Source organism: Simochromis diagramma, unplaced genomic scaffold (assembly GCF_900408965.1).
Source record: "Simochromis diagramma unplaced genomic scaffold, fSimDia1.1 OVJJ01000644.1, whole genome shotgun sequence".
NCBI lineage: Eukaryota > Metazoa > Chordata > Actinopteri > Cichliformes > Cichlidae > Simochromis > Simochromis diagramma.
Window position 1 is genome coordinate 1560745 of NW_024387201.1, and position 58959 is coordinate 1619703.

A 58959-nucleotide genomic window follows, 5' to 3' on the forward strand; every position below is an offset into this window, starting at 1 on the left:
GCAGGGGGAGGGCCGAAGGGTGACCGGCGAAAAACGCGGCGCGCCAGGGGAGGTGCGGGAGGGGCGGGGGGGAGGGAAGGGGGGGTGAGTGGGGTGAAGTAAGGGTGTGGGGGGGGGGGGGGGTGGGGGGGGGGGGGGGGGGGGGGGGGGGGGGGGAGGGGGGGGGGGGGGGGGGGGGGGGGGGGGGGGGGGGGGGGGGGGGGGGGGGGGGGGGGGGGGGGGGGGCGCGCGGGGGGGGGGGCCGCAGCGAGGCGGGCCGCCGCCAACGCGGGCCACCGCGCCGAAAGGGCCGCGGAAACGCGGCGGCAGGGGCGGACCGACCGGAAGCGGGGGGGCGAGCGGCCCGCCAGGGGCGAACCAGCGAGGGCGGGAAGCGGAAAAGGCGCGCGGGGGCGGAGGACGAAGGGCCAGGGGCCGCGGCGCCGGTAGCGGAGGGCCGGCAGGGGGAAACGGGGCGGGGCATAAAGCGGGGCGCGGGGCCAGGGTCAGGGGTGTGAAAAACAACGATGTTCCACATAATGCACATACCTGTCCTTTTAGACAGGTATGTGCGATTGTCCGGTATATACGATCAACGCCCACACTTCACCCTTTAGCGTTCTCATGGTGTTCTCTACTACGTCCTCCTTACAACACACAGGGCGCACTGCGTTATAGGGCGCGCCGTACTTTTTGAAGAAAATCTAAGACTTTTAAGTGCGCCTTATGGTCGTGAAAATACGGTAAACATGTGAGAGGTTGATCGCGCAGAGAATCGCTGAGCGTTATGTGAGTGCGTGTGTAAAAGCAGCAGGATATATATTTTAGTTCTGCTGAGCCAAATAAGACAGGTCAGGGTGAAGAAGTAACAGCCAAAGAAAAGCTTACCACAAAACGGAAAAGTTATGACAAATCAGACTATAAGGCAAAAAGAAAGTGCAGCTTTATGGTTTCATGGACAAAAGAATTTCTGTGGCTGCAATATGATGAGCTAAATAACCAGGGCTGCACATAAGTGGTCCGCAGGTGCGCATTCGCTGTCAAAATAAAAAACGCGCACAAGGGTTAGGGTTAAATTTAAAAACTGTACTTTTGAGTTAAAATATATATTTCTAATTTTAATAAATGACAAATTAAAAAGGCATGAACATTTTTTTTTGGTATCGAAAAAATATCGAACCGTGACACCAAAGTATCGAACCGAACCGTGAATTTTGTGTATCGTTGCACCCCTAAAATAAATATAAATAAATATATATATATATATATATATATATATATATATATATATATACACACACACACACACACACACACACACACACACACACACACACACACACACACACACACACGTAGATATGTTGAAACGGGTGGGGTAGGGGAGGTTATTTATCTTCTCGTGACAGAAGCCAGTTTGTCTCGTTCACTACAAAGAATCGGCTTTTAGAGCAAACTTGTTCATGAACTTCACATCACTACCAGCCTGGGGTTTACAACTAGTGTTAATTGAGGGAGTTTGAAGGTTCAGTTTGTTTCACGACTGGATTTCACGCTGTCCCGATCCTTTTATTTGAGTTTGAGAAAAAACAAACAACACTCCAGAGAAGTCCAGTCAAACAATGATTTATTGATTACACGTACGCAGGAGAGGTCTGCAGCGTCACTCACTTACAGAGGTCTCAACTAGGAAGCACACATCACACTACTTTTGTCAATTAAAGTCCAGCCTCACAATACGTAAGCAGACATAATATGCGTCAGTTACAGTTAGAAACAGTTAGACACATTTCCTTTTTTAACTCTCTTGACTTCTATAACACTTCCTCACCATCTCACACTATAGATGTGTCACAAAACGTTGGCTGCATCCTCCGGAGGCCGCATTTGAAGGCCGATTACGTCACAGCCAGGCGACGAAGGCTGTCCCAATTCGTCGACTCCTTCAAATGCGGCCGACAAATGCGTCCTTCATTTCCTCGAATTTGAAGGATGGGTCGGGTGCGTCCTTCGTGGCCCACCATATCCCAGAATTCATAGCGCGGCCCAGCCAAATTTCAGCTGCCAACAATGGCAGCCACTGCTAAGTTTTAAAACTTTTAACATATTTTCAGGCGAGAAAGTAGCTGTGTAAATTACAAATATCTGCTGGGTTTATCAAGACATCGCATATTTGCAAAAGTGTGCCGACGTTTTCGGAGACGTCTGTTACCCACCAGCTCGATAGCAAGCCGGGGGGTTCAATGGTCACTCCAGCCGGCGAGAGCAGCGGACTCCTGGCTTCATCGTTTTCAGACCCCCGGTTTTTCGCTACTCAGGTTAAACATGATATATAAGTCACTTGGATAACTTAAAAATGTAATTGTTTGCCTTTTTTCATTGTTTTATTTGTTCCGGAGTAAATCTGTTTGGCTGAGATCAAAGTTATTAGATTATTAGATTAAATAAAACTTTATTAATCCATCGGGTGGGTTCCTCTGGGATTTTCACACAGCTGAATAAACGTTAAACAGAAAACTGATTAAACAGAAGTGTGAGACGGTCGAGAATTTACGCCAGTGTCCTGTTATATTTTAGATAGCAAGGAGCAGATGGCCGAGTTTATTAAACCCCACCAAGACAGCGGTGACGCAAATTTGAAGGCTAGACTGTCCCGTTTCGCAACCTCGCACTTCCGGCCTTCTCGGTCTTTGAAGGACCCGGCCCACGTAGACCGCGAAGCCGACGTTTTGGGACACAGCTTATGTGTTTCCTGCTTTTTTTTCTCCTCGTACACGTCTCTGAAACATCCGGAGTACATCCTGTGCTAATCTCACTGAGCAGGCGTACAGGCTCTTTGCAGGCCAAATGTCTCTCACCTTTGTCTAAGTCTAATATTTATCTGTGTCTGTAAGTGTGTTTGCATTGACCCTCAAAAGACTGAATGCCAACTCTCATGAGCACATTTGCAATGTGTGTATGAAAATAAGTATAACTACTTATTCAATAAATGGTCACAAAATACCACTAATAAAAGGCCGGTTAGAATAATGAATTTCCCACAACTCACTGCCTCTGTTTGTATCTCTGTCACTGCAGGACCAACGTGGATCGAGAAGTCAGCGCTCTCAGGAGCCCGACAAATTCGTTGAAGAAAGAAGTGGAAGAAAAAAATACAACTGTGACGAGTTTGGGAAAGACATTACTGTGAAAGCTTCCCTAAAAATGCATCAGGTCATCCACACCGGAGAGAGACCGTTCAGCTGTGGTGAGTGTGGAAAGTCTTTTACCCAATCTGGAAGCTTAAAAACACACCAACTCATCCACAATGGAGAGAGACCGTTCAGCTGTGATGAGTGTGGAAAGTCTTTTACCCACTCTGGACACTTAAAAACACACCAACTCAGACACACCGGAGAGAGACCGTTCAGCTGTGACGAGTGTGGAAAGTCTTTCATCCAATCTGCAAGCTTAAAAACACACCAACTGATCCACAGTGGAGAGAGACCGTTCAGCTGTGATGAGTGTGGAAAGTCTTTCACCCAATCTGCAAACTTAAAAACACACCAACTAATCCACAGTGGAGAGAGACCATTCAGCTGTGACGAGTGTGGAAAGTCTTTTACCCACTCTGGAAGCTTAAAAATACACCAACTTATCCACACTGGAGAGAGACCATTCAGCTGTGACGAGTGTGGAAAGTCTTTTACCCACTCTGGAAACTTAAAATCACACCAACTGATCCACAGTGGAGTTAAAGCGTACACCTGTGATCAGTGTGGCAGAGCTTTTACTCACAGTAGCAGCTTACAGAATCATCTAGTTACCCACTCTGGAATTAAGGCATACAGCTGTGACATTTGTGGAAAAACTTTCAGCCGGATGTGGATGCGAAATACACACCTACGCATTCACACCAGACATGATGTGTACTGCTGTGAGCAGTGTGGCAAACAGTTTGCTACAAACGGAGAGTTACGATGTCACATGTTTACCCACTCTGAGGAGAGACCTTATAAATGTGACCTGTGTGAGAAGACTTTTAAATCTCCACATTCTCTGAGACGACACCAACAGATCCACACCAGAAAGACTCTACAAGTGCAGTTACTGTGAGGTATGTATTTGTATGTTCATCTTGTCAGCCCGACTGTTTGAAACAACTCTGCTCATCAAATTGTGTTAGCATGTTAGCAATTCTACTGCATGGAAAGGCAGCTCTGAATGATTATTCAGACTCTGATCACAGGTTTTTAGGGATAGTGTTTGAGAATTGTATTACTGTTATTGTAGCATTAAACTAGTATTAATTTAATGTTTTTACTCTTATCATTTTTATAGCACATTAAATTGAGCTGAGTGTGATAATGTAAGCAGTAAAATGTAATTGGACTTTGGCAGAGATGCTCTTTGTTTCAGGCGACGTTCAGGATAAAAATGTTGATGGACTGACTTACACTGTCTTTGTGTCTTTGTTTAGAAGCAGAACAACACAGATTGATCAAGTTCTCAACCCTGTCATCACTGTGGGAAAGACTTTTGTTGTGACCTTTGTGGAAAAACTTGAAGTCATTGAAGGACTCTGAAAATACATCAACGTAGACACACTGGAGAAATGAACTACTGTAAAGAATGCAGGAGAGGCTTCACCACTTCAAAACACTTCAAACAATATGAACTCACTCACATTGGTGTTAAAAAGCATGTCTGCGATCAGTGTGGGTCATCCTTCATCAGTGCACGTCAGCTTGAAAAGCATAAACGAGTCCACACATGAGAGAAACCATACCAGTGCAGACACTGTGACAAAACCTTTTCGCAATCATACTAAGCATGAACGGAGACACATGAAAGAGAACTTCATCTGTGAAAGAGTTTGAGTAATCTCAGTTCATACTCCACTCACAAACGATTCCATGTTACAAATAAACTGTTACGTCTTGATTCCCGCTTTTAAGTTAATCTTGTAAACAGAACATTTGCATAACGACTGAAACCGGCCCAATGAGTGAACAATGGGCTGTGAGGTCAATTTCTTCTTCATTAATATGCAAATTCTTATGACCATTGATCAACAACCACTGGTCAATGGCCATGAGTACCATTCACAGAGTAAAAATTTGCATAATGATTATGAAGGAACTGTTTTACTGTTACCAATGTTCAAAAACATTTACTAAATTATCTCCTCTGTGCAAACATCAGCGTGATGCAGGACGGAAATCACTCCCATCTCTGGATCACAGTGAATCTGAAGAGACAGAAAGATCCTCTTCTGGTTTCAGGGTCAGACTTAAACCCTTGAGATCAGGCTCCACAGAGTTCAGGTGGAGTCTTCTGTAAAGATCTGATTAGACACCTATGAATGAAAATGTGCCTCTCGTTACATTTTAAGCTTTCTAAACTGTTCTACTGTAGTGTTTGTGTTGAGTGGTTAGCTTTGTTCCAGCAGTTTGATTAAGAAATCTGTTTCCTGTTATATTTTTATTGAATGCATTGATCCATGTGTTCTGCAGTTTTTTTTTTCAGCTTGTTTGTGTAATGAAATCCTGCAACAGTTAAACCAAAATTTTACATGTTAAATAAAGAAATGGTTTACTGACAAAGAGTTTGAGCCGTGATGTCATTTCCTGTATATCAGAGCAACACCTGAAGTGACCAGTGTTTAAAGTCAGAGTCAAATTTTGTGTCAGCTTGACCTTGTGAAAACTGCTTGGCGATGCTTCACTATGTTATCTGCTAACTGTTGGGGCGTAGAAGGACGAAACTCCCAGGGTGACCAGTGCCAGGAGCTTCCTGATGCAGAGAGTTGAGTGTGGGGGATATAAAGGAGAAGCTGAGGCATCCCAAGGTTAAAGCTGGCATAACTGAACTTTAATGTTTGATGTGTGTTTTGGCTCTCCTGCGCGCAGTAATTAATAGCTTGAACACAGCAGAGCTTGATATAAAGACCTTACAATTGAATTGAATTAAATTGGTTATTTAGTAGGTCTAAAGGGTTAAACTGCGTCCTCACATCTGCTTCATGAATATGAAGGGTTGTAGTGGGAGAAGGTGGTGTGAAATCCTCATAGGTATGAAGTGAGAAGGGGGCTCCTGTGGGTGAAGTCTTTGATAGCGTCGATGGCTCTGTTGTGGGGGGAGTGGGGAAGGTGGGAGGATGAGTGACCAAAGTGTCTCTATTGAGGTGTGAAAGCTGCTCGATGTCTCATCAAACCGGCAGTAAAAGTCATTGAGGGTGTTGGCCAACAGCAAGTTGTCAGTGGAGTGGGGCTGTGTGCTTCCTGAAGTGAAAATCTGGCATTTAAAGATGAATGGGGAAAACTCGCTCACAGCTGACTAATGAACATTTGCATGCATGCTTAAGAACTGCATTGAGCACGTTTCACCCAAGGTTTAAAATTCTGCCTGCAAATGTCAGAGATGTACTCGTCTTTGTCCATATTTTCTCCAGCATACGGGGGATTCCCATCATAATGAGTCTTTTGGTAAGAGGTGATAAAGAACCTAATCAAAATTTCCATCCAAATTCCCTCCATCTTTGTGAGCTAGTGCATTTCAGTTGTTGTTTCCATATTTGAGTCCATTCATCCTGTGTTATGCACACTCCTCCCTCCTTCTCCCATCTTATTTGTAAAAAATGTATACAAACAGGAAATGTGTTTTTTGTTGACGTCACCACTATATGCCTTTTTGAGCATTGCTATCAAATCTACATTAGTGTCCGACACCACTCTAATTGTCCTCTTTATATAGTGTCTTATTAACAAGTATCGGCATAAATCCTGTCTTTCCAGATTGTATTTTTGTTTCAATGTATCAACACTAATTAAATTTCCATCTTTAATCAAGCTATCAAATGTAGGTAATCCTTTAGCAGACCAACTTTTAAGACATGAGTCCAATTTTTGGGGGGTAATGTCAGATACATAAGCATACCATTTAAATAATACCAAGTCTTGTTCTAGTTTAAATTCAAAAATATATATTGTTAATTAAATGTTAAATAAAAATTATAAAAAGTTGCATTTCCTGCGAAAATGTAGTGTAGTGGAATCTGATGAAAACGGCAGGAAAATCTCCCTCCCACAACCAGGCTTAGTGTCTGCCTCACCAGTCCCAACTATAAGCTGGTTCCATGGCAGAGGGACCTGAAAACCCAAGGCTCTGCCTCCCATTCTACTTTTAAATACTCAAGGAACAAGAAGTAAGCCCTGTCAGTACTCTTGCTGCAGCATTTTGGATTAACTGAAGGCATCTCAGGAGGTTTTTAGGACATCTTGATAATAGCAAATTACAGTAGTCCAGTCTAGAAGTAATAAATGAATTAACAGCATCACGCTGAGACAGGATATTTTGAGATGTTTAGAGATATTGCGTATATGAAATAAAGCAGCCCTACATATTTGTATAATGTCCTGGTCAAATATTACTCCAAGATTCTGACAGTGTTACTGGAGGCCAAGGTAATTCCACCCAGAGCAACAGCAAATTCAAAAGTGTTAAATGTTTTGGTGTTAGTAGTCTTCTTACAAAAGTAGAGTTAATTTTACTCTAAGTAGAGTCACATTCTTTTAATGTAACTCTGAGGTGTAAAATGATAGTAGTTAAAATCAAGTGTTAAAAATGAGTGTTTCTATTTCAAATCTTGGAGGTGTTACAATGGAAACATTAACTCTTGACCTCTTAACTCTGAACTCCTACAGGGGCTATGACACCAATAGAGTAAATTCACAGACTCCGCCCCCAGCACCATAGGCTCCAATCGAAGCTGAAGTGAAGCCGTTTCAGAGCATTGTGCTGTACATATTTGAGTTGTTTGCCATGCTTGGTAAGTCATTTTTTCAAAGGTTGTTTCAATTATCATTATTAGCTTTTACTTCTGTGGCTCTTTGGAGTTGAGACAAAGCTGTGTGAAAGGCATTAGCCATGTTGCTCGCTGATAGCATAATATTCTGTTTTAGCTAGCTGAAAAGGTATTGTTTGCGGGCAAATACCACAGCCTTGAAAAAAAGCTTGCATGTGAATTTTCAGTCAAATTTTTGGTCAAATACACCTAAAACAATGTCTAGAATGTGAAATGTTGGTATAATGGTGCTACTTGAAGCCTGAAAACGATCTCCCATAAAAAAAAAAAAACGAGCAAACAGCAGTAGCAGACGTCCTGACTAGGTTCTACGTTAGCATTTAGATCCCTCCAGAGTTTTGTCCACATGGTTTAGGTAAAAATGAAAAAAGGTTGAGGTTTTACATTTAGTTCAGTATTACCTGTTGCCTGTGTCTTTGTCTTTTGGGAAAATACTTTACACAAGTAATGGCTCAAAAAGGATTCCTTTTTTTTTTACTGTGCTGCAATTGAGCGGATTATTTGTGCCATTAATTAGTGTCAACTAATTTTTAATCAATTTTTAATCAATCTCCACACAGAATATGCTGTGAATATGAAGATGGAATATGGGGGAGAGCAGAAGTGCGTTGAAGTTCCACAAAGTGATGAATGAAGGACATGCATATTGTATTGAAGAAATAAGTGATGAGAATGCTGTTATTTGCATTTACCAGCTCACCTATGTCAGACCATTTGATAAACAAAATTCTAATGAAAGTGAGAACATGTACACTGTTACATCTTTCAGAAAATGTTTTGAAATTGTGGTGCACAGTTCAGAATAAATGTTTTTCAAAAACCATTGCGTCTTTTTAGTAAATGTTTATTTCCAAAAGAAATTTCTAGAAGTTCAGAACAGTAAAATTCCCGCTTTTTAGAGTTAATTAGAAGATAAGTCTTACGTAGTTAACCCTTTAAAGCCCATCGGAGCGGGCACACTCTGTTTTGCGTAACTATTTTTAAATCCCGGTAGCACTGCAACCACGTAAGCTAGCGCAAAAATTTTTTTTGCATATGAAACCGGAGGAGTTGTACTTACATCTTATGCCATCAGCTTGTCCTAGGTCACGGTTTCCTTCCACATATAGCTTTGCAAAAACTGCATAAAAACCACTTGCAGCAACACAAACATAATATTCCAGAAACACGCTTTGCCGATCTGATCAGCTGTTCATAACACTTCCTATGTTGGAATAGACGTCAGCGCGAACTTTCACATGTCCGCCATACCTGCCCGAAACTGGAAGTGACGTCGTTTTCGCAGAAATGTAGTGTTTTGTTTTGGTTTTTTTTACCATCAGGGCCTCATGAGCCTATAATTGTGTTTTTAAAAGTTATCTTTGACTTTATGACTTTCTGTGTCGTTTGTGGGATGCTTAGGACTCATATTGCACTGCTGGAAATAGTTTATTTTGATGCAGATGCTGCTTTTTTGCAAATTTGCATTATAATATTTATTTTCGTTTTTCCTGCAGTATATAAAAATTGGTGTATTTCAAAAATAAAAGTATGAAGACACTCAAAATAAATTTCCTGTGGTAGGAAACTATTTTGTGCAACTTTTTTGTATTTACAGTTTTGAGGGATAAGCCTCTTAAATTTCTTTAACTAGAAATATATGTTAAAAAAACAAAAACGATTTTCAATTTTTTTTGTAGTTTATTGCACTTTTTTGGAATTTATGTAATTACTATGCATTTAATGCATACATATTATTATCATATTACATATTATTATAATCTGGGTTATAATGGTTGTATTGATGTAAAGCAACTTGAAATGCTCCCAAAAATGGCTCCACAGCATGTAAAAATATAATATAAGCTCTGGCGGACTTGGTTCTATGGTAGGTCTTAAAGGGTTAAACTAAAATACTCTTTGAGAGTTAATATATAAACTCTTAACACCAAGTGTTAAATTATCAACTCCAGACAGATTTGGTGTTTAACACTAAATCAGAGTTAACGTACCAATTCTCCAAAAAGAGTTAAATTAACACTCTCTGGTGTGGACCCATATAGACACTTTAATAGTGTTGAAATCAAATCCGACAGTGTTAATTTGGACATGCTGGATTTGCTGTGAAGTATATGAAGTATCTTTACCACACTGTACACACTGTACAGCTGTACACATCATGTCTGGTGTGAATGCGTAGGTGTGTATTTCGCCTCCCTATCCGGCTGAAAGTTTTTCCACAAATGTCACAGTTGTATGCTTTAATTCCAGAGTGGGTAACTAGATGACTCTGTAAGCTGCTACTGTGAGTAAAAGCTCTGCCACACTGATCACAGGTGTACGCTTTAACTCCACTGTGGATGAGTTGGTGTGTTTTTAAGTATGAAGCTGAGGAAAAAGACCTTCCACAAATATCACACTTGTATGGTCTCTCTCCAGTGTGGATGACCTGGTGTGTTTTTAAGCTTCCAGACTGAGTAAAAGACTTTCCACAGTCGCCACAGCTGAACCGTCTTTCTCCAGTGTGGATGACCTGATGCTGTTTTAGTGAAGCTTTCGCAGTAAAATCTTTCCCACACTCGTCACAGCTGTATTTTTTCTGTCTCTTTCCTCTGTGAGGTTTGTCGGCCTCTTGAGAGCGCTGACTTCAGTGTTCAGTTGCACTGTCTTTTGCCTGCTGTTAATTCTTCAAGTCCACGATGTTCTGTCGGTCTTCATCAGGAGATTAACTGTTCTTTGAGCTTCTTGTCAGGGTCGGGACAAAGTGAGAGGTCAAGCTGTAAAATTTTAGCCAAAACGTGGCCTGTTTTTCTCAATTCTGTTAATCTATCCTTTTGCCGCTGTTCCCATGTTTTCAGGTTGAGGAGAGTCCACCTGTATTGTCACACTAAAGCATACAATTAATATCATTTTCATTTATTTTCTTAAAACCTCCATTTGCTTCATCTGCCTAGAGTTTAACTCGTCTGTTTCTCTCTCTGGGTGCTTCCTTGACACAGTCAGTTCCTTTTATGGGCATGTAAAGTTCCTGTCACACACACACGCAGCTATTCAGAGCCATATTTTCTGTTCCTCTCCTGTTTTTTACAGGCTAATCAACCTCTTGTTTTTAGTATTTACAATCTACAAACCCTCTTTAGTTCTACTAAATCTTGATGTAAAAATAATACACCCTTCTTCCACGCACACACTTTTCTCTCAGACTTCCTCTGTTCACACACTCTCTTATGTGTTATTATTACTTATTTATTATTTTGTACAAATCACACAGAATCATTCAAATCGAGTACTCACAGCATTCACACACTTAGAATCACTCAAAATACACTTTCCTAAGAGTATTTTATCAAACATGCTTTTGAGAATCAGAAAGAGGAAGTAGACAACACTCAGTAACTGCGTCTGTCCTCTTAAAAGAGAAGAGAAATAAACACATAAAGGACAATTCTCCCCATCTTAGACAAAATGTGACCTTAAATGTCCTTTTCTAAGTCATGTTCTTCTCTATACACAACTCTTGGCCTCCAGGGCATAACCTTTGGACTTATAACTCTGATATAAGTCCACACAGTACGGAGAACCTGCAAGTTCAGTTTTTTCTTTTTTAAATTCTCCACACACTTGAAAAACTGTTTGTCATTTATCTGCCCAAGAACTTCATCAGATGGACCTCGCCGGGTCCAGTAATCTTCAGCACATGTATCTCACCGCCGCCAGTGAGGATTTAAAACAGTTTCTGATAGGTTTGTAGAGTAAACCTATTCGCTGGAACGTTAAGGACATAGGTATACATGTGAACAAAGAATACTGTGTGTGTGTGTGTGCGCGCGTGTGTGTGTGTGTGTGGGGTCAGAGTGTGACCCCATAAAGACTTCCCTAAACCTGCTGGTCTCAAAGTCCAGCAGTTCATCAAACCAAAAGGCACTTAGACTAAGACAGATACAGCCACGTTTATCCTGCCATAAAACAATAAAACAAGGTACGACCTCTTCCCATACTCCCAGGATGTAGAAGCCTTTGTAGCCTGCTAAAGATCACACATCCTATCACTACACAATTGATTATACACCTCTAAGCATATATGGTTAATTGTTTCCTAATACAAATGACAATAATAAAATCTAAACCCATCATCACCACCCTGTATTGTCATTTTTTTAAGGTTATACGGCGTATATATATCTTCAACTCTACACCACTTGTCAACATTTTCAGTGCAGGCTTCATTTCATACACACATATTAGCCTTAGCATCCATGTCACTCTGCTGCAACAGTATGTAATTGGTAAAGGTGTTAGCAATCATTTTATTCACCATTGATCTTACACATGGCAAAATGCAACCTGTAAACAAGCAAAGCAAAGCCAATAATGTAAGAATGGGAGTCAAAAACTTTAAAAACATATTCCACCATGGTCCAGATGTCAACCAGGCTATCCAGCCTTGTGACGCGTCTCCTCCTGATGTGTGGTCCGCCACATATTTCTGCAGAGCAGTTAAGTTCTGCAGTGCCTCATAGATGTCTCCTCCAGTCGTATATCCATCCGGGATAAACGTACAACACGTCTCTCCAGTCAGCTTATACACTCCTCCTTGTGATGCTGTTATCAAGTCCAGGGTCATCCTGTTCTGCAGTACCATCGTTCTGATGGCCTTTTGCTCCTCCGCTAAGACTGTTCCCAGAGTCTTAGTGAGATTAATGTGTCGCAGTAAGGCATACCGGTTGATCTCCACATGATCCCGCACCTCTGCAACTTCGATGTTTGGGATCAAACTTTGGAAGAATTTAGCTCCTCCACTCCAAATGCGAAATTCTCGCAGCACTCCAGTGTCTATTGTCACTCCAAAAGAGTTAGGTGAGGCTATATCCACCTCACGCTTCCGTCGGTTGCTAGGGTGATGTTCAACTCTGTCCATGAAGAAGACATGATCCGATAACTTCACCAAGGCACACAATCCTCCCCATCCCTCAGGGAGTGATAGATAGGCTTTATGTCCACACAGGAAATACCAATCAGCCAAAACTCTTGTTCCTTTACTGCTCGGCACCGTCCTTGCACATCCTGTCCACTTCTGACTTTTTGCTTTTACTGGTATTCTATAAGCCAGGTTGAACTTGCATTCAGTCCTCCTTAATGTCAAGTTCTCAGCACACTTTGCACTGGTCAAACATTTCATGCACCTGCTCTCATTCTCTGGAGGGCAGTAGGTGTATATGTATCCACATAAACGAAGCGGCAGCTCCCCCACTGACAGTGATCCATTGTTCATCACACACAACGGGAGTTGAGCTGTGTTCAGCTTGTTCAGCAATATTATGTCTGGCAGTGGGTCTGACACTTGAGGCCAGGCCAATAAGTCAGTTTGCCCAGAACAATTCACGCCTATAAGTGGCGACTTACTCCAGGTGATGTTCAGAGGTGTACTATAGTTGGCCTTGGACCAGAGGACTCTGTTCCCAGGATGAGTTGCTAAGCCCAACAGACACCAACTCCTGTCCTCTGGTATGCTGTACGGCCACAGTCCAGATGTATATGCGGATATTGGCATATGAGCACACACATAGCAGTCCGTCCTATTGTTCAAGTGAGCAGTTGTATTCATAAACTGCCACCAAAAGTTTGTAGAATAGCCATGAGGGTATTGGGTGTGATTTCCTTGGACATACAGGGTCTCCACAGCTGACCATGATGACATCAAAGCCATTACACCCAGCAGGGTAGACAACACTTTACTGGATGTGTGTCACCTTCTTGCAGTGGCTTTGGTGTATCCAGGTGGGTCGTTCTGTGATCTTCACAGCTGTTGGTGTTGTCAGCAGAGCCTGGTACGGTCCGTCCCACCGTGGCTTCGACCAGCACTTCCTCTTTAGGACCTTTATCAGCACCTAGTCCCCTGGCTTCAGACGTTCTTCCTGTACAGAAACAGAATCATCTGGCAGATTATTTGCACTCATGACTTCTTTGCTTTTCAGCATTTTAATCATCCAGTCTGCTAGTGTGTTTTCTTCTTCTACTTTATCATTATCATTACAAAACACTGGAACTCTAAATGGCCTGCCATATATTTTTTCAAAAGGCGTTAGGCCATTATCAGTTGGCGTGATTCTCATATACATTTTCACTAGCTCAATGCAGTCTACCCATGTTCTGCCTGTTTCCTCCATTGTTTTCCTGAGTCTCAGCTTTACTGTGCCATTAGTCCTTTCAACCAGCCCTGCACTTTGTGGGTGGTATGAGCAGTGGTTTTTCAGCGTTATCCCCAGATGTTGTGACATTTTCTCAGTTACTTCATTCACAAAATGAGGACCATTGTCACTGTAAATAGTTTGGGGGATCCCATGCTCTGGGATCACGTTTTTGCATATCGCTTTAGCCACTGAAATAGCATCTGCTTTCTTAGTGGGGACAACTTCTACCCACTTTGAGAATGGGCACACAATTACCAGGCAGTACCTGTAGGTGTTACAGTTAGACAACTCAATGAAATCCATATGGATTACTTCAAATGGGTAGCTGGGTCTGGGAAACCTTCCTCTTTTTGGTCTGAGGTTCCCCTGAGCATTATGTTTACAGCATATTAAACATGCTTTACAAAAATGTTTTGAATAAGCATTGAATCCCAGTGTGAAAAACTGCCGTTTGACTGCTGCTACCATCCCGGCTGTTGAGACATGGCAGAGCCCATGGCTCAAAATTGCAGCAGTCCTATATAAGTTTTTAGGCAATATAGGTTTATCACAAAGATAGTAGACATCACCTCGCAGGCTTGCTCCTGTAGTGAGCCACAGCTGCTTCTCAGCTGGAGGTGAGTGTGACTGCATGTCTGCTAACACATCATGTGTGATGGGCACACTTTGCTCCTGAGACGCCAGAACATGAACCCCATGTGTTCCAAGGGCCGCTTCCTTTGCAATTTTATCTGTAAAGGCGTTGCCTAGCACAATGGGGTCAGTGCCACGTGTGTGTGCTGCACATTTACAAACTGCAACTTTACTAGGCAGTAAGACTGCTGTCAACAGGTCCTGTAAAGTGTTGCATGCTCCACAGGTTTCCCTGTTGATGTTGTCATGCCTCGTCTTGACCACTGAGTGGCAAAGAAATGAAGTGTAGCATATGCATACTGACTGTCTGTATATATAGTCACTGCCTGCCCTTCAGCTGCTTTGCAGGCTTCCGTCAGAGCCACTATCTCAGCTGCTTGGGCAGACATGGAATGTGATAACTGCCCAGCACGGATGACCTGCACATCATCCACAACAGCAAAGCCCGTTTTAGTCTTTCCCTCTGCTGTTTTAAAACTGGAACCATCAACAAACCAAACCTTGCCCTCAGTGAGTGGTATGTCCGTTAAATCACTTCTAGGTTTACACTGTGTTTCCACATGCTCACTACACACATGTGGTGTACCCTCCTCCTCTGTGGGCAACAATGTAGAGGGATTCAAAGTTGTACACCGCTTAATAGTTATGTGTGGCTGGGAGAGCAACAGTGACATTAAAGATAAGTGTCTTGCAGGTGACAAGAATGTCATTTTAGTCTGCAGCAATAAAACATCCACCTCATGTGGAACTAGGAGGGTCAAAGGGTGAAACAAAACAATTTCACCAGAACACTTTACGGCTTCAGCGGCTGCACACACAGGTCGCACACAGTGAGGTAAGGCACAAGCCACTGGATCCAGCCTCTTAGAATAATAAGCTACTGGCTTCATTCCACCTCCACATTTTTGTGCTAACATGGATGTCATAAAATGCCTGTTACAGTCAACAGTTTGAACAAAAGACTTGTTATAATCTGGAAGTCCTAGAACCGATGCTCCTGTCAGCATCTGTTTCAGCATGCACAAAGCTTGCTCCCCCTCAGGGGTCCAACTTAAACTTTCTGACATAGCCAAAGGTTTACTGTACATCATATCTAATAATGGCTGCGCAATTTCAGAGTAATGGGGCATCCACGATCGACAGAAATTTAGCAACCCTAGGAATTGCATCATATGTTTCTTTGTCACTGGCCTAGGTGCTGCCAAGATAGCTGTTTTCCTCTCTGGGTGTATGCTTTTCCCTGCTGCACTAAGCAGATGTCCTAAAAATTTCACTTCTGTCTTTACCCACTGTAGCTTTGAAAGTGAGGCCTTGTTACCTGTCTCAGCTAAGTGAGTCAGCAATGCCAATGATATGTCTTTGCAGTTCTTCTCTGAATTGGATGCAATTAAAATGTCATTGACATATACCAACATCTGTGAATGTGATGGAATCACAAAATCAGACAGACAATTTGTAATATTCTGTGTGAAAATTGTAGGACTGTCACAAAAACCTTGTGGCAATCTGGTGTATGTGTATTTTTTGCCTTGATACGTGAAACCAAACCAGCCTTGTGAATTCTCATGTACTGGTATGGAAAAGAAAGCATTACTTAAATCTACCACGGTGAAGTGTGTCTTGTCTGGCTTAAGCTGATTTAACAAGGTGTGGGGGTCGGGGACGCATGGAGCTATACTCTCCACTGCCTGATTTACAGCTCTTAAATCTTGAATCATGCGCCACGACTGTGAATCAGCCTTTCTAACTGGGAAGATGGGTGTGTTACATACTGCTTGTGGAGCTTCAACTAGTATCCCCGCTTTAATCATATCCTCTATTACTGGTTTAATGCCTTCCACTGCATCAGGCTTCAAGGGATGTTGTTTCACTCTTGGCCTAAAAGACGTTTTGGGCTTTATTACTACTGGACTCGCTGTTGTTATTAACCCCACATCAGTCTTCCCAGTAGATCAGAGCTTCTCTGGGACCTGTTTAAGCTCCGGGTGATCTTTGACATCTACAACATATCATTCTGCTGTGTCATTCTCACTCCCCTTTAAATGTGTTTGTGGTGTAGTATGTGTCACCCATCCCAGCTTTTTACGAAAGATGCTGTGCTGCACGTCTGTCTCCCAACCCCCTCCAGCTTGCTGCCACATTCCAACACTCTCCCCCTGTCTCACCAAAGATGCTAAGTCTGTCCACTCAGCTGTGCCACTCTTTGTCAGTGAAATATGTGGTGTTTGCCCTGTAAAAAGTTGCTGTGCAGCTTCAGAAAGGATAACACTACATCCAGCCATGGTTTCACCATCAGTATATATTGCTTTTATGGTGATTCTCTGTGACCCTAATTTCAGTACTTTATCTGTGTAGGCCTCATCAGGCCCAGGCATGGTCTTAAATCTCAGTGTGACATGCAAGTCTTCTGGTGGCTGTATGTCATGGCTAGTTGTCAACATTTCCTCAGCTGCAACTAACAGTTTACAGTTTATTTGATCAGGTCTGGAGGCCGACAGGTCAAGTGTCCAGTAATAATGCAAATCCCCACTGTCCTGATGAACCATTGTCTCAGCAGTTTCTCCTTTTCCTGCAGCTATCATCCCAATGGATGTTGGAATTATTGAAATTCCAAGTTTCATCATCATATTTCTTCCCAAGAGGTTCACCGGACAAGTTGGGTACATTACAACTGAACCCTGAGCTGCCTCTCTTGTGGTAGGATCTCTAATCCACACTGGTTTAGAGATTCTATGCTGATTTAACTGACCATTTGCAGGCTTCACATAAATTGTGCCATTTGAAGGGTCAACTCCTGACACATGATCTTTTAAAACAGTTTTATCTACACCTGAATCACACAGAAATTGAACAGTTTTGCCTTGCACAGTTAACGTGCGAACTGGTTTTACTTCTTTCCCTGACAGATTTAACAATACTTCAGTCAAATCTAGAGTCTGAAACACAGGCTGTTGTAAATTCTGGCAAAGCTAAGGGATCGTTTGTACATGTATGTGTGTTAGCAGTGTCAACAGGTGCTAGTCATTTATTGTATGATGGATTTTGTGAATACGGCTGTCTATACTCCTCAGGTTTGTTCTCGGGGCATTCTCTGGCAAAGTGACCTATCTCCCCACACCTGTGGCACGCTTCATCCCTTCGCTTTAGTCCTCCCCTGGGTCTCCACCTATCTCTGCTTCCTCTATACTTGCCTCTATTCTGCCCTCTGCCAGCCTGCCCCTGGAAAAAGATTTCATCCGCTAAGAAAGCAGCGGCCTCAGAGTTTTGTGACTTCTTTTTTTTATTTTTAATGACTTCCTGTGCATGGCGGGCCCAGTTCATGCATTCAACGGACCCGTCAGTGTTATGACTAACATTTTGTTTTCTGATGAAATCAGCAATGGGTGAATGAAAGCCATTCATCAAAGCATGTTTTAACTGTTGCTGATATGGACTGGCCTTCTCTGCACTCTCTTCAAGGCCGCTATGTTCTTTGAAAACTTCCTCTAATCTTGCCCTGAACTCGTGAACATCCTCTCCTGCCTTCTGAATACATTGGGAATTTTGTTGTAATCTACAGAAGCTTTAAAAGTATTTCTAAGACGCTCATAAACCCCGTCAACTTGGCCTCTTAAATTTGCATGGCCATAGGGTAGGACGGTATTACCATCCCTCCCTGTGTAGGTGCCTCGCACCCGAGCCCAGTTATATGTGAGACACTTCCTAAAGGTGGCTTCTGTTTCCTGAACGTTTAAGCGGTACAAGGAGCAGAGTTGCTTGTGTCGGGCGATAAATTCATTAACATTAGTCAACGGGTTTCCTAAATCTTTACATGCCTCTGCACATTCAGATTCAGTCCATGGCCTGTAAACACAAATAACACGGCTTCGGTCATCTGCAATACCAAAATGGGGATTTGCAACCTCCACCATGGGAAAGGTATCATGGAAAGGATAGGCAGGCATACCAGATGCACTCGCCTCATCCCCTTTAGTTTTGGATCTAGTGTTATAAGGGCTTAAATATTGTGCTGCGGCATCCCCAAACTCCTGTCGTACTCTATCCTCCTCCTCTCTCTGTCTCTTCTCCTGCTCCTGCTTTTCTTCCTCCTCTCTGACCTCTCTCTCCTTTTCTAATGCTGCTCTACGCTGTTGGTCCCTTAACGTCAGCACCACTGAAGTAGACTGCACCGTCTCATCTTCAGGTTTCACAGCTAATGCCTGCAAAGATGCTCTCTTCGCGTTCACTGCCTCCTGTCTTTTCTGCGCCTGCTCTAACCACAGTTTAGCGGACGTCAGTTGCAACTCTCTCTCCTGTTTCAATTTCCCTTTTGCACAAGCTGCCTTTACTGTCAACTGGTCTACTAACATTTGACATTGTCCTACAACCAATTTACCTTCAAAATCATATTTCCTGCGCCAGTGTCCTAAATACTTTGCGCTACCGGGAGCGAATTTCATCATAAACTTCTTGTCACCCTCTGGCACTCTCTTGGTTGCTTGGGAACCCATAATAACAACAACAGCTGTTGGCGTCACAGACCACGTGTTCTGCTCCGCACCCACTCACACAAACACACTCAAACACACTCAACAACAACAACAACAACACCAGCACACAAAAAAAGGCCTATAATTTTCCCTGCCTGCGTGAAACCGCACGGCTCAGGTCCGCGTGAAACCCGCGCGACCGTGCTCGCGTGAACCCGTGCAGCTACAGTGATCTCTTTGAACTTACTTGGTGTTGCTCATTGCGTGTAGCATCAGTCCCGTCAGATCCCGTCAATCGTCATCCATCGAGGAGAAAAAACAGACTGCTAATCCACCGGCCCGATGACGAATTCTCACACCTCGGGGCTTTGCCGCAGGGCCTCTATAAGTCCTGGCTGACGTCAGTCTTTCGGCGTGTCCCTTTTCCCCTCGGTGAATGTCCATTCCAAGGATCCGGCTCACGAAGGACCAATTAATGATAGGTTTGTAGCGTAAACCTATTCGCTGGAACGTTAAGGACAATTTGCTACGTAGCAAAAAGCAAGACTCAAGGCACCAAAGTTCTCTGGTTTACTCATGCATGAGGGAGACCTGGCTGGAGCCAAGTGTTGTCCCACCACTTGACCTCCGTCAGACTCTCAGCCAGGTTCCCCATCGCACCCCTTTTATTGTGGTTACATGAATATTCGTAGGGTCATTAACATATAACATCTTACATAGGTATACATGTGAACAAAGAATACTGTGTGTGTGTGTGTGTGCGCGTGTGTGTGTGTGTGTGGGGTCAGAGTGTGACCCCATAAAGACTTCCCTAAACCTGCTGGTCTCGAAGTCCAGCAGTTCATCAAACCAAAAGGCACTTAGACTAAGTCAGATACAGACACGTTTATCCTACCATAAAACAATAAGACAAGGTACGACCTCTTCCCATACTCCCAGGATGTAGAAGCCTTTGTAGCCTGCTAAAGATCACACATCCTATCACTACACAATTGATTATACACCTCTAAGCATATATGGTTAATTGTTTCCTAATACAAATGATAATAATAAAATCTAAACCCATCAGTTTCTTGTCAGCATTCACTTATCAAATGGACTGCAGCCGATCCAGCAATATCAACACAATTGTGTATCCTCATGTACACAACTTAATCTTCACTTGTATCACAGCACATCTAGTAATATCTTCAGAATTACTTCATCATAGTAAACATTGATTTTCCTTTAAAATCAATTTACCATTAGAACTCAAGATCACAACTGACTCGATTCTCTGAATCCTGAGTCAGTAAAACACCTTGCTCAACTCAAGGTGTCCTTTTCTCGGACTTCCTCGTCCGAACTCACTCTTTTTACCCCGGCATCTCCACCAGAATGTTACGAGATCTTCCACTCTTACTTGGTGAAAGAAGGTAACTTCGTAAGTTCTCTCCACTGTCTCACAGTAGCAAACAGCCTGCGCATTCAGAAGATCCCCTTCTCACTGTAATTCAATTCTCATAGACCCAAAAGTAAGCATATTATTTCCCTAGTCAAAAGTGAAACCGTTCCTCACACAGTAATTCTTAATCCAACCTTAAAGTGAAACAAACACCCTTTGTGTTTTGAAACTAAAAAGAGGAAGGAAGAGCGCCCAATTTTAACTGCACATGTTGTTACTGAACAACACACAGACAATTCTTCCTGGATCATTTATCAACATCCAAACCAACACAGTCCGCATTGATTATTTTCTGGACCTCAGCTGATCCATCAAAATTCCTGTAAGTATATCAACCATTCACCGATTTATTTCTTTTCCTCAGACCGCGCCGGATCTGTTAATATCAACAAAGCTGCGCACTCAGAATTGTACAGCTGATTCTTCCCATCAGACCGCGCCGGATCTGTTACTTCAGCACAATAAACACTGATTTTCCTTCAAAATCAGTTTACCAAGAGCCACAAAACCATTTCTGACTCGATTTTCTGAACTTCTGTGTCACTTAAACATCCTGACGGCACCAGGTGTTTTCTGTCGGACTTCCTCGTCTGAAATTACTCTTTTTACTCACAAATAAGTGTCTCTCAAAATGATCCTCTGATCATAACCTATTTTAAAACCAAGGTCCCAAGTCTTGGTAGATGGTCAATCTCCAGTACGGCCACGCCGGACCACCTACTGGACGTCTCCAGTAGGGAGGGGGTCTGCACCCCTGAACTTGACACTTATTAAACCATAAAATGACCAATAACTCTTATATTCTCTTATTCTTTAATCACACATTGGTCTCTATACTCTCTTATTTCCTTAAAACAACATCTCGAGTTACTTTTAGCTCAGTACTGTTTCTTACGAGTCGACCTTGAATGCAACACTACTTAATACTTTCACCTTTACTCAGGCAAAACTCAAAACAGAGATCAACGACTAACTTCTTGACTACATTTTTAGAATTATAATCCAATACAGCACAATTTCAGTTTAAGAGGTTTGTGCTCACCTTTTCATGTGGGCCCACAGTAGTCAAGAAATCACCCGAGACGTCTGCCCGTCTGACCACTAATCCGGCTCAACCACCGCGGAAAGTAACACCTCTAGCGCTCTACAAAATGCCTGCATCCTCCACCAAGCTGTCGCAAAATCGATCAATGTAGAGCAGTGTCACAAACCACGGAGGCCCCAGAAAAGTGCAATCAAACAATGAGTTTATTAACACACAGGAGAAAACATCAGCATGTGTCCTCTGACCAAAATACATGTTGTGGACACTTATAAAGCAGTGGGGTACACGCCCCCCCATGGCGTCAATGACAGATTAAAATAGGTTCCAGACATTAGTCACAGTTCATCGTACATCTTGTACATCTTTAATAGCTATAAACAGACATAGAACTTCTCATTTTGATAACACCTTCCATACAAGGTAATAAACTTCAAGCCCTCAGGGTCTCTGAGGCTAATTCTTGACTCTGCTCATCTGTTGCCAAGTAGAGTAAAATATAGTGAGACTCCAAATGAGTTAAGGCCTCAGGGCTGACACATTCCTAGATTATATGTGTTGTAAGCATGCATTGCAGTTATCCTTCTATGTTCTAGTTTCCCTCAGCATGTATCACCTGGACAGTCACGCCAGTGAAGCTTAAGACCCTTAATGAACCGAACATCAAGCACAGATATGCAATGTGTATAAAATACTTCCAACCGTACCTGTAATAAAAGTTAACATAATGGAAGGATCCTCAAATGGACATCTTCAATCAACAACTTTAATCCAATATCAATACTGTGAGAAATATTATTAAATGGAATAATGCTGTAAAGAATGTTATTATTGCAGTTATAATGATGCAGGTTATATGGCAGCAATAAAATAATTTCTGTATCTCCACACCGTGTAACTGCGCTCATTTACTGTTTTAGCTGTTTGGTGGTTTAACCTGAGATTCTGGCGTTCGGGCAAAATTTATTCATATTTAAAAATCGTTTTAGGATTTTAATGAATCAATATCCAATCAATTATCCAACCTAGAATCGATTTTAATCGATAATCAAAACCCTCCCCCAGTGAAATGCAGTCGTGGAACAAACTGTCATTACTTTTCAACACAGTCCTCTTTGGTGACATCTGCTGGTCAAAATATGAAGCGCAGCTTGAATCTACAAATTATAATGAAGCGCTTCATTATGGGACAGGAAGAGACTGAACAGGCTGATCTGAAGGGCCAGCTCTGTTCTAGGATGCCCTCTGGACCCAGTGGAGGTGGTGAGTGACAGGAGAATGATGGCTAAGCTGTCATCACTGTTGGACAACATCTCCCACCCCATGCAGGAGACTCTGACAGCCCTGAGCAGCTCCTTCAGTGGGAGACTGCGGCACCCACGGTGTGGGACGGAGAGATTTCACAGGTCTTTCCTCCCCACTGCTGTCAGACTCCACAATAAAGACTTTAACTGATCAAACACACACATCCACTAATGTGCAATAACACTAAGTGCAATAATCTTTTCTGGCATCGTTGTATTTTTACTCAGTTGTATATAGCATTTGTATTCTATTTTTATCTTATTGTATATTTTATTCTACTTTATTCTACTGTATATAGTATTTTATTTTATTTTATTCTGTACAGTTGTGTACTGTATTTATTCTAATTGTATTCTAATTTTTGCTTCATAACTTTTGCACTGTCCACTTCCTGCTGTGACAAAACAAATTTCCCACGTGTGGGACTAATAAAGGTTATCTTATCTTATCTTATGTAAACATGTGCTATGGTGTGGTCTCCCTTTGCTTGTGACTTCTTGATGTTTGTAAACATAATAGATATAAAATAAAAACATAGCATACAATAAAATACAACACAGTCATATAACAGGTTGGGAGGATGAGAGTTTTAGACGTGACTGATTATTTGGTGAAACTGTGATATTTTCTTCACCTCCTGTGTTGAGCTCATTGTTTCCTCTGTAGTGACTCAGCTGAGTCCAGATGGCTGAAAATGTGAGCAGCTTCAAGTTCCTGGGAGTCCACATCTCCGAGGATCTCACCTGGACGACCAACTGCTCCAAGCTGGTCAAGAAGGCTCACCAGCGCCTCTTCTTCTTGAGGACTCTGAGGAAGAACCACCTGTCCTCAGACATCCTGGTGAACTTCTATCGCTGCACCATCGAGAGCATCCTGACCAACTGTATAACAGTCTGGTATGGGAACTGCTCTGCCTCGGACCGGAAGGCGTTGCAGAGGGTCGTGAAAACTGCCCAGCGCATCGCCGGAGCACCACTTCCTGCCATAAAAGACATCTACAGGAAGCGGTGTCTGAAAAGGGCTGGGAAAATCATCAAAGACCCCAGTCACCCATCACATGGACTCTTCACCCTCCTGCCCTCTGGGAGGCGCTACAGGAGCCTCCGGACTAAGACCACCAGGTACCGGAACAGCTTCTTCCCCACAGCCGTCAGACTCCTGAACTCTGCCTCCTGACATCTGACCCACGTTAAACTCATGGACTGAACATACACACACCCACAATGGACAACTGTACCCTCAAACACACAATAATAACATGGACTGAACCACCACTCACAACCACTAGCACTTTATATAGCCTCTGTAGAAACTATCTACACCCTCACTTATCTTAACTGCACTACTGTATAGCTCTGGGTTTACTCATGCTGAGGGAGACCTGGCGGGAGCCAAGTGTTGTCCCACAACTTGACCCCGTCAGACTCCAGCCAGGTTCCCCATCGCACCCCTTTTATTGTGGTTACATGAATATGCGTAGGGTCATTAAATATAACCTTACATAGGTAAACATGGGAACAAAGAATAGTGTGTGTGGTGTGTGTGCGCGTGTGTGTGGTGTGTGGGTGGGGCAGAGGTGTGACCCCATAAAGACTTCCCTAAACCTGCGGTCTCGAAGTCCAGAGTTCATCAAACCAAAAGGCACTAGACTAAGTCAGATACAGACACGTTATTCCTACCATAAAAAATAAGACAAGGTACGACCTCTTCCCATACCCCAGGATGTAGAAGCCTTGTAGCCGCTAAAGATCACACATCCTATCACTACACAATTGATATACACCTCTAAGCATATAGGGTTATTGTTTCCTAAATCAATGATAATAATAAAATTAAACCCATCAGTTTTTGTCAGCATTCACTATCAAAATGGACTGCAGCCGATCCAGCAATATCAACACAATTGGTGTATCTCATGTACACAACTTAATCTTCACTTGTATCACAGCACATCTAGTAATATCTTCAGATACTCACATAGTAAACATTGATTTCTTTAAAATCAATTTACCATTAGAACTCAAGATCACAACTGACTCGATTCTCTGAATCCTGAGTCAGTAAACACCTTGCTCAACAAGGTGTCCTTTTCTCGGACTTCCCGTCCCGAACCACTCTTTTTACCCCGGCATCTCCACCAGAATGTTACGAGATCTTCCACTCTAACTTGGTGAAAGAAGGTACTTCGTAAGTTCTCCCACTGTCCTCACAGTAGCAAACAGCCTGCGCCAGAAGATCCCCTTCTCACTGAAATTCAATTCCATAGACCCAAAAGTAAGCATATTATTTCCCTAGTCAAAAGTGAAACCGTCCTCACACGAATCTTAATCCAACCTTAAAGTGAAACAAACACCCCTTTGTGTTTTGAAACTAAAAGAGGAGAGGAAGAGCGCCCAATTTTAACTGCACATGTTGTTACTGAACAACACACAGACAATCTTTCCTGGATCATTTATCAACATCCAAACCAAACACAGTCCGCAGATATTTTCTGGACCTCAGCTGATCCATCAAATTCCCTGTAAGTATATCAACACATTCACCGATTTATTTCTTTTCCTCAGACCGCGGCCGGATCTGTTAATCAACAAAGCTGCGCACTCAGATTGTACAGCTGATTCTTCCCCATCAGACCGCGCCGATCTGTTTACTTCAGCACAATAAACACTGATTTTCCTCAAAATCAGTTTACCAAGAGTCACAAAACCATTTCTGACTCGATTTTCTGAACGTCTGTGTCACTTAAACACCTGACGGCACCAGGTGTTTTGTCGGACTTCCTCGTCTGAAATTACTCTTTTACTCACAAATAAGTGTCTCTCAAAATGATCCTCTGATCAAACCTATTTTAAAACAAGGTCCCAAGTCTTGGTAGATGGTCAATCTCCAGTACGGCCACGCCGGACCACCTACTGGACGTCTCCAGTAGGGAGGGGGGGGAGGGGGGAGGGGGGGGGGGGGGGGGGGGGGGGGGGGGGGGGGGGGGGGGGGGGGGGGGGGGGGGGGGGGGGGGGGGGGGGGGGGTGGGGGGGGGGGGGGGGGGGGGGGGGGGGGGGGGGGGGGGGGGGGGGGGGGGGGGGGGGGGGGGGGGGGGGGGGGGGGGGGGGGGGGGGGGGGGGGGGTGGGGGAGGGGGGGGGGGGGGGGGGGGGGGGGGGGGGGGGGGGGGGGGGGGGGGGGGGGGGGGGGGGGGGGGGGGGGGGGGGGGGGGGGGGGGGGGGGGGGGGGGGGGGGGGGGGGGGGGGGGGGGGGGGGGGGGGGGAGGGGGGGGGGGGGGGAGAAGGGGGGGGGGTCTGCACCCCGGAACTTGACACTTATTAAACCATAAAATGACCAATAACTCTTAATTCTCTTATTCTTTATCACCACATTGTCTCTATACTCTCTTATTTTCCTAAAACAACATCTCGAGTTACTTTTAGCTCAGTACTGTTTCTTACGAGTCGCCTTGAATGCAACACTACTTAATACTTTCAACACTTTACTCAGGGCAAACTCAAAACAGAGATCAACGAGTAACTTCTTGACTACATTTTTAGAATTATAATCCAATACAGCACATAGTTTAAGAGGTTTGTGCCTCACCTTTTCATGTGGGCCCACAGTAGTCAAGAAATCACCCGAGACGTCTGCCCGTCTGACCATAATCCGGCTCAACCACCGCGGAGAAGTACACCTCTAGCGCCTAACAAAATGCCTGCATCCTCCACCAAGCTGGTCGCAAAATCGATCAATGTAGAAGGCCTGCAGCTATCATCCCAGTGGATGTCGGAATTATTGAAATTCCAAGTTTTATCATCATATTTCTGCCCAAGAGGTTCACCGGACAAGTTGGGTACATTACAACTGAACCCTGAGCTGCCTCTCTTGTGGTAGGATCTCTAATCCACACTGGTTTAGAGATTCTATGCTGATTTAACTGACCATTTGCAGGCTTCACATAAATTGTGCCATTTGAAGGGTCAACTCCTGACACATGATCTTTTAAAACAGTTTTATCTACACCTGAATCACACAGAAATTGAACAGTTTTGCCTTGCACAGTTAACGTGCGAACTGGTTTTACTTCTTTCCCTGACAGATTTAACAATACTTCAGTCAAATCTAGAGTCTGAAACACAGGCTGTTGTAAATTCTGGCAAGCTAAGAGATCGTTTGTACATGTATGTATGTTAGCAGTGTCAGCAGGTGCTAGTCATTTATTGTATGATGGATTTGTGAATACGGCTGTCTATACTCCTCAGGTTTGTTCTCGGGGCATTCTCTGGCAAAGTGACCTATCTCCCCACACCTGTGGCACGCTTCATCCCTTCGCTTTAGTCCTCCCCTGGGTCTCCACCTATCTCTGCTTCCTCTATACTTGCCTCTATTCTGCCCTCTGCCAGCCTGCCCCTGGAAAAAGATCTCATCTGCTAAGAAGGCAGCGGCCACAGAGCTTTGAGACTTCTTCTTTTTATTTTTAATGACTTCCTGTGCATGGCGGGCCCAGTTCATGCATTCAACGGACCCGTCAGTGTTATGACTAACATTTTGTTTTCTGATGAAAAATCAGCAATGGGTGAATGAAAGCCATTCATCAAAGCATGTTTTAACTGCTGCTGATATGGGGCTGGCCTTCTCTGCACTCTCTTCAAGGCCGCTATGTTCTTTGACAACTTCCTCTAATCTCGCCCTGAAACTCCGTGAACATCCTCTCCTGCCTTCTGAATACATTGGAATTTTGTTGTAATCTACAGAAGCTTTAAAAGTATTCTAAGACGCTCATAAACCCCATCAACTTGGCCTCTTAAATTTGCATGGCCATAGGGTAGGACGGTATTACCATCCCTCCCTGTGTAGGTGCCTCGCAACCCGAGCCCAGTTATATGTGAGACACTTCCTAAAGGTGGCTTCTGTTTCCTGAACGTTTAAGGCAGGTACAAGGAGCAGAGTTGCTTGTGTCGGGCATAAATTCATTAACATTAGTCAACGTGGTTCCTAACTCTTTACATGCCTCTGCACATTCAGATTCAGTCCATGGCCTGTAAACACAAATAACACGGCTTCGGTCATCTTCAACACCAAAATGGGGATTCGCGACCTCCACCATGGGGACGGTATCATGGAAAGGGTAGGAGGCATCCCAGATGCACTCGCCTCATCCCTTTAGTTTTGGATCTAGTGTTATAAGGGCTTAAATATGTGCTGCGCATCCCCAAACTCCTGTCGTACTCTATCCTCCTCCTCTCTCTGTCTCTTCTCCTGCTCCTGCTTTTCTTCCTCCTCTCTGACCTCTCTCTCCTTTTCCTAATGCTGCCCTACGCTGTTGGTCCCTTAACGTCAGCACCACTGAAGTAGACTGCACCGTCTCATCTTCAGGTTTCACAGCTAATGCCTGCAAAGATGCTCTCTTCGCGTTCACTGCCTCCTGTCTTTTCTGCGCCTGCTCTAACCACAGTTTAGCGGACGTCAGTTGCAACTCTCTCTCCTGTTTCAATTTCCCTTTTGCACAAGCTGCCTTTACTGTCAACTGGTCTACTAACATTTGACATTGTCCTACAACCAATTTACCTTCAAAATCATATTTCCTGCGCCAGTGTCCTAAATACTTTGCGCTACCGGGAGCGAATTTCATCATAAACTTCTTGTCACCCTCTGGCACTCTCTTGGTTGCTTGGGAACCCATAATAACAACAACAGCTGTTGGCGTCACAGACCACGTGTTCTGCTCCGCACCCACTCACACAAACACACTCAAACACACTCAACAACAACAACAACAACACCAGCACACAAAAAAAGGCCTATAATTTTCCCTGCCTGCGTGAAACCGCACGGCTCAGGTCCGCGTGAAACCCGCGCGACCGTGCTCGCGTGAACCCGTGCAGCTACAGTGATCTCTTTGAACTTACTTGGTGTTGCTCATTGCGTGTAGCATCAGTCCCGTCAGATCCCGTCAATCGTCATCCATCGAGGAGAAAAAACAGACTGCTAATCCACCGGCCCGATGACGAATTCTCACGCCTCGGGGCTTTGCCACAGGGCCTCTATAAGTCCTGGCTGACGTCAGTCTTTCGGCGTGTCCCTTTTCCCCTCGGTGAATGTCCATTCCAAGGATCCGGCTCACGAAGGACCAATTAATGATAGGTTTGTAGCGTAAACCTATTCGCTGGAACGTTAAGGACAATTTGCTACGTAGCAAAAAGCAAGACTCAAGGCACCAAAGTTCTCTGGTTTACTCATGCATGAGGGAGACCTGGCTGGAGCCAAGTGTTGTCCCACCACTTGACCTCCGTCAGACTCTCAGCCAGGTTCCCCATCGCACCCCTTTTATTGTGGTTACATGAATATTCGTAGGGTCATTAACATATAACATCTTACATAGGTATACATGTGAACAAAGAATACTGTGTGTGTGTGTGCGCGCGCGTGTGTGTGTGTGTGTGGGGTCAGAGTGTGACCCCATAAAGACTTCCCTAAACCTGCTGGTCTCGAAGTCCAGCAGTTCATCAAACCAAAAGGCACTTAGACTAAGTCAGATACAGACACGTTTATCCTACCATAAAACAATAAGACAAGGTACGACCTCTTCCCATACTCCCAGGATGTAGAAGCCTTTGTAGCCTGCTAAAGATCACACATCCTATCACTACACAATTGATTATACACCTCTAAGCATATATGGTTAATTGTTTCCTAATACAAATGATAATAATAAAATCTAAACCCATCAGTTTCTTGTCAGCATTCACTTATCAAATGGACTGCAGCCGATCCAGCAATATCAACACAATTGTGTATCCTCATGTACACAACTTAATCTTCACTTGTATCACAGCACATCTAGTAATATCTTCAGAATTACTTCATCATAGTAAACATTGATTTTCCTTTAAAATCAATTTACCATTAGAACTCAAGATCACAACTGACTCGATTCTCTGAATCCTGAGTCAGTAAACACCTTGCTCAACTCAAGGTGTCCTTTTCTCGGACTTCCTCGTCCGAACTCACTCTTTTTACCCCGGCATCTCCACCAGAATGTTACAAGATCTTCCACTCTTACTTGGTGAAAGAAGGTAACTTCGTAAGTTCTCTCCACTGTCTCACAGTAGCAAACAGCCTGCGCATTCAGAAGATCCCCTTCTCACTGTAATTCAATTCTCATAGACCCAAAAGTAAGCATATTATTTCCCTAGTCAAAAGTGAAACCGTTCCTCACACAGTAATTCTTAATCCAACCTTAAAGTGAAACAAACACCCTTTGTGTTTTGAAACTAAAAAGAGGAAGGAAGAGCGCCCAATTTTAACTGCACATGTTGTTACTGAACAACACACAGACAATTCTTCCTGGATCATTTATCAACATCCAAACCAACACAGTCCGCATTGATTATTTTCTGGACCTCAGCTGATCCATCAAAATTCCTGTAAGTATATCAACCATTCACCGATTTATTTCTTTTCCTCAGACCGCGCCGGATCTGTTAATATCAACAAAGCTGCGCACTCAGAATTGTACAGCTGATTCTTCCCATCAGACCGCGCCGGATCTGTTACTTCAGCACAATAAACACTGATTTTCCTTCAAATCAGTTTACCAAGAGCCACAAAACCATTTCTGACTCGATTTTCTGAACTTCTGTGTCACTTAAACATCCTGACGGCACCAGGTGTTTTCTGTCGGACTTCCTCGTCTGAAATTACTCTTTTTACTCACAAATAAGTGTCTCTCAAAATGATCCTCTGATCATAACCTATTTTAAAACCAAGGTCCCAAGTCTTGGTAGATGGTCAATCTCCAGTACGGCACGCCGGACCACCTACTGGACGTCTCCAGTAGGGAGGGGGTCTGCACCCCTGAACTTGACACTTATTAAACCATAAAATGACCAATAACTCTTATATTCTCTTATTCTTTAATCACACATTGGTCTCTATACTCTCTTATTTCCTTAAAACAACATCTCGAGTTACTTTTAGCTCAGTACTGTTTCTTACGAGTCGACCTTGAATGCAACACTACTTAATACTTTCACCTTTACTCAGGCAAAACTCAAAACAGAGATCAACGAGTAACTTCTTGACTACATTTTTAGAATTATAATCCAATACAGCACAATTTCAGTTTAAGAGGTTTGTGCTCACCTTTTCATGTGGGCCCACAGTAGTCAAGAAATCACCCGAGACGTCTGCCCGTCTGACCACTAATCCGGCTCAACCACCGCGGAAAGTAACACCTCTAGCGCTCTACAAAATGCCTGCATCCTCCACCAAGCTGTCGCAAAATCGATCAATGTAGAGCAGTGTCACAAACCACGGAGGCCCCAGAAAAGTGCAATCAAACAATGAGTTTATTAACACACAGGAGAAAACATCAGCATGTGTCCTCTGACCAAAATATATGTTGTGGATACTTATAAAGCAGTGGGGTACACGCCCCCCCATGGCGTCAATGACAGATTAAAATAGGTTCCAGACATTAGTCACAGTTAATCGTACATCTTGTACATCTTTAATAGCTATAAACAGACATAGAACTTCTCATTTTGATAACACCTTCCATACAAGGTAATAAACTTCCAGCCCTCAGGGTCTCTGGGGCTAATTATTGACTCTGGTCATCTGTTGCCAAGTAGAGTAAAATATAGTGAGACTCCAAATGAGTTAAGGCCTCAGGGCTGACACATTCCTAGATTATATGTGTTGTAAGCATGCATTGCAGTTATCCTTCTATGTTCTAGTTTCCCTCAGCATGTATCACCTGGACAGTCACGCCAGTGAAGCTTAAGACCCTTAATGAACCGAACATCAAGCACAGATATGCAATGTGTATAAAATACTTCCAACCGTACCTGTAATAAAAGTTAACATAATGGAAGGATCCTCAAATGGACATCTTCAATCAACAACTTTAATCCAATATCAATACTGTGAGAAATATTATTAAATGGAATAATGCTGTAAAGAATGTTATTATTGCAGTTATAATGATGCAGGTTATATGGCAGCAATAAAATAATTTCTGTATCTCCACACCGTGTAACTGCGCTCATTTACTGTTTTAGCTGTTTGGTGGTTTAACCTGAGATTCTGGCGTTTCGGGCAAAATTTATTCATATTTAAAAATCGTTTTAGGATTTTAATGAATCAATATCCAATCAATTATCCAACCTAGAATCGATTTTAATCGATAATCAAAACCCTCCCCCAGTGAAATGCAGTCGTGGAACAAACTGTCATTACTTTTCAACACAGTCCTCTTTGGTGACATCTGCTGGTCAAAATATGAAGCGCAGCTTGAATCTACAAATTATAATGAAGCGCTTCATTATGGGACAGGAAGAGACTGAACAGGCTGATCTGAAGGGCCAGCTCTGTTCTAGGATGCCCTCTGGACCCAGTGGAGGTGGTGAGTGACAGGAGAATGATGGCTAAGCTGTCATCACTGTTGGACAACATCTCCCACCCCATGCAGGAGACTCTGACAGCCCTGAGCAGCTCCTTCAGTGGGAGACTGCGGCACCCACGGTGTGGGACGGAGAGATTTCGCAGGTCTTTCCTCCCCACTGCTGTCAGACTCCACAATAAAGACTTTAACTGATCAAACACATCCACTAATGTGCAATAACACTAATGTGCAATAATCTTTTCTGGCATCGTTGTATTTTTACTCAGTTGTATATAGCATTTGCATTCTATTTTTATCTTATTGTATATTTTATTCTATTTTATTCTACTGTATATAGTATTTTATTTTATTCTATTCTGTACAGTTGTGTACTGTATTTATTCTAATTGTATTCTAATTTTTGCTTCATAACTTTTGCACTGTCCACTTCCTGCTGTGACAAAACAAATTTCCCAAGTGTGGGACTAATAAAGGTTATCTTATCTTATCTTATGTAAACATGTGCTATGGTGTGGTCTCCCTTTGCTTGTGACTTCTTGATGTTTGTAAACATAATGGATATAAAATAAAAACATAGCATACAATAAAATACAACACAGTCATATAACAGGTTGGGAGGATGAGAGTTTTAGACGTGACTGATTATTTGGTGAAACTGTGATATTTTCTTCACCTCCTGTGTTGAGCTCATTGTTTCCTCTGTAGTGACTCAGCTGAGTCCAGATAGCTGAAAAAGTTCCTCTGCTGCTCCGTCAGACTCTTCTCCTCCTGCTGATCAGCTGGGACACAAAACAGATCTTTGTTAGGCTCCACACTGCACCGAAGAGTCAAAGTGTCTCATATGTTCATCTGACGACACAAAGTACAAATTTCACTCTGATTGCTTGTAGAAATCTTGTGAGACGTGTTGTGCTGCAAAGTGAGGAAACTCTCTCACTCACTTATACTTCAGGAGGAACTTTGTGACATTGGCTCTAATATTCTGAGCAGCCCTTTACTATGACAGGGCCAGAAAGTCCTATTTGAAGGTTTGGGAGAAGGACCATGTTAAAGGTGGATTGGGGTTTATACACTTTGTTGTGATACAGGTAAGGCTGTAAGAGCCTGAGAAGGTGTCCTGAATGAACCTCTAAAACCAGTTTTCAGCTAATGACTCTGCTTCAGTCTGGAAAACAGCAACTACAAATTTAAAGACTCCATCAACAATTCACACCCAGCAACAGCCTGAACAGCTCCTCCTGTGGTTTCCACAAACACCTGATCACCACTTCACAAGTCTCTCCAGACCCAAGGATGCCTCTCTCCAAACTCCACCATTCCCCAAAGTTTGATTCTGTTCATCTGGAAGTTTTCAGTAGGAGAAATTTTCATCACTCATCCAGGTGACTTCTTCAGTCTCAGCTGACTCCAACCTTATAAACAGTACATTTACATAATGACTGAAACTAGCACCACTGAAGGAACAATGGGCTGGGAGGTCAGTTCCTTCATCATTACTATGCAAATTCTCATGACCATTGATCAACAACCAGCTATTTGACAAATGCTGTGATTGCAGCCATTCCCCAAACTGTTCGTGAAAGGTACTCATGGTCATTGATCAATGAGCTTTTATCAGTGAAAAGACTTTTCTGCTCCAACTTCTCCCAGCATGCTGAGCTAATGATTAGTTGGTGTTTTTCTCCAAACACTCTCTCACTCTTCTCTCAACGTGTTCACAATAAACTGTGAACAGACACCGAGGAGAGAAGCAGAAAAAAATTGTGTTACACTCAAAACATGAAGAAGGAACTGATGAAAGTGCAAGAAGAACTTGCAGAAGAGAAAATTGAGGTGAAGGTGTTCAAGAAAGAAATGACGGTGACCAAGAAAGACTGCAAAGACGCACTTAAAGAAATAGGAAAGCACAAAAAGGAAGCTAAAGAGCTCCTCAAACACAAAGGGAAACTGGCCAAACAGCAGCTGAAAGAAACATTTAAAGATGCCGAGGAGCAGCTCAACAAAACCTTAAAAGAACTGAAGGCAAAAGAAAAGCAAAAAGCTGAATTTTGGAACTGAAACTGAACGGTGAGAAGTGAATCTGAAATTATTCGAGAGCTAAATTCTTTGAAGGATAAAATACAGGTTCAAAGCAAATGAATTCATTTTCAAAATATAAAATTCAATTTCAGTTTAGTGATGATCATTTTCAAAACCAATAAATTGAATTTCAAATTAGGATAATTCATATTCAGTTCCTAAAAGCATTTATTCAAGTTACAATTCAGATGCAATCCGAGCAATTCAAATTCAAATTTAACTTATTCATATTCAGTTTTTGATGGCACAGAGTTTTGCCCACACTTCTCGTACTTCCTAGTACATAGTACGCGAACTGCGCATACTCCGAAGCGTGCGGTCGCTGGATTGGTACACAGCCCGGCCCTTTCTCAATTCTAAGTACGCGAGTACGTACTCACATTCTCAGCGAGACTGGACTTGCCAAGAACGCGAGCACGGACTCACAATTTGTACAATTGGAACACCAGTGTACTTGATGATGTCACAGGTCCGGAGTTTTTACTGCCGTCCCCTCTTAATTTAACTGTGAGTAATATGCTATGAAGCTTAACTTTAATCACAGCCAGACCGGTTTACTCAGGAACAAATAAAACACTGAAATAAACCAAACATTAACATTTAGAAGTGATCTGAGTGACTTATATATGAAAAGTGAAGTTGAGTAAAAGATCTCAGAAAGCAACATCGTGGACATCTAAAGAAACAGCTAAGAAACACTGAACTCTATCAGTCTGGAAAGGGTTACAAAGGCATTTCAAGCGCTTTGGGAATCGAACCACAATGAGGGCCTTAATCCAGAAAATGTGGAAAACCTGAAGGCCTCACTTGTCTCATTTAATGTGCCCTGAAGCTCAAGTGCACCAGGACAATAATGCAAAACACAGCAGCAAGATCATCTGTGAATGGCTCAAAAAACAACATGGAGGTTTTGACCTGGTCAAAGTGCAGACTGGAATCAGATTGAGATGGTTTAGCATGACCTTAAAAACTCAGCCTATGCTGGAAAATTCTCCAAAGTGGCCGAATGAAAACAATTCTGCAAAGAAGAGAGGACCACATTTCCTCCACGGCGCTATAAAACACTCATCACCAGTTATTGCAAATGCTCGATTGCAGTTCTTGCTAGATGACAAAACCACTTATTAGGTTTAGAAGGAAATGACTTTTTCTACATGAGGTAAAGTTGGAGCTGTTTCCCCAAACTAAATGAAATCATCATTTAAAAAACTACAATCTGTATTTACTCTGAACATCTGTGTTAACATTTGGAAACATGTAAGTGTAACAAACATGTTAAAACATAAGAAATCAGGAAGGGGCATGTATAGGAATTTCTTTTACTTATGTATTAATCACATTATTTTATTGTATGATGCCTTGGTGCCACTGGATTTTAACATGTCTCACATCCATACAGTAAGACAAATGGTGGGGGTGTAGTAAGGAAGTTGGGGGAAGCAGACAACTCCACAGGAAGAGTCTTTTGTCTCTTTGAGGACTCTGGTAGGCAGCAAGGGAGTGTGAAGCTTAAGGTGTGAAACAGCTGTGTACTGCCTTTTGTTCCTGGAGAAGGTATTTCACTGAGAGCCATGCTGGGCTCAGGGAGACTCTGCTGACCGTCTGTCCCGCGGTCATGCAGGGACTTCATCAAGCTTGGTTGTCTGTTAGCTACCGCTCACCGCTCGTCTGCAGGCTTTATTTGAATGGAAAACTTCCACAGAAACCAAGAGACTTCCGGTTCAGCGAGAAACCAAGATGGACGTGTAGTTGGGAGTCTGGCAGCAAACTTTTCTAATTAACCCCCCGAATTCAAGAAGATAAACAATTATTCGTGATTCTTGACTGGGATGAGTGGGGGTACGAAGACGAGAAGTCACACAAAGCGAGCAGCATACCAAGAACATAAAGAAATGGATAACTCTGATCAACGGCGGGACTCCGAGAGTGTTAGCGAAATGCTAAAAGACATCAAGATGGAGCTGCAATCATTTCGCACTGAAAGTAAGCAAGATATGCTAAAAATGAGAGAAGAGTTGAGACAAGACGTGAGAGCTGAGTTGGCATCATTGAAAGCAGAAGTCTATCAAAGCATCTCTGTAAATACTGAAAAAGCCAACACACTTGAGCGTAAATTGACAGAAGCAGAGACACGAATAGCGGAAGCGGAGAAATTAAACGCAGCCATGAAAGATGCTTTAACCAAAGTTATGGAAAACTACAAATCTATACAAAGAAAGATGACGGATTTGGAAGGACGATCCAGGAGGAATAATATTCGACTTTACGGAGTCCCGGAAGGAGTAGAAGGTGAATCGATGCCACAGTTCGTGGAAGATCTATTGAAAAAAACTCTTTCATTGCCACAGGATATGAGACTACGGATACAACGAGCCCATAGAGCGTTGACGGGAAAACCGGGTCAGAACGCGCCGCCCAGGTCAATAATAATAAATTTTCAGGAATATATATGTAAGGAGGACATCTTGAAAAGAGCCTGGGCTGGCAAAGTGGAGTATGAAGGTCAGCATATATTATTTGACCATGATTATGCCACAGAGGTGGCCCAGAAACGTCGGGAATATGGGAACATCAAAAGGGCATTGAAAGAAAAAGGCGTCAGATTCCAAACACCGCTTGACAAAATTTGTATCCATTGGGATACGGGTGTACGAACCTACGGCAGCGCAAGGGAGGCTGCGCTTGAGCTGAGAAAGAGAGGATACACCGTGCAGCTGCCAGGAGCAGATTCAACGGATTTGGGACCGGAGATGGAGCATCTTTCACGAGCAACACTGTGCCAGTGAATCGACACAGTAAGAGGATAATACAAGCTGCTCTCAAGACATGAAGATCTCATCTATGTCACTCAAGGTATCGATTATTTTTCCCACGGGGTTATTTAACTTTAGAACTGTGAGTCCTCAATTATTCTCTACCCGGGGTTTCCCCCTTTTTTTTTTTTTTTTTTTTTTTTTTCTCTTCCGAGAGTGACAATCTATTCCTAAGTGTGAGAACAACGATCAAAAAAGAGCACCTCACTGAATAGTTTAATACAAAATAGACTTCGCTGTGACTTTAAATATCGCTGCCAGAGATCGTTGGACTTTTGGATGTGTGAAACATTATGTATCACCGCCAAGGAGGGGCCCTCTGTGAAGAGACTTTCTCCTCAGCCTGCCAACGGGGATTCGGGGTGGGAAGCGTTCACCCCAACGTGGAAGTCGGGTGTTATAGGGTTTGTTTGTTTTTTTCTTTTATTTATTTTGCACTGTTGTAATGGTATATGGTGGTTGGCCAAATGTCAAGGCCACAATTTTTTGTTGTCTGGAGAATTACGATCTACAATCGCGTGGATTATATGCCTTTTAATAATATAAAACTGGTGTCACTGAATGTGAATGGTCTGAATAACCCAATCAAAAGAAGTAAAGTGGTAACAAAACTCAAAAAAGAAAAGGCACAGGTAATATTCTTGCAGGAGACTCACCTGCCCCAACAGGAACATGAAAAATTGAAAAGATTCGGTTATAAAAACACCTATTACAATTCCTACAGACAAAGTCAGAAAAGAGGAGTAACTATTTTAATAGCAAACTCTGTACAATTTGAATGCCACAAAGAAGTGTCAGATAAAGAGGGTAGATACTTATTAATGAAAGGGAAATTGGAAAATAAACTAGTTACCCTGGTTAATATCTACGCCCCACCAGGAAGTAAGAAAAGTGATTACAAAGATTTATTCAATTTAGTGACACAAGAATCTGAAGGTTTGGTGATATGTGCAGGGGATTACAATGTTGTGCTAAATCGGGATATTGACACTACCAGTGCTGCAACATGTAAACATCGTTTGTCTAATTTCATGAATACAATATTACAAGAGGTGGGACTGATTGATGTATGGAGAACACGTAATCCTCAAACCAGGGACTACACCCACTACTCTGCACCTCATGCCACATATTCGAGAATCGATTATTTTCTAATTAATATTGAAGAACTTCATAATGTTACAGATTGTAAAATAGGTGTGGCAGATGTTTCAGACCATAGTTTGATTAGTCTAGAAATCAGTCTCGATAATAGGAAAATACATACAGCATGGAGACTTAATTTGGGTATTTTAACCCTTTAAGACCTACCATAGAACCAAGTCCGCCAGAGCTTATATTATATTTTTACATGGTGTGGAGCCATTTTTAGGAGCATTTCAAGTTGCTATACATCAATACAACAATTATAGCCCAGATTTTAATAATATGTATCCATTAAGTGCATAGTAATTACATAAATTGCAAAAAAGTGCAATAAACTACAAAAAAAATTGAAAATCGTTTTTGCTTTTTTAACATATATTTCTAGTTAGAGAAATTTAAGAGGCTTATCCCTCAAAACTGTAAATACAAAAAAGTTGCACAAAATAGTTTCCTACCACAGGAAATTTATTTTGAGTGTCTTCATAGTTTTATTTTTGAAATACACCAATTTTTATACACTGCAGGAAAAACGAAAATAAATATTATACTGCAAATTTGCAAAAAAGCAGCATGTGCATCAAAATAAACTATTTCCAGCAGTGCAATATGAGTCCTAAGCATCCCAGAAACGACACAGAAAGTCATAAAGTCAAACATAACTTTTAAAAAGACCAGTATAGGCCCTGAGGCCCTGATGGTAAAAAAAAAGACTACATTTCCGGGAAAATGACGTCACTTCCGGTTTCGGGCAGGTAATGGCGGACATGCAAAAGTTCGCGCTGACGTCTATTCCAACGTAGGAAGTGTTATGAACAGCTGATCGGATCGGCAAAACGTGTTTCTGGAATATTATGTTTTTGTTCCTGCAAGCGCTTTTTATGCAGTTTTTGCAAAGCTTTATGTGGAAGGAAACCGTGACCTAGGACAAGCTGATGGCATAAGATGTAAGTACAACTCCTCCGGTTTCATATGCAAAAAAAATTATTGCGCTAGCTTACGTGGTTGCAGAGCTACTGGGATTTAAAAATAGTTACGTAAAACAGAGCGTGCCCGCTCCGACCGGCTCTAAAGGGTTAAATAGGGATGAACATGTTAAGAAAATTAAAGAAGATATAAAAATGTATATAGAAGACAATGATACTGGAGATGTGAGCCCAACTATACTTTGGGATGCATTAAAGGCAGTCTTAAGGGGAAAACTCATAGCCCTAACAGCAGCACAAAAAAAAGCGCGACTGGCCCTATATAAAAATTTGACAGAAAAACTTAAACATCTGGAGAGGGAACATAAACTACTTAAAAATCCAGAAATTCTAGAAGAAATATCAGACATCAAAAACCAAATTGATGAATTACTAAAAGAAGAAGTAGAAAAAAAGGCTAGGTATATGCAACAAACCTATTACGAATCAGGGCCCAAAGCAACTAAAATACTTGCCAGTAGACTGCGTAAAAAGCAGGCATCAAGGATTATTGATAAAGTAAGAAATTTGGATAGTAACAAATTACACTATATGCCCAATGAGATAGAAAATGAGTTTAAAAAATATTACACGAGACTGTATTCACAACCGGCAGCCGCAGACCTTGAGACAATTAAAAATTTTCTTGACCCGCTGGATCTGCCCTCCATAGGAGATACCCAAAACAAGTTACTGATTTCACAGATTACGAATAAGGAACTAGATACAGTTATTGCCGAACAGAAAACAAATAAAGCCCCAGGAAGCGATGGCTTTCAGGCTGAATTTTACAAAGTTTTCAAAGAAGAACTCAAGCCATTTCTTCTATCTTGCTTCAACTGGACTCTGAATCAGGGAATAGCCCCACCATCATGGGGAGAAGCTATTATAACAATTTTACCCAAAGAAGGAAAAAACAAAGAATATTGCAAGAATTATAGACCCATTTCCCTCCTAAATAACGACTATAAATTGTACGCTTCGATCATTAGCAAAAGACTCCAAAAATTTGTACCAGATCTGATAGAAGTGGATCAAACTGGATTCATCAAGGGACGTCAGGCACAGGACAATATAAGGAGAGTCCTTCACATTATTGAAAATGCAGAAAAAACTAATATCGGTACTGTGTTAATTAGCTTAGATCAAGAAAAGGCATTTGATAGCGTAAGCTGGCTCTTCCTATTTGGAGTATTGGAAAAATTCGGGTTTAAGGACAGCTCAATACAATGTATAAGGACAATCTATAATCAACCTACAGCTAGAATCAAGGTGAATGGTAGTCTGACAGATAGAATTCGGCTATATAGAGGCACAAAACAGGGCTGTGTCTTGTCACCAATTCTTTTTGCTTTATATGTTGAGCCACTAGCACAAGCAGTGCGACAACATTCAAAGTTGGAGGGGGTATCCCTTGCTGGACAAAAACACCTTATTGGATTGTTTGCTGATGACGTTATTATTTTTCTACGAAACCCTGACAAGTGCTTCCCAATTTTGATGCAACTATTCCATACCTTTGAATACTTATCAGGCTATAAAATTAATGTATCCAAAACACAAATTCTATCATTCAATTATATACCCTCCCAAAAGATCAGAGATGAATACAAATTAAATTGGCACTCGAACAACATGAAATATTTGGGCGTAACCTTGACAAAATCACTATCAGATATGGCGGACATAAACTATAACCAGGTGGAGGGCAACATTAGAAAAGACCTAGAACGGTGGTTGGCAACACCTACAAACTTCTACTCAAGAATCCAAATAATAAAGATGAATGTTCTCCCAAGACTGCTATACATGTTTCAGTCACTCCCACTTCCTATATCTCAAAAAAAAAATTCAAAATATGGGACAAGATGATATCAAGGTTTATTTGGGGTGGGAAGAAGCCCAGAATAAGACTAACAACACTGCAACTCCCGAAGCGCAAGGGAGGGATGGCCTTGCCGAACCTAAGGGAATACTTCTATGCAGCTCAATTCAGACCACTTGTTGGTTGGTGTATAGAATATGAGGCAAGATGGAAGGAAATTGAGAAAGAAATCGAGGGAAACAACATTCAAATTTTTATCTCTGACAAACATTTAATGACAAAGAATAAAAGTGGAATGAATCAAATTGTGAAATTTACATTAGACATATGGCACACAGTAATAGAAAAATGTCAGTTAAAAGAACAACTATTTTTGCTCAGATGGTTTAGACATGATAAAAATTTCAAGCCGGGACAATTGGACCAAACATTCAAACAGTGGGAATTAAAAGGGATTACAGCAGTTTGTACCCTTATGAAAAACGGAAGACTAATGAGTTTCCAACAACTAAAAAACAAATACAAATTGGAAAATAGAGATTTCTTTAGATATTTGCAAGTTAGGGACTACTGCGCAAAACAAATAAAATCTGACTGGCTTGGGAAATCACTGGGGGTTGTCGGAAAAGTAAAAGATTGCTATGAACATAAACAATTTAAAGCCATTTCCACCTTCTATAGGTCATTAGAAGAAAATAGACAGGATTCAACACTCTATATTAAAAAGAAATGGGAAGTTGAACTGACCACAAAAATAACAGAGAAAGAATGGCTCAATATGTATGAAATGCAACACAGTACAACTAATTCGCTGTTGTGGAGGGAATTTTGTTGGAAAAATTTGACACGTTTTTTCATTACACCTAAAATAAAAAGCAAACTGACCTCAAGTTTACAAAATTGTTGGAGACAGTGTGGAGAAATAGAAGCGGATCATTCTCATCTATTCTGGAAGTGCATTAAAATTAAAAAGTATTGGGAAGACTTAAAAATGAATATGGATAATATTTTGAGTTATACACTCCCAAATACTTGCCAAGTGATGTATCTAGGAAACATAAAAGAACACATACAAAAAGAGGACGTGTATTTAGTCAAAATAATTCTGGCCGCAACAAAAAAAGCAATTACAAAGAAGTGGTTACACCCAGATACCCGCACTCAGCGGGATTGGATCAGTATTGTAGAGGATATCTCAGAGATGGAAAAAATAACATTCAACATTAGACTGATGGGAGGTAAATACGACAGACTATGGAGGAAGTGGAAAACATTCAGAAGTGACACAAATAAAATAACATAATAGGTTTTCTTTTTTTCTGCAACGTGATAAATGGAAAAAGATATGTAAACTCCAGACTCTATGTTTGTTCGTATGTTTGTTTGTTTGTTATTTCTTTATTGTATGTTCACAATGTTAATATAACCTAACAAAAATCAAATTAATTTAAAAAAAAAAGGAAAACTTCCACAACAGGCAAAAAAAGCTTTTTGCTAAAAAAAAAAAAAGATTTAGAGCAGAAGTTTTTTGCACTGCATTTTAAAATGAAAACATATTGCATTTATTTACAATTAAAGACACAGAGCAGGAGGTGTGTTACTGTTTTACATCCACAGACACACAAGAAAAGAAGCAGGCAACATGAGGTCAAGTTATGGCAATTTTATTTGTGTGTTTCAGTACATGTATTTAGATTAGAGTTTTTAAAAAACAAGCAAACGTCCCAAGTTGAAGGATGGGGAGAAAGAAAGGTGGAGAGAGGAGGAAGAAACTATTGATGCTGCTGGGTCAGTTCTTTCTCAGCAGTCTGCTCCAGAATCCCCTTCTGTCCTCGCCTTGCTTTTCTTTTTCTTTTGCCTTCAGTTCTTTTAAGGTTTTCTTGAGCTGCTCCTCGGCATCTTTAAATGTTTCTTTCAGCTGCTGTTTGGCCAGTTTCCCTTTGTGTTTGAGGAGCTCTTTAGCTTCCTTTTTGTGCTTTCGTAGTTCTTTCAGTGCGTCTTTGCAGTCTTTCTTGGTCACCGTCATTTCTTTCTTCAATACCTTCACCTCAATTTTCTCTTCTGCAAGTTCTTCTTGCACTTTCATCAGTTCCTTCTTCATGTTTTGAGTGTAACTCTTTGTATCTTCTATTTCTTTCTTTGCTTCCTGTATTTTCATTTTCTCTTCCTCCAACACTTTTTGAGCTTCCAACAATTCTTTCTTCAAATTTTCAATCTCATTTTCTGCCTCATGTTTACGTTTTTTTCTCCTCTTCAAGTTGTTGCTTCACATGCAGTGATTCCTTTCTTAGTGTTTCAGCTTCAGCCGTTACATTTGCAGCTTCTTGTGTTGCCAACTGCATTTTCCTTCTTTCCTCTTCAAAAGCTTCCTGCACCTCCTGTAATTCCTGAATCACATTTCCTGCCTCCTTCTTTGCAGTTTGATATTTATTGTTGGCTTCTTGTGCTGTGCTTTTCTCTTCCTCCAATGCTTTTTGAGCTTCCAACAGTTCTTTCTTCATCTTTTCATTCTGGTTTTCTGCCTGTTGTTTTCCCATTTTCTCTCCTTTAAGTTTAAGACCCACATGCAGTAATTCCTGCAATACTACTTCAGTTTCAAACTGTGAATTTTGAGCTTCTCCTCTTGATTTTTCTGCCTCTTCTTTTAATTTGACATTTTCAGCCTGTATCATTTGAAATTTAAAATGAATCAGCTGTACTGAATTGTGAGGCGAAGCACTTGCCGATCCTCTTCTCGTTCTCCCTTGATTCATTTTGGCCTTTTAAACAAAGGAGCCAACGTTTTGTAGAGGAGTGAAGTGAAGTTTTCGATGTTTCTTCGTCAACTGTCGTTTGTCCTGCACAGAGATGCTGCTGTAGATGTGTCTCTAGCTGTGTCTGGATACAATGAAACATGCTGGAACTAAGTGCTTGTGTTGCACAGTTCTACTGAACATTCCATTTCATGCATGCGTGGAAGATGTCGTCCCATCCAGAACAGTTAAATCCTTCCCAAATCAAAAACCCTGGATTAACGGAGATGTTCGCGCGGCACGGAGCACCGCCTTTGCCTCCGCGAACACATCGGACTACAAACACGCACATTACCAACTCCGGAAGACGATCAAAGCAGCCAAACGTGAGTACAGGGACAGGGTGGAACAACAGTTTGACAACCCTCGGAGTATGTGGCAGGGACTAAACACGATCACAGACTTTAGAGGGAAAACCAGCACACCGCAGACCACGGCCTCTCTGTGTGAGGATCTAAACGTATTCTACGCTAGATTCGACACAGCGAACACCATGAGACCGGACAGTGTGCGCACCGCGGATGACGTCAGTGCGCACACTGTGTCTGAGGAGGATGTGCGGAGGTGCTTCAGGAAGGTGAACGCACGCAAAGCTACTGGTCCGGACGGGATTCCCGGCCGCGTCCTCAAGTCATGCGCGGCTCAGCTGGCTGGAGTGTTCACGCACATCTTCAACCTTTCCCTCTCTCTGTCTGTAGTCCCAGCCTGTTTCAAAATGGCCACCATCGTCCCTGTACCCAAATCCTCCACCATCTCCTCATTGAACGACTGGCGACCTGTATCCCTGACCCCCATCGTAAGCAAATGCTTCGAGAAGCTGGTCAGGGACTTCATCTGCTCTGCACTACCCGACTCACTGGACCCTCTACAGTTCGCATACCGCCACAACAGGTCCACTGATGATGCCATAGCCCTGACACTACATACTGCCCTGTCACACCTGGAGAAGAGAGACACGTATGTGAGGATGCTGTTTGTAGATTACAGCTCAGCATTCAACACCATCGTTCCCTCGAAGCTGGACAGGAAACTGCAGGATCTAGGACTGAGCAGCTCCCTCTGCAGCTGGATCCTTATCTTCCTGTCTGACAGACGCCAAGTGGTCAGACTGGGCAGCATCACCTCATCCCCCGTCACACTGAACACTGGTGCTCCACAGGGGTGTGTACTGAGCCCTCTCCTATACTCACTCTACACCTACGACTGCACAGCCACTAACAGCTCCAACATCATTGTGAAGTTTGCGGACGACACTACAGTGGTGGGTCTTATCACCAACAGTGATGAGACGGCTTACAGGGAGGAGGTCAGCGCCCTGACCCACTGGTGTCAAGACAACCATCTCACCCTCAACGTCGCAAAGACAAAGGAGTTGATAGTGGACTTCCGGAGGTGCAGAGAAGTACACACCCCCATCACCATCAGCGGCGCTGCTGTGGAGAGAGTGAGCAGCTTCCGGTTCCTTGGTGTACATCTGGCTGAGGATCTTACGTGGTCAGTACACACAAACAAAACAGTGAAGAAGGCGCAGCAGCGCCTCTTCTTTCTCAGGAGACTGAAAAGATTCGGCATGAGCCCCCGCATCCTCAGGACCTTCTATCACTGTGCCATTGAGAGCATCCTCACTGGATGCATCACCACCTGGTATGGCAACAGCACCGCCTACAACTGCAAAGCTCTCCAGCGAGTAGTGCGGTGCTCTGAACGGATAATTGGAGGTGAGCTTCCCTCCCTCCAAGACATCTACAGGAAGCGCTGCCTGAGGAAAGCGGGGAGGATCATCAAGGACTCCAGTCACCCCAGCCATAAACTGTTCAGACTACTTCCATCAGGAAGGAGGTTCTGCAGCATCCGGTCCCGTACCAGCAGACTGAGTGTTAGAGATTTTCTACATTATTCAATATAACCAAATCTCTATAATACAATATAATCAAGTAAGCCTTATATTCTAACCAAGTATGCCTTATATTGTATGTGTGTTCATATAGTTTCACACGGGCAACGCTTATTGTTAAAGAGAACATAATGCATTCCTTACTTAAGTGTTTAAGATGTTTTGACAAGTCATGATATACTTTGTATTTCTCACCTCAGTATGTGATGTCAGATAAGCATGATATACTTCTATGTTGTTATTTTCAGTATATGTGTGCAAGGTTAGATAAGCTGAGGTAATGCCTGACCTCTCCTCTGACAGTTAAAAAGAGGAAGTACTATGTAACCCATTTTTGCCTTATAAATAAAGCCAGAAGCCTGTGCTCGTGGTGTTTGTCTTCTCAGAGCATTCACCCGCATGTGTGTGTTCTCAGAGACGCTCACCCGTGTACACGTTTTTAAACTCTCTGAGTCGGTCTGCAGTGTCTTATTTCTCTTACTTGTGAACAAATGTCTAAACCCCTGACATTTAATTGGTCCTTCGTAGCCGGATAACTAACTGTTATTTTTAACGTCTAGTTTTCCACAGACGGTCTTCATCGATCCTGACGTCGTGTTGCCTGCGCTGGAAAAAATCTGTGCACAGTAAAGGAGAAAATCCGGGAGCGTGAATTCGATCTCCGGTCAGCGAGGCCCCACGGCGCCAGGACCCGATGAGCCGGATCCAAAACGCAGCGCCACAGTAAGATATGAAACACTGCATTCCATCAAGCGCTAAAATACGTTGATATTGAGATTTTCCTCTAAAATAGTGTGTAAACCTCGTGAGCGCCGACAGATCTCAGTGTCCAAGAGGGACTAGGAGACAACAGGCAAGAGCGAGATTCTAGAAATCGCTATTAAAAGTTCCGGTTGCTCTGGGCAGCAGCTGTAACGGAACTAGTTCCGGTCACTCTAGGAGTGGCTGCAACGGAACAGGTTGAAGGTGTTACATAAAAATTACGGAAAATCTCAATAAAAATCATAAAAAACGCGCTTTGTTTGTGTTGAAATAGAGGAGTGAGTTGTTTTTACGACCCAATAAGCGGTCGAACCACTTCTCTCACAGTTGTTTTCCTGTGTACACTCACGTACTGGTTAAAGTGGGATCGATTAGGTTGTGCGTCATCACGTAAAATCAATAACCGCTCACTCGAGTAGCCAGTGAGTAGAAGCCTGTTATTGATAACCCGCCCACTTTTGGCATACCAGAGAAAGTGTCACAGTTCTGACGTAATTAGTTTAAAATGGGTAATTCTAAAACTAAAGTAAAATTAACAGCAGATGAAGAAAAGCTTGAAAAAAACTGTCAAAATGCAGGAAAAGTCAGTGCAAATAGGTGGAGAAATCCACATAAAATTTCTTGTCCAGCCTGGCAAGGCAAATGTAACCAAGAGTCAATAACTGCTTTAAAAGCTGCTTTGCAAAAAGAACTATTTGAGGAAAAAAGTCAAAAGAAAAAAGCAAAACGTGTAGCAGAATGGCAACTTTTCAAAGCATGGGAGGCAGAAAATGATAAACGCAGTGCTAAACGTGCCCAAAAACAAGAAAATAAAGATAAACAGAAAGCTGCAGGAGAGGAAAAAAGCCCCCCTCCTTATGCTCCTTCCTCTCAGCACACACACACTGCAGCAGCAGCAGCAGCGGCTGCACCAATTCCTACGTCACCACTTCCTGTAATCTCTCCCCACAACTCTTTTCGTTCAGATCCTTATACAGAGGCAAAACATCGCCTTAATCTTATGACTAAACACAATAATTACAAAAAAGAAGGAACTGTAGGTCAGTTTCCAATGGTTGCCTTATCAAATCCTAGATTTGGGCAACCCAGTGGGCCCGCAGACGGCCAAGGAAACATACCAATAGATGATGACCCTCTAATATATGCATTCAGACCCTGGTCCCATAAGGACAGAGAGAATGTGCTAAAAGATGTGCCACCCCTTAATGAAGGTTTCCAGCAATGGCGAGACGCAGTAGAGTTGATTAGACGTGGGTGGGGCTTGAATGGTCATGAAATGATGCAGGTTCTCCAGGATTTATTAGGTTTACGTCTTCCTAGAGCTAGAGGTCAATTTACAGGAAACGATCAAAACAGTGACGTACTTGGACCCGATACTCCTCAGTTAGGACAGGAACTAACTGACTTGTACGATAGAGTACAAGTTAATCTAGCCCCAAGGCCAGATTATGGAAAAATAGGAGAGTGCAAACTTGACTCTGTAGCTGCTGGATTACCTACCTGTGTTCAGGCATGCGCAGCAGCAGCAGAGGCAGTTAAAAAATGTGCAGACATTGTTTTGGGACATAAATTGATCATCAAAGTCCCACACGCTGTGACCTCTATTTTGCTCCAAGCGAATCTCTCTTTCCTCACACATGCCAGACAACTTTCTTATGTGGGGATTTTACTTTCGCAATCACACATCACAATAGAGAAGTGTTCCCAGCTGAACCCAAGCACACTTTTGCCGACCCCTGTAGATGGAGAACAACATTGCTGTATTAAAAAATTAGAGGAAGACACAAAACCTCGCACTGATATACATAGTTCTCCAAACCCCAGTTTCAGTAATGTTTTTGTGGACGGCTAAGCGTCAAAAGACATCTACGGTAGAAATTGTGTGGGTTACGCGGTCACAACTGTTGATACAGTGGTAGAAGCGAAAGCTCTCAGTTCCTCAAATTCTGCACAGAGCGCAGAATTGACCGCAGTCATTAGAGCATGTACACTGTACAAAGGTCAAAGTGTCAACATACATACAGACAGTCAATATGTCTATTCAGCAGTTCACCATTTCGCAAAGATATGGCATAACAGAGGAATGACAACGTCCTCAGGCAACCCAGTTCAACATGCAACCCTTCTAAAAAAGCTATTAGAAGTAATAACGTTGCCAAAAGAATTAGCACTATGCAAATGTGCTGCTCATCAAAAGGATGACACAGAAATAACTAGAGGAAATAACTTTGCTGATAAAGCAGCCAAAGCAGCTGCAGAAAAACACATTGATGTTTTAACAACAGAAACCATAGATTTGATACCATTAGAAATACTAGCAGATGCACAGAAAACAGCATCGCTGAATGAACAAAAATCTTGGTTGAAAGACGGAGCAGAATTAAAAGATAATCTTATGATGTGTAATGGCAAACCAATACTTCCAAAATCTTTGCATAAAACTGCCGCTTTAGTGACACACGGAAGAACTCATGTGTCAAGCGGAGGGATGAGTAATATACTCAATAAACAATTCTATACAAAAAATTTTGAAAGTTCAGCAAAAGAATTTATCAGAACATGCATGATTTGCCAAAAACACAATGTTCAAGGCAATTTACGACCAAAACGAGGCCGGTTCCCTATACCGCCTCACCCATTCCATACAATTCACATGGATTTTATAGAACTAAATGAATCTCAATCCTCCAAGTATGCACTTGTGATAATAGATGTATTTTCCAAGTGGCCAGAAATATATCCAGTGAAAAAAGCAGATGCAATCTCAGTAGCAAAATGCCTGTGTAACCATTTCATTCCGACATACGGTATTCCATCTCTGATAAGATCAGACAATGGCACACATTTTGTTAATGAAGTGATAAGTAAAGTTTCTGAAGCTTTAGGCTTTAGCATAAAACATCACTGTTCTTATCATCCACAAAGTGCTGGATTAGTCGAGAGAACTAACGGCACAATTAAACAGAGATTGAGAAAATGTATGGAGGAAACTAAAAAACCATGGCCTGAGTGCCTAGGTTTAGTTAAGTTATGGATGAGAATAACTCAAGGAGCGGGTGGTCTGACACCATTTGAAGTTGTACATGGTAGACCCTTTCCCCTCCCCATAATTAGTGAGCCAATCAATAAATCTATTGCTGAAACAACAATGGCAGAATGGATGACAAAACTGTTTGAAAATAAAGATGTGATTTTGAGCAATCAGCTGCCGTGTGATCCATCTCCAGTCTCTTGCAGGTTGAACCCCGGTGATTGGATTCTGATTAAAGTCCTCCAGCGAAAGAACTGGAGTTCTCCGCGGTGGGAGGGCCCATTTCAAGTGTTGCTGACAACACCGACAGCTTGTAAGATAGCCGAACGACCGTCGTGGATCCATCAAAGCCACGTGAAGAAAGTGTTTGCACCACAATAAGACGCCGGTTCCCCCGACTCTTACGTGATCCCTGCTGGAGGAAAGGGCTGATTGGGTTTTCCCGCCTTTTACCTTCTCGGCAGTGGTCTACTCACGTGGAGCCCGGGTGTGCCTGGTCGCCCTGAAGAACAAACACATAATAAAGAGTGACCCATCCCACCAAAGAGAGGAACCAATGACAACACCGGAGACGCCTGAAATGCAAGGAGCCAGCGTGATGAATATAGGAGAAGAAGAGCCACCAGCCCCAGCCCGAAAGCTGTTATGCTTAAGTGCTTGTCACTTTCAACGGAAGCGGTTCATATGCCGCCTGATCTGTCTGGTGGCCGGCATCATCTTAGGGGTGATACTCTTCTGGTTGACACCTGGAGGTAAATGGCACCTATTGGGTACAAGGTATGGCATGGCTGTGCGGACAGCATGCATACTTTCTGCTGCCACCCAACTGGTCAGGATGTTGTGAACCAATCTTCATTTCAGATCACACTTTCAAGATAACTGTGTACAACAAGACCAGAGTTAGGCGTGATGTAGAAGTCAAGCCTCATGATGCGATCCTGGGAACTGACGTGCCAGAGAACTTCAAACTCTGGAATACCGGTGAGAAGGTAATACACGCTCTGTTTCCTTGGACAGGAGTAGGAAAACACGCACTACGTATAGAAACGTTAGATTATCGCTTTGGACTATTTTTGAACGCTTCTGCCCGCATTGACAAATCACAGAATGAAGAAATTGATGCAATCCGCATCACTGTCATGCAACACCGAGTAGCTTTGGACATTGTTCTTGCAGAGAAAGGAGGTCTCTGTGTATTGTTCAACAAGACATGTTGCACCTATATACCTGACAACATACACTCAGTAAACATGACAAATGCTTTGAATGTTCTGAAACAACTGAGAGACGCTCAGCAACAGGACTACGAGACTGATGAGCAAAGCTGGTGGGACTGGTTGCTGAGCGGCTCCTGGAAATCTTTGCTGATTAAAGGCCTGTTGGCCCTATGTACTATGATGCTTCTATTTTGCATTTTCGCTGCTTGCATTATTCCTTGTCTGAGAAGCATGGTGATGAAAATGTTTAACCGTACTTTAGGAAATTATGTCCTGATCCAGAGAAATATGGAAGATCCCCATCGCCAACATGATATGCTAAATATGGAGGACAGAGTGGAGAATCTCTATTATAGTCTTCACAGAGCTGCTATTTAAGTATTTCACCAAATGCTGTTTAGATACTTCACTGAATGACATGCAAGTTGAAAATGTGATTTAACAAGTGACTATGCATTGATGTAAACCTGTGAAATATATTAACAACAGGAGGGAAATGTTAGAGATTTTCTACATTATTCAATATAACCAAATCTCTATAATACAATATAATCAAGTAAGCCTTATATTCTAACCAAGTATGCCTTATATTGTATGTGTGTTCATATAGTTTCACACGGGCAACGCTTATTGTTAAAGAGAACATAATGCATTCCTTACTTAAGTGTTTAAGATGTTTTGACAAGTCATGATATACTTTGTATTTCTCACCTCAGTATGTGATGTCAGATAAGCATGATATACTTCTATGTTGTTATTTTCAGTATATGTGTGCAAGGTTAGATAAGCTGAGGTAATGCCTGACCTCTCCTCTGACAGTTAAAAAGAGGAAGTACTATGTAACCCATTTTTGCCTTATAAATAAAGCCAGAAGCCTGTGCTCGTGGTGTTTGTCTTCTCAGAGCATTCACCCGCATGTGTGTGTTCTCAGAGACGCTCACCCGTGTACACGTTTTTAAACTCTCTGAGTCGGTCTGCAGTGTCTTATTTCTCTTACTTGTGAACAAATGTCTAAACCCCTGACACTGAGAGACAGCTTTTTCCATCAGGCCATCAGACTGCTGAACACTTCATAGACACCTCAGCTTCACTACTGGAACTTTAACATTATGCACTCCATACTGTACAGTAATGCCACTGTTTTGCACATGTCTCAACTCTGTATATTTTATTTTATATATTTTATTTATTGTTTACTCTATTTAATTTGTAAAATATGTGTACACACACACACACACACGTAGAAAAATATTTAGTATACACATCCAGAAATGCATATACTATTATATATTGTACATATATTTATTAGTTTCAGATGTAGCCATTCTTGTATTTTGCTTGTTTACATTATTGTATTTTGCACAACTCTGTTGCTTGTGAAGCTCGCACACAAGAATTTCACTCACATGTGCTGTACCAATGTACCTGCACATGTGATGTGACAATAAAAGTGATTTGATTTGATTTGATTTGATGCTCCGCCCACATGGTCAGGAATGTCAGGTGCTGTATCACCAAATGCTGCTCCCGTTGCCTAGCAATAACAGCTGTTTACTTTTGGGGTCTGGTTCATTATTTAATAAAGAAAACATGTCCAAGTACTGGGTGCTGAGTAGGGAGGGGTATCGTTTAGGTTTTATCCGATACCGGTGCCGAAACGGTACTTTTGAAACGGTGCCGGTGCTTAAACGGTGCTCGAACCGGTGCTTAAAAAATAAACACAAACTTCGTCCAAAAACCTCTTGTGTTTTTATTTTTCCCAGTAATTTTTTAAGCAAAATTATAACAAAGTTAGCCCTTTCTGTCAATAAAACATAACGTCTTTGGTTGGAACCAGTGCTTAAACAATTGAAAACAAACTTTGTCATGAAACCTTTGATGTTTAGCAGTTTTTTGCAAGAAGATAATCATATTAGCCTTTTCTGGAGCTATACGGCATCGCTCTTGGCTGATGGCATGCCCAGCACAAGAGAAAACTCTTTCAGAAGGCGTTGATGAGGCTGGGACACACAAGTATTTTTCTGATAGGGCAGATAAATTGGGGAGTGTATCCCTCTTATTCCACCACCAGGCCACAGGGTATTGTCCAGAGGTAATTCCTGGCAGTCTTTTTTTATATTTGAAGCTCCTTCTGTTCCTGCTCTGTGACTGAGGGGACTCTACCCACTTGAGAAGCAGCCTGTTGAAGCTCTCTGTCTTCATCCTCAAACAGCTTTTCTAAGGGTGACTTCTGGACCCTACTTAGCTGAAAAACAACAAAAAAAGATGTGTGAGGTTTGCAAAATAAATAAAGATCACTTTTAGAATGTAGTGGTTGTGTTAGAAAAAATCTGAAATTACATATTTTTCTGGCTTGTCCATGTCAGCATCATCCACCTCGCTGTGTGCTTTGGGGTCCTCAGTGGGAGGCTATGGACACACAGATAGTAAAAGAGCATTCCTTCAACATAGAAACTACATCATGATGCAAAAGGACAAGATTGTACACACACAATGAAAATACCTGAGCAACTGCTGCTGTGGCATTTGCAACTGCTGCCTTCTCCAACCTGTCCCAGATGTCAGTAGCTGCCTCACCATCTAGCCTGCCTTTAAAATGTGGGTCCATCATCGTGGCCTCCTTCAGAAATTTCTGAAGGTTTTCATCCTTTAAGTAAAACAAGATATAACATAAGAGCTGATACTGAAAAAAGGTAACCCTATTTTTCATGCGCATTGACATTGTCTGCAAATACCTGATATCTTTTCTGCAGACTACCCCAGACTTTCTCTTTTATTGAAGAGGTGAAAACACTGTCTTCATCACATCGTCTGAAATGTGCCTCCAGCTTGGCCAGGATGGGGATGATTTGGCTGCATGTGGGTGACTTGTCACTTGAGACACGCATGGTTGACGTGTACAGGACTTGCATGCACTTAATAAATTCCTCTGCCTTGATTAAATCAGTGTGCATGAACCCTTCTAGCCTGTTGAAAAATATTCACAATGTTAAAGGTAACTGACGTTATTTAGCTCTTGCAAGTGATGCTCATGTCATTCACTTACTTGTCCTTCTCCATAGGCTTCCTCAGCCGTAGATCCAGAGCAGCTGCCTGGATTGCATCAAACTGCTCCATAAATCTCTCCACCATCAGGACGAGAGAATTCCAGCGCGTCTTAACGTCAAGAATTACATTATGCTCTGGCAAATCTAAAGCACAGATAGACACAAATATATTTTAAATTACTATAAAAAAGGTAATATGAATAACAATACTTCTTGATATGTAACTGCATGCGCTACTTACTCAGGATTCGCTGCTTTTCTCTGAGCACAGTTTTGCTCAAGGATGAACGTTTGAGCCACACCACAACTGAACGGATTTTGGCACACCAGCTGGAAACTGCAGGGTATGTCATGCACCTTTTGTGCGGCCAGGTTGGGGGTATGAGCAAAGCATCCCACTTTTAAAAAGTCCAATTTTTTTCAAAGCAACATCCATGTTGCAGCAATTATTTTCCTTCCCAAGTGAAATTGCTCCACAACGCTTGATATTTCTTTAGCGACAACTGGACCTGTTTGTGACTCATAAACTGCTTCAGTGCTAAGCACATTCTGCTTCATTTTGCCTTTGTAGATGTAGTGAACAGTCACTGTGAGGAAATGGTCCTGAGCAATACTGGTCCATCCATCACAGGTGATAGCGACCTTGTTAACCTGTGCCAAAATCTGGATGAGGTTGCTTTTCTCCACGCAATACCAAGCAGGTATGAATGAATGAATGAATGAATGTCTTTTATTCGAGCAACCATATAAGTGTGTTGGATAGATCATCCTTGGATGGGGGCTGATACCTCGGATTTAGGGCAGAGGACATCTTCCTGAATTAAAAAAAAAACAAAACAAATTTATAAAAAGAAAGTGTTTTTGACTTGAAATTTAATTCTTTTTTTCAGATAAAATAAATAAAACATATAAACCAGCTCCCAGAATAAACAGGAAATACATTTGAATTTTCATTAATTTTTTTCTTCCAGATAAAAAATAAAAACATATAGCTCACCTTTTATTCAAATATAGTTTACTTATAATATTTAGAGAAGACTTACCAAGCTAAGCAGCTATGAACATATTAACCTTTACAGTATTATACAGTCTATTTTTTATGTCAGAGTAACACAACATTTTTCACCTGAATGATGGGGACTCCACCGTTGAAAATGGATGGAGATCTTTGACTATAAATTTTGTCACTGCCCTATGAATTTCGTCCACTTTTTCTTTGGTCATTTTAGCATTTTTGGCCAGGGTGAAGGGAGTATCTGCCATCAAACAAGAAGGCAGCCGCATGTAGCTATGATGATGTTTGCTAGTTCACCTTACATGCATTAATTTAATAACGTGGTTAGCCTACTCAACGTAAATTACACACGAACAACATTAAGCTACTCACGCAGAGAAGAACGGCTGCTGCTGCCATCATCATCCTCATCATTTCTGCTACACTGGCAGGGCTAGGGGCCAGGACTCTCCTCTTCGGGTTTTTGGATGTTGCTAACTCAGAGAACAGGCACCACACCCGCAGTAGATTTGCTAGGTGTGATGTCTTGCTGCAAGTTATCAAATGTGGTGCATTTCTCGGCTTTTAAAAAAACGCTATGCGACGCCATGTGTTTCATTAGATTTGAGGTGTTACCTCCTTTGCACATTATTACCTTTAAGCACTTGTTGCAGGCTGCTGAGTTTATATCTTTTGCTGTGAAGTACAGCCACACTCTCGAGCGCTTCGCCTTCGGCATTTTAGCTCTGCTCTAAAAAAAAAAAAAACCCGTACGTACCTGGGCCCGCCTACTATCATGGGAAAGGAAGTGACTGGCTAGATTTCTCACGGAAAAAAGCACCGAAATGAAGCACCGAATTGTGCGCTGCTTTTCGGTCTGGTTACTATCGTTTATGTCAGAACGGTACCCATCCCTAGTGCTGAGGCTCAGCGCATATTCTAGCCTGCTGTGTGGGTGGGCAGCTAGAAATCACTGGTGGGCAACATGAGTGAGGAGAAAACTGGAGCAGCCAAGCAGGGAGCTGCAGGTTGCTGGTTTGAGTCTCTGTTCAGATGCTGGTGTCTCCTCTCTCTGAGATGTCTGCAAACAGTCCCAGATAAAACAATAAGGATAATAAACAAACACGTGACTAAAATAACAATTATGACTCTGATGTGTTTCATGTGTAGCAGGATGGCCTCTATACAGCAGTCGCTGCAAGCATCCACATCGCCACACTTACTTTTCTTTAAGCAGGCGTGCTGGGCTCCTCCTAAGGAAAGTTTGAAACTTCATTTCCTTCATGCTGGTGAACTTTTTACCAAATATTTTCATCAAAGCTTCTCCATCACTGACAGGGATTGTTTGGATCTTCACACTCATCTCCACCAACCCTAAAAAATGAGTCTCACTTTGCTCATATAATGCCAGGAGTGTCTCCATATTCCACAAAAGTCTATGCAAACATGTAACAGTATCCCATATTCATATAAATATTATTGATATTATAACAAAAGCTGTCACCAACATCCTTTGTTTAAAAGGCCAAAATGAATCGAGGGAGAACGAGAAGAGGATCGGCAAGTGCTTCACCTCACAATTCAGTACAGCTGATTACATTTTAAATTTCAAATGATACAGGCTGAAAATGTCAAATTAAAAGAAGAGGCAGAAAAATCAAGAGGAGAAGCTCAAAATTCACAGTTTGAAACTGAAGTAGTATTGCAGGAATTACTGCATGTGGGTCTCAAACTTAAAGGAGAGAAAATGGGAAAACAACAGGCAGAAAACCAGAATGAAAAGATGAAGAAAGAACTGTTGGAAGCTCAAAAAGCATTGGGGGAAGAGAAAAGCACAGCACAAGAAGCCAAAAATAAATATCAAACTGCAAAGAAGGAGGCAGGAAATGTGATTCAGGAATTACAGGAGGTGCAGGAAGCTTTTGAAGAGGGAAAAAGGAAAATGCAGTTGGCAACACAAGAAGCTGGAAATGTAACGGCTGAAGCTGAAACACTAAGAAAGGAATTACTGCATGTGAAGCAACAACTTGAAGAGGAGAAAAAACGTAAACACGAGGCAGAAAATGAGATTGAAAATATGAAGAAAGAATTGTTGGAAGCTCAAAAAGTGTTGGAGGAAGAGAAAATGAAAATACAGGAAGCAAAGAAAGAAATGGAAGATACAAAGAGTCACAATGAAAACATGAAGAAGGAACTGATGAAAGTGCAAGAAGAACTTGCAGAAGAGAAAACTGAGGTGAAGGTATTGAAGAAAGAAATGAGCGGCTCTGCGGTGACCAAGAAAGACTGCAAAGACGCACTGAAAGAACTACGAAAGCACAAAAAGGAAGCTAAAGAGCTCCTCAAACACAAAGGGAAACTGGCCAAACAGCAGCTGAAAGAAACATTTAAAGATGCCGAGGAGCGGCTCAACAAAACCTTAAAAGAACTGAAGGCAAAAGAAAAAGAAAAGCAAGGCGAGGACAGGAGGGGATTCTGGAGCAGCCTGCTGAGAAAGAACTGACCCAGCAGCATCTCAATAGTTTCTTCCTCCTCTCTCCACCTTTCTTTCTCCCCATCCTTCTTCTTGGGACGTTTGTTTGTTTTTTAAAAACTGAAACACACAAATAAAATTGCCATAACTTGACCTCATGTTGCCTGCTTCTTTTCTTGTGTGTCTGTGGATGTAAAACAGTAACACACTTTCTGCTCTGTGTCTTTAATTGTAAATAAATGCAATATGTTTTCATTTTAAAATGCAGTGCAAAAAACTTCTGCTCTAAATCTTTTTTTTTTAGCAAAAAGCTTTTTTTTTGCCTGTTGTGGAAGTTTTCCATTTAAATAAAGCCTGCAGACGAGCGGTGAGCGGTAGCTAACATTCTTTAATCAAACACACAAAGAACAGACAAGCTTGATGAAGTCCCTGCATGACCGCGGGACAGACGGTCAGCAGAGTCTCCCTGAGCCCAGCATGGCTCTCAGTGAAATACCTTCTCCAGGAACAAAAGGCAGTACACAGCTGTTTCACACCTTAAGGTTCACACTCCCTTGTTACCTACCAGAGTCCTCGAAGACACAAAAGACTCTTCCTGTGGAGTTGTCTGCTTCCCCCAACTTCCTTACTACACCCCCACCATTTGTCTTACTGTATGGATGTGAGACATGTTAAAATCCAGTGGCACCAAGGCATCATACAATAAAATAATGTGATTAATACATAAGTAAAAGAAATTCCTATACAATCCCACCCTTTGATTCTTAAATCAAAGAATCACATTAATACCAAAATGTCTCTCCTGACATTCTGTTTATCACATCAACATTATTGTTCACTTAAAGGAGTTTCACACTGTGTATCCTCACTTCACTGTTCTCTCACCACCCTGTGTTCATCTTTAATCTTCCCCACAATCTAAGCTCTCACATGCAAATGGCAACAACAGTGATACAGAGGAAAGGCCTTCTCCAGAGTGTCAAAGTACTTTGCATAGGCAAAGTGAAAGCAGCATTAGGTGGACATTCCCAGTCACGGTCATGGCTCCTGGTGTCTGTGCCATTTACAGAGTCATAATTCCAACGCTGGTCTCCCTCTGCGCTGTCACCTTTGGAGATTGGCACGCTCTCTTCATTCCTCAGTTTCTGTTCCAACACCGCGGACGATTTAAGGCAGAACACGTCATACACCTTTGTTGTCTCCCTCAACGGCGAAACTCTTTCATTTTATTTAAGATTTTGCTGTTCTCAATCTCATGACAATCTCCTGGAAGCCCAGTGGTGCAGTCCACTGTCGTTTGTCTGCTGTCCTGCAGATGGTCCCTGCTTCTCAGTGGTCCTCTTGAAGCCTTCTCTCCCAGTCATGGTCTGCATCTGCGCCTCAGTCAATCCTTCCATATCCCTCATGTCACGGTCTCTGCAATTTAAAAATGAAAGCTTCCCCGGAAAACCCTCTTTTGCCCTCTGTCAGCTTAGCACAATTAGACACGCACAATAAAGTTGTGCATTGTCTCTTAAAAATTCCAGGGCTCCCCTGGAGTAGTTTCACTCCAGGCCCTGTCGTAAGAAAAAACATTAGCCAGTGGTGTGTCCTGCTGTAAATCATGTGATTAGATCCCACGATTGATTAACCCTCTGCTGTGGAAAA

The 58959-nt window shown here is 42.2% G+C and overlaps 2 long non-coding RNA genes across 2 annotated transcripts; one reads left to right on the plus strand and one right to left on the minus strand.

Annotated features, from left to right (window-relative positions):
- Positions 1-31421: 31421 nt before the first annotated feature.
- LOC120745974 lies at positions 31422-45693 on the plus strand. The gene is made up of 4 exons (XR_005698736.1): positions 31422-31515; positions 37560-37563; positions 44841-44855; positions 45681-45693. It is a non-coding gene; the product is annotated as an uncharacterized LOC120745974 (long non-coding RNA).
- A 9285-nt stretch (positions 45694-54978) lies between these two features.
- Positions 54979-55264, minus strand: LOC120745975. Its single transcript, XR_005698737.1, has 2 exons — positions 55233-55264; positions 54979-55101 (listed from the first exon to the last, which is right to left on the minus strand). It is a non-coding gene; the product is annotated as an uncharacterized LOC120745975 (long non-coding RNA).
- Positions 55265-58959: the final 3695 nt, after the last annotated feature.